At 37.6% G+C, this 72089-nt stretch overlaps 2 protein-coding genes and 1 non-coding gene across 3 annotated transcripts in view; 2 read left to right on the top strand and 1 right to left on the bottom strand.

The window, feature by feature from the left end:
- The window catches only part of LOC122680809 (killer cell lectin-like receptor subfamily B member 1B allele A), a 15925-nt gene extending 11048 nt beyond the window's left edge, over window positions 1-4877 (top strand). The window contains exons 5-6 of the mRNA XM_043882511.1: window positions 3538-3644; window positions 4601-4877. Coding sequence (XP_043738446.1) covers window positions 3538-3644; window positions 4601-4709 — 216 coding nt within the window. The 3' untranslated portion in view covers window positions 4710-4877. The remainder of the gene's footprint in view (window positions 1-3537; window positions 3645-4600) is intronic.
- Window positions 4878-44176: 39299 nt separating this feature from the next.
- On the bottom strand, window positions 44177-65605 carry LOC122680639 (killer cell lectin-like receptor subfamily F member 1). Its single transcript, XM_043882252.1, has 8 exons — window positions 65576-65605; window positions 64217-64256; window positions 61125-61216; window positions 58635-58733; window positions 56847-56975; window positions 51234-51388; window positions 50388-50500; window positions 44177-44612 (listed from the first exon to the last, which is right to left on the bottom strand). Exons 3-8 carry the CDS (start codon window positions 61213-61215, stop codon window positions 44459-44461), a joined length of 741 nt encoding a protein of 246 aa, XP_043738187.1. The 5' UTR covers window position 61216; window positions 64217-64256; window positions 65576-65605; the 3' UTR covers window positions 44177-44458.
- Window positions 60872-61020, top strand: LOC122680904. The gene has a single exon (XR_006336820.1). It is a non-coding gene; the product is annotated as a small nucleolar RNA SNORA57 (small nucleolar RNA).
- Window positions 65606-72089: the final 6484 nt, after the last annotated feature.

Here is a 72089-nt window from a genome sequence, read left to right as displayed (position 1 = left end):
AAGGACCTAATAAGAAAGCATCTAATAAGAAGAGACTGAGTTACATAGCTTTGTGCTTGGAAATGAATACACAGTTCCTCCTAGGTCTTTAATGTGGAGTTTCAGTTAACTATTAAGTGATGGGTTAGGTTTCTTGTTGCCCAGGAAACATGTCTTTGCTGCATTTCAGCATTTTTCAATTTGATGATGAGCAGGAAGCAGATAAGGTTTTTAGGGAAGTCCTTCATTGCACTGTTTCTCCATGCAGTGATTTATTGTTTGTTTCTACCCAGGAACTGAACCCAGGTCTCCCACATTGCAAGCAGTTTCTTTGCCATCTGAGCCACCAACAGAATAATAAAGGGGTTGTAAGGATTTCCAGGTGGTGCTAGTGGTAAAGAACCTGCCAGCCAATGCAGGACATGCAAGTTTGATCCTTGGGTCAGGAAGATCCCCTGGAGGAGGGCATGGCAGCCCCTCCAGGATTCTTGCCTGGAGAATCCTATGGATAGAGGAGCTGGGTGGCTACAGTCCATGGGGTTACAAAGAGTCAGACACAACTGAAGTGACTTAGCACACAAGCACCTAAAGGGATTGTATGAGTTTGTTAGAGCTAACATAACAAAGTACCACAGACTTGGCGGCTTACGCATCAGAAATTTGTTACTCACAGCTCTGAAGTCTAGAAGTTCAAGATCAAGGTGTTGGCAGATTTGGTTCCTTACAAGGCCTCTCTCCTTAGTTTCTAGATGGCCACCTGTTTGCTCTGTCCTCACACGGTCTTTCCTCTGTATGCATGCATCTATGTCTCTCTGTAAGTCCAAATTTCTGCTTCTTATAGGGACAATAATCAGATTGAATTAAGATCTACCCTAACAGCCTCATTTCTGCTTAGTCACCTCTCTAAAAGCTGTGTCTCCAAAGGCAGTCACATTTTGAAGCACTGGGGGTTAGAACTTCAAATGCATACATTTTGAAGAGACACAGTTGAGCCCATAATATTCCATCCTCTGGCCCCTGAAGCCTGTAATAGGGGTCATTTATACATGTGAAGCAACTGAGCATGAAATGGCATATATGTGAATTGGACAATGGTAAAGAATCTGCCTACCAATGCAGGAGATACAAGAGACATGGGTTCGATCCCTGGGCTGCGAAGATCTCCTGGAGGAGGAAATGGCAACCCACTCCAGTATTCTTGCCTTGGAAGTCCCATGGACAGAGGAGTCTTGCAGTCTACATTCAGTCCACAGGGTCATAAAGAGTCGGACAAAACTTCAGCAACTTAGCACATTATGGCCAGCCATATACTTTGTCTCAGAGGTTATGTTATTGTACAAAAGGAGATATTACCCACCTCCTAGAGTAATGGACATAAAAACAAAAATAAGCAAATGGGACGTAATTAAACTTGAAAGCTTTTGCACAGCAGAAGAAACAAGATTAAAAGACAACCCTCAGAATGGGAGAGAATAATTGCAAAGGAAAAAACTGACAAAAGATTAATCTCCAGGATATATAAGCAGCTCATGTAGCTCAACATCAGGAAAACAAAGAGCCCAAACCAAAAATGGGCAGAAGACCTAATCAGACATTTCTCCAAAGGCATACAGATGGCTAATAAACACATGAAGAGGCGCTCAGCATCGCTCATCATTAGAGAAATGCAAAACAAAACTACAATAAGGTATGAGCTCACACGGGTCAGAATGGCCATCATCAAAATCTCTATAAACAATAAATGCTGGAGAGGGTGTGGTGAAAGGAGAATGCTCTTGCACTGTTGGTGGAAATGTTAATTGATACAGTCACTGTGGAGAACAGTATGAAGATTCTTTAAAAAACTAGGAATAAAACTACCATATAACCCAACAATCCCACTGCTGGGCATATACGCTGAAAAAACCATAATTGAAAGAGACACATGTACCTCAATGTTTGTTGCAGCACTATTTACAATAGCTAAGATATGGAAGCAACCTAGATGTCCATCGATAGATGAATGGATAAAGAAGTTATGGTACATATATGCAATGGAATATTACTCAGCCATAAATAGAACACATTCGAGTCAGTTCTAATAATGTGAATGAACCTAGAGCCTGTTATACAAAGTTAAGTAAGTCAGAAAGAGAAAAACAAATATCATATATTAATGCATATATGTGGACTCTAGAAAGATGGTACTGATGATCCTATTTTCAGCAATGGAGATGCAGACATACAGAACAGACTGGTGGACATAGTTGGGAAAGGAGAGGGTGGGAGAAATTGAGACAGTAGCATGCAAACATATAGATTACCATATCCAGTGGAAATTTGCTATATGATGCAAGGGGCTCAAATCAGGTTTTCTCTGACAACCTAGAGAGGTGGGATGGGATGGGAGGTGGGAGGGAGATTAAAGAGGGAGGGGACACATGTATACCTATGGGTGATTCATGTTGATGTATAGCAGAAACCAACACAATATTGGAAAGCAATTATCCTCCAATTAAAAAAAAAAAAAACTTATCAACAATATGTGCTCCATCAGCTCAGAGATTGCTTTCTTCCTGTAACTTTTCCTGTGTGTTTTCTTGCTTCTAGATTATTGTTTAATACTTGTATTTAGTAGTAATCACTATTATTTAGACAAGAAGCATTGATTATGTGCCAAGCAGTGTTTAATGTTACTTATTAAAAAAAAACAATAACAGTTCTTTGAGATAGGTATGAATATTATCATAGTCAGAGTTTTAGTGATTGGAAAAATACAGAAATAGAATGAATAACTGTGCAAAGCTGTGTGGTAGTAATAGTAGCTGCAGCCTGACTCCACAGCCTTGGTGTCTACTAACACTGTCCATAATAGTCCTTTTTTTCTTCACAGTCTCAGTTCCTGTTTTTATACTGCAGTATAATTGGTATACATATATTCCCTCCCTCTTGAACCTCCCTCCCACTCTGCCATAATATCCCTTTAGGTCATCACAGAGCACTGAGCTCAGCTCCCTGTGCTATACAACAGCTTCGCACTAGCTATCTACTTTGCACATGGTAATATGTGTGTGTGTGTGTGTGCATGTGTATCCCAATCTCCCGATTTTCCCACCCTCCCTGTCTTCTTGTGTCTACATGTTCTTTCTCTATGTCTGCATTCCTGCCCTGCAAATAGGTACATCTAGATTTTTTTAAATTTATGTTTAGATCTCTTATATATGTGTGTGTGTTAACACATGATATTTGTTTTTCTCTTTCTGACTTACTTCACTCTGTATGACAAATGATAACATTATTCCTTTTTATGGCTGAGTAATATTCCATTGTACATATGTGCTACCTCTTTATCCATCCATTTGTCAATATACATTTAGTAATTTTTCTTTAGCTTTTATTCCATTGCATTGCTGTGGATTTCCCTTCCACTGTGATACATTTGAAAACATGAAGCATGTCTTGCCTGTTCATTCCTAGCTTCTAGTGCAATGCCAGTCACATAGAAGGTGCTCCTGTGGTATTTTATCTTGCATCTGTAAAAACCACTTGATTTCATACAACATTTCCTATTCTTTTTAGACTTTCCTAGGGCAAAACATACATGATTCATTTTGGGTTGGTTTGAGGATTCCTCCTGGAGGGGAATTATGGACCTGGTTGGACAACAGCACTTTTGACCCTCAGCTGTAAGTCTTTTGCACTTCTTTTTGTGGTTTTTAATCCCATGTTGTATGTGACAAAAAAGAGACATATGACATCATTGGCTTTGAAGTGATCTAATGGGTATAAATTTGCTGACTGCTACAGTCTGATAAATATTTCTATAAAATGATTCACACAGAAAGTTGAGAAAGAAATCTCCCTCCATCCACTCAGAAAACTTATGTATGAAACAGGATTGTCCTGTTGCCTGATTTTAGCTTTTTATATAAAAGGTAAATTAGCAAGTGTAAACTCTTTTATGAATGCACATGTTTGTTTTGCAGAGCATAACTTTCTGCTCACTTCTTACAGTGATCAATTTTTAAGCAATAAAAATGTCAAAGCTGAGGGATTTCCCTGATGGTCCAGTGGTTAAGACTCTGCATTCCCAATACAGGGGGCATGGATTCAAACCCATCTCCTATCACGGGGAACTAAGATCCCACACACTGCTCAGAGTGGACTAAAAAAAAGTCAGAGGTGATATTTTAGCTCTCTTTAATGAACTATTAGGGCTTCCCTGGTGGCCCAGTGGTAAAGAATCTTCCTGCCAATGCAAGAGACACAGTTTCAATCCCTGGGTCAGGAAGATGCCCTGGAGAATGAAATGGCAACCTACTCCAGTATTCTTGCCTGGAGAATCCATGGACAGAGGAGTCTGGCAGGTCATGGTCTCTATGGTCACAAAGAGTCAGACACAACTGAGGGACTAAACAACAAAAATGAATTATAACTTCTCTGGAGAGACGTTTTGAGACATAAAACATAAAGAAGGAAGAATTGCTTTGCCTATCATATTTTTGTGTATTTAAACAGTTTTAATGAGTTTATTCTTTATTTTAAAAAAATAGAAAACATTTTCTGAAGTCCTTGTAAGCCTCTGGCCATATGCATATACTCATGGCTGATGTAAAGAAAACCATCTGCTTTCTTTCTGTAGGTTTTCAAATGAACGAGAGACCCGGAGTATGAAATGCGCCCAGCTGTCTTCTAACAAGATATTCAAAGCAAGTTGTGAGAAAAATTATCCATGGATTTGTCAATTATAATCCACTTGGCAGAAAATAAGTCTCTATTTGTCTGACTAAGAGACACCACATGAAGTTTGAGCTCAGATCATAAGAAAGTTCAGAGGGCTGTGTGTGTGTGTGTTTTATAGTATTACTCTCAGAAATGTGGAAAAGGAGATACACAAAATAAAATGTTTTAGAAAATGAGTGTATATGATGAATATATTGTTACATCTGAATGATGTGGTGATTTAATCATCCATCTCATCTTGCCAGTATTTTTTGAACTTTAGCCTTTATCTTTTCTGTATCTTCAGACTGAGTGACTCACACTTTCACTTAGCTTAACATGATATCCTTAGTTAATTTCTTACATTCTCACAGTTTCAACTACCACATACAAAGCAATGCATATCAAAGTTATCTCTGCCGTTCAGAGCATTCTCTGATCACCAGACCTGTATACCCTACTGGCTATTTAACACAGCAAGTCTAAAACCTCAAAGGTACTTCCAACTCAACATACAAAAATATTCCACTAAATTTCATCATAAAAGGAACCATCTTCCAGCACTCCATATCTCAGTAAAGGATATGCCATACAAGACAATTATGCCATCTATAAACCAGTTGTTGTTCAGTCACTAAATCATGTCCAACTCTTTGCAACCCCATGAACTGCAGCATACCAGGCATCCCAGCCTTTCACTATCTCCTGGAGTTTACTCAAAATCATGTCTCTTGAATCAGTGATGCTATCCAACCATCTCATCTTGTTATTACCCTCTCTCACATGCATACCTCTAGGCTGCTTTCCACCTTCATCTCATATCACCAAGTTTTATTTGTTTGTGCTTTAGTCGCTCAGTCATGTCTGACTCCTTACGACCCCATGGACCATAGCCCATGAGGCTCCTCTGTCCATGGGATTTTCCAGGCAAGAATATTGGAGTGGGTTGTCATTTCCTTCTCCAGAGGCTCTCCCCAATCCAGGAATTGAACCCGCATGTCCCGCATTGCAGACAGACTCTTTACTCTCTGAGCCACCAGGGAAAATTCCAAGTTTTATTTATTTTTAACTGAATATCTCTGGTGAAGTACAGGAAAGCCTGGCATGCTGCAGTCAATGGGCTCACAAAGAGTGGGACACAACTGAGCAACTGAAAACAGCAGAAATATCTCTCAAGTATGTCCTCTCTTCACCATTTTCATGATCTTAAAGACACTAAAATATTAAATAGCTGTAATAGCAACATCTTCACTCCATTTCAATCATTCTCTGCCATGAATTCTGTGACATTTTAAAAATAAATACTGACGATGCAATTTTTTCCTTTAAAAAACACCTCATTATCTTCCTTATAATAATACCAAATTCCATAACAAAGCCCAGCAATCCCTATCAGGTCTAATCTTTCTTTATTGTCTCTTCCTCCACTTGGGCTTCCCAGGTAGCCCAGTGGTAAAGAATCTGCCTCACAATAGGGGAGATGCAAGAGACACGGGTTTGATTCTTGGGTCGTGAAGATTCCTTGGAGTAGGAAACGGCAGCCCACCCCAGTATTCTTGCCTGGAAAATTCCATGGACGGAGGAGCCTGGTGGGCTACAGTCCACGGGGTCTCAAAGATTCAGACATGATTGAGCACGCACACCAACTTACCCAAGCTCTCAGGACCACAACTTCACTGAACTAGCTTTTGGAACTCATAATACATTTCACTGCTTTGCCTTAACAGAAGTTGCTCTCTGGACCTGGAATTCTTTCCTCTCTTCTCCATCAAGTTACCTCCCAAACATTCTCCTCATCTCTGGTCTGTTTTTAAGAGTTTTTCCTTGAGCTCCAGGACAAGGTTGAATATCCTGACATTACATTCCCCTCCCTAGCACCTATCAGGTTTTCAGTCTTAATTATACCAGTCTTTTGAGTGAATATTTGATTACTATCCTCTGCCCTCACTTGTCTGTAAATAACATAAGGGTCCAATAGCTGTTTTTATATTTCTACTGCCTCTTAAATTACCTACTACATAATAACTACAAAAAAATTATTGTATTGAGTTTTCTCTAAGAGACCACAGAAGTAAAATGCCAATATGTGGTTGGGGAGAAGGGGTAGAAAATAAGCAGACTGAGATAACAGGTTTAACTGCTACATCATTAAAAGCCAACTGAAAACCCATTTGTCTGCTTGTACGACTGATATGGAAAGAGAATCTTATAAACACCAAAGGACTTTAAGTGCTTCAGAGACAAACTTTCTTGTGATGTTTATGCTCACCTGTTTATGGTGATTATATATATCTGTACACGTTTTCTTGCATATCATATGTAACACAAACCACCTTATATATGCTGAGTTGAACATTGGGTGTAAACTGGTGAGCAAAGCATTTAAACTGTGGCATGTTGGCACTGATGCCGGGAAAAACTGAGGCAAGAGGAAAAGGGGGCAACAGAGGATGAGATGGTTGGATGACATCACTGACTCAATGGACGTGAGTTTGAGCAAACTAAGGGAGAGAATAAAGGAAGGGAAGCCTTGTGTGCTATTCATGAGGTCGCAAAGGGTCAGACATAACTTAGCAACTGAACAGCAATAACATGTTGGCCTCAGTTCAGTTCAGCTCAGTCGCTCAGTCGTGTCTGACTCTCTGCGACCCCATGAATCGCAGCACGCCAGGAGTCCACCAATTCCCGGAGTCCACTCAAACCCATGCCCATCGAGTTGGTGATGCCATCCAGCCATTTCATTCTCTGTCATCCCCTTCTACTCCTGCCCCCAATCCCTCCCAGCATCAGGGTCTTTTCCGATGAGTCAACTCTTCACATGAGGTGGCCAGAGTATTGGAGTTTGAGCTTCAGCATCAGTCCTTCCAATGAACACCCAGGACTGATCTCCTTCAGGATGGACTGGTTGGATCTCCTTATAGTCTAAGGGACTCTCAAGAGTCTTCTCCAACACCATAGTTCAAAAGCATCAATTTTTTGGCTCTCAGCTTTCTTCACAGTCCAACTCTCTCATCCATACATGACCACTGGAAAAACCATAGCCTTGACCAGATGGACCTTTGTTGGTGAAGTAATGTCTCTGCTTTTTAATATGCTGTCTAGGTTAGTCATAACTTTCCTTCCAAGGAGTGTCTCTTAATTTCATGGCTGCAGTCACCACCTGCAGTGATTTTGGAGCCCAATAAAATAAAGTCAGCAACTGTTTCCACTGTCTCCCCATCTATTTCCCATGAGGTGATGGGACCAGATGCCATGATCTTAGTTTTCTGAATGTTAAGCTTTAAGCCAATTTTTTCACTCTCTTCTTTCACTTTCATCAAGAGGCTTTTTAGTTCCTCTTCACTTTCTGCCATAGGGTGGTGTCATCTGCATATCTAAGGTTATTGATATTTCTCTCGGCAATCTTGATTCCAGCTTGTGCTTCATCCAGCCCAGCGTTTCTCATCCCAACAACAACAAAAAAATTGTTCCATTTTAGGGACACAGTAGTGTTCATAAGACGAGGATAAAAGTCAACAAAGAGCACTTGAAAGATTAGCAGAACCCAGTGGCCAAGAAGACTCGAGACAGGATATAAGACCATTAGTTGGACATGAGGAAATTGATGTGTTAATACGTGTTGACCAATGTCATAATGGTGTCTGATAGCAGGGAGTCACCCAATGATGTGAGTAAAAGGATCCAGTGTGAAGCGATGACAAAACAAGAAGATAGGAGATGTGATAAAGAATAGATCAGAACTGAGATAGGAACCAATGCATAGAGCCTGTATAGAGCTCTCAGGGAAAAGGGGGACAATGGGTCCTTTTACTCACATCATTGGAACCCAGTGTGAAGTTGTGACAAAAATAAGAAGATGGGAGAAGTGAGGGAGAATAGATCAGAACCAATGAGAAGAGCTTTTTTAGAGCTTTCAGGAAAAGAGGGGACAAAAAGATCAGAACTAGACAGTGCTCAGCAGGGCGTGGTTAGTGATTGGAGTTGGTGGACTTCTGGTTAGTGATTGGAAAGATTAGTGACTATGGAGTGTTTGCCCAAAAAAGGGGGACACCAGAGCTATAGAAGGCTAAAACCACGGAGCTGAGGAAACTAAAGAGGACAAAGAGGAAGACGCTTTCTCCACAAGTTCCTCACACAGCACCCAGCTGCCACCATTGCTACAGCAGAGTTGCTGACAGTGTCCCTTAAGACAGAGTTTGTTCCGGTGGCTGCAAGAAACAGAAGATACCAGCCAGAAGCAGAACAGGAACAGGAGGATCTGGCCATTTTCCCCATATCCCTGACTGCCCTCATCCCTTTTGCTCTCAACTGAGGACTTTCTTCATACGGCCCTGTCTGTGGTTTCCCCTACTCAGTGTCATGCAAACTGTGCTGGGGCTCTGGAACTTCATACCTCGTGTGTTGAAGAAGGATACAAGAAAGAATGAAATTCAGTTCATTACCTTTTCAGAAAATAAAGCGAATCTTGGGTCAAGCTCTCAAAGACTGGAAACCAAGAGAATCTATTACAAGTGTTCAATACTGTCTTATGTGAGGCTGAGTAGAACATAGTCCTAGGGGAAAACCCTTAAGAGATTAGACTTTGGTATCTCCAGCCTTTAGTATACAAGGTCAAATGATCAATGTCAAAATAGTAAGATGTGTATACAATGTGTGTATGAGTTGCTTAATCATACACAAAGAAATCATACACATATCTATTATCCTATGTGAAACTCACAATAATTCTGTATGGAGTCCAGTTTTTGTTTTTTCTCAATTAGGAGTTAAAAATATAACAAAATTAAACCACTTGTGCCAATATTCCAAGTCAACTTGTACCTTTGATTATACTTGATATGGATGAGTGACTGATTAACACTGATAAAGTCCTCTCATTCTTCAAGTATTCTGAATTCTTATAATAAATGATAGCCATTGAATCACTGTGTTTAGGATTTTATTCTGGAGCCCAAAACCATACTTAGCTTGAAGGTCTGAGAACTTCTATCCATACTGCTCCTTCCTTGGGCAATCTGTCCTCTGAGAACAATGATATCCTACTTTTTTCTAAGAGTTCCCATCTTTGTTGTCTCTCTGAGTTTACATAATAGAGGTAGAAAATTGTGAAGACTGCAGGACCAATGTTGAATCTGCTAGAGGCTGAACCTAGATTTCCCTTATCTAACTGATGTCTTTCACGAATATTAGCAAAAACTGATACTGGAATAATAACATCAAGAGAAATAAATATGCATCACACTCCAGGTGTGATTTTTTTTCACCCAAGGCTCTTTTGGACTCTGCCTTTGATGATCTCAAGTCTCCCCTCTCCATCCATGCTGGATCTCACACTTTTCTGGTCCCTCTCTCTCAGGTCCCTACTGAGAACCAGGAGAAAAACCACATGATTGATTCTACAACCCATTGGACTCACTGTCTAGTCGGTCACAGAACTCACTTCTTATGCTGATCTACTGACTTACTCTGCCTAGTGATGTCTTGGGTCTCCTGAAATTAATGTCAGTCAGAGTTGGTATTTCCATAACTCTCCCAAAGTCTGATTCTTCAAATCATAGTCAAGTAGGTAAATGGTCACAGATCTCTTTAGGGAAACATGGGGAAAAGATTAACTATAAGAAGTCTGTCAGTTTAGCAGGGCACTCACTCAAGGGATGTGCCCCTCACTCTTAATTAAGGAAGTTCTGGCTCTGTAAACCAGCTCATGTCTAGAAGTTGACTGAGGGGGCAATGTTTTGTTGATTCAAGTTATCATTCTGTTCACTCACCCAGGACTCTTCTACTTAAGGGAGGCTATTTACAGTCTCTTCAGGCAAAACATGGTTAACCTTCTCACACACGCATCACAGGGATACTTCTAATGGTAAAAAGACCTTGATAGGAGTTAGTATTCCATATCCCTAGTTTGTTTGGGATCTTCCCATATGTCCCCATTCTAGTTTTCAAGACCTCATTCCTTTCTCATTAGTGTTGAAATGTTAACAGAAGAGGTCTGCAGTGTTGGGAATCCAGAATAACCCTCTCTCCACTCCCCTCACAATGCAGCTAACAGTGGTTTCAGGAAATTTCATTTCCCGGAAAATTCCAAGTATTTCTAGGAACTTGCTTGTGCTGTGCCTAGATTGTCCCAGCATTGTGTCTGACAACAATAAGCAGTGCCGACTCTGTCCAGCAGAGGGAGCCATTCAACAAAGGCATTCTTAGGCATTCTTAGGAAAGCTTTCCTGTTTCTCTAGTTTTCAGGACATGGAGAGCAACTCTTAACATTAACAGTTAATAAATTTGTTGTTATTGTTTAGTTGCTAAGTCGTGTCCATCTCTTTTTGCAGCCCCATGGCCTGTAGCCCACCAGGCTCCTCTGTCCACGGGATTTCCCAGGCAAGAACACTGGAGTGGGTTACTATTTCCTTCTTTAGGGGATCTTCCTCACCAGGGATCAAACCCACGCTTCTTACTTTGGTGGCCAGATTCTTTACCACTGAGCCACCTGGAAAGCCCAACTGATAAGAAAGAAAATGCACTCATGTTGGAAAGGAAGAAGTAAAACTTACACTATTGCAGATGACATGATATTATATACAGAAAACCCTACGGATTCCCCCAAAAAAGCTGTAGGACTAATAAATGAATTCAGTACAGTTGCAGGATATAAAATCAAGATACAGAAATATGTTGCATTTCTATATGCTAATAACAAACTATCAGGAAGAGAAATTAAGAAAACAATCACATTTATAATTGTATCATAAAGAATAAAATACCTAGGAATAAATTTAACCAAGGAACTGAAAAACCTATACACTGAAAAGTATAAGACATTGATGAAAGAAATAAAAGAACACAAATAAAAGGAAAGACATTCCATGCTTATACATTGAAAGAATAAATATTGTTAAAATGACTCTCCTACTCAAAGCCATATGGAGATTCAATGTAACTTCTGTTAAAATTGCAATGACATTTTTCAGAAATAGAACAAAAAAGTCCTAAAATTTGTATGGAAGCACAGAAGATGTAGAGTAGCCAAAGAAACTGAGAAAGAACAGAACTGAAGGCATGATGCTCTCTGATTTCAAAATTTTTTACAAAGTTATAGTAATCAAAATAGTATCATATTGGCATAAAAACAGATATACAGATCAATGGAACACAATAGAGATCTCAGAAATAAAGCCAGATGTATATGGTCAATTAATTCGTGACAGAGGAACGAGGAATACACAACAAGGAAGGGACAATCTCTTCAGTAAATGGTGTGGGGATAATTGGACAGCCACATGAAAGGTGGTGAAGCTGAGTCACTGCCTTACTTCATAAACAAAGTTAGTGCGAAGTGAATTAAAAATGTGAGTGTAAGACCTGAAGCCAAAAATCTAAGAGAAAAAAATAAGCAATAATTTCCTTAACATCAGTCTTGGTGATGATTTCTTGGATTTGACACCAAAAGCAAAGAAGGTAAAAGTGAAAAGTAGACAACAGAGACTACATCAAACTAAAAAGCCTCTGAACAGCGAAGGGAACCATCAACAAAATTAAAAGGCAACCTACTGAATGGGAGAAAATACTTTCAAATTATGTATCTTATATGAGGTGAATATCTAAAATATATAAAGAAAACATACAACTCAAGAGCAAAAATAATAAAAATTTCAATCTGATTTAAAAATGGGCAGAGAATCTATATAGACATTTTTCAAAGAAGATATACAGATAGATGGTCAATGGGTACAATAGAAGATGTTCAACATCACTAATCATCAGGGAAAAGGCAAATCAAAACTATGAGGAAATATCATCTCACACCTGTTAGAATGACTCTTATCAAAAAGACAAGAGCTAACAAGTGCAAGAAAGGCTGTAGAGAAAAGAAAATCCTTGAGCACTATAGGTGGGAATGCACATGATTGCAGTCACTGTGGAAAACACTATAGAAGTTCCCCAAAAAATTAAAAATAGGAGAGAACAAGATGGCAGAGGAGTAGGTCGACATGGAGTACATCTCTCTCCATGGATACATTAGCAATACACCTTCAGACACGGAAGTGCATGCAGAACACCAGCTGAAAGTGACAGGAGTAACTGACCAGGGGAAAAGAATATATAGAACCACACAAAACTCGGTAGGACTAAGGAAGTAGGGGGAAAAACAGGAGTGTTAGTAGGACTGCACCTGCCCTCAGTGGGTGGGGGAACTAAGCAGGGATCCAGTCTCCACATCAGGGCAATTGTCTGAGTCAGAGGAGAAACATTTAAGGCCGAGAGTGAAACAGCTGATCTGTGGCAGCCTAAATAGAATGAGGATCAGACAGTCCTTGCCGCAGACAGGGCCACAGATTCCCCTGGAAGGCACAGCTGCTGGGAGCTGGAGTTTAGGGATTGTGGAGCAATCCCAGGGTGAGGACTGCTGTTTGCTGCAGAGAGACGGATGGAGGCACTGTGAGGGAGGAGACTGTGGTGGGAAATGTGTGGAAAATGCCTGTGGAGGGAAGCTGGGCAGCCATGGAAGCAAGGCGATACTGCTGAGACAATCATAGGGGGTGGAGCCATCACCATAGCCTCTCCCCCACCCCCCACCCCCACACGCCAGCATCAGCAGCTGAACAATAGAGCGGCTGGCCCATCAAACACCTGATGCACTGTACTACAGAACAGGACCCCATCCTGGGTGCCCCTTTAAGTGCCTGACTTGCAGGTCTGCAGAGTAGGACCCCAGCCAGGGGGGCCCTCCATGTGACTGACTCTCCAAACAACAGAGAAGGACCCCAGGCAAGGAAGCCCTTTAAGTGCTTAAACAGGTTGACCTACAGAGAAAGACTGGCCAAAGAGGCCTTCTGATCGCCAGCCACAAGAGGCTCAGAAAAAAGACTCTGATAGGGCCGTAACTCCTGTGGCCGAGGCAGTCTATGTCCCTGCACACTTGTCGTCACCAGGGTCCCTGCAAGTCAAGCAACCCCGCCACCTTCAGGCTCAACTCTCACTGGGGCAGAGCTGCCACAGGCAAAAAGTATTGCGCCTATTTGCTCAGGGTCATTTCAGTTGTGTCCAACCCTTTGTGACCCTGTAGACTGTCACCTGCTAAGCTTCTCTGTCAGGGAGCGGGGCTCTCCAGGCAAGAATACTGGAGTGCGCTGGCCAATACTGGTTGCCATCCCCTTCTAAAGCACTGTGCTTCCTGATGCCGAAGCTGCCAACCCCCCTGAGTACCTGGTGCTGCCAGAACCCCTGCGGCCCAAGAGCTTCACCACCTCCACACCTGGCATTCACAGGGGCAAACCCAAGTCCTCCAGGGCAGCCTCAGGGGCAAACCCAAGTCCTCCAGGGCAGCCTCAGGAGCAAACCCCAGTGGAGGACCCATATGCAGAGGTGGAAATAAAGCCACGATTGAAACCCAGGGGCAGTGTGGCTAAGGAAGAAGACCCCAAACCTTCCCACCAGCTGTACAAGTGCAGATTAAATTCACACAATCAACTAGGCAGATTCTGTGTCTGTGGAATATGTAAAAGGTCATTGAGAGCTCCCACAAAATAAAATGCACTAGTTCTGATAGCTGTGGACATTGGAGGCAAGAACACACAGGAGCAGGACCAGATTAGAATCTGAGCTGCCCCCTCAGCAGGTCCAGAGATCAAGCACAGTGTTGGAGGGCATCCTAGGGGGGTAAGGTGGACTGTGACTCCCAGCGAGGGAAAGGACTCTGACAGCAGTGACTAAAGAAAAATATTTATTATTCTTATGTTTTGACTTGTTCTGTAGATTCTTTTGGATTTTTTTTTCCTTCTCCCACACTCCCCCCTTTATAATTGATTTTATTGGCACTATGAAATCTAGTTAAGCTTTTGAGCTTTTTTTTTTTCCTTTTTTTTTTTTTCTCAATCACATTTTTTTATTGTTGTTATAAACCTCTGCCTCTACAGTGGGCTTTTGCAGCTCTGGGAAGTTTTCCTTTTTTTTCCCCCCTCTCTTTTTTTAATTATAATTTTTTAAACCTATCATTATTTTTTCTACATTTATTCCTTTGTTTGCTTTTCCTACTGTTCTGTTCCTTTTGCGGTTAATCTTTAATGTATATAAATCTTTATCTACTTCTATTTAACTTTGCATATCTGTTCTTTCTTTTCTTTCTTTCCTTTCCTCTTAACATATTTGTTAGTTTTAATTTCATTGTTTTGTTCCACAATTGGCACCTTGCTTTAGTTCTGTTTTCTAGTTTGTGCTTTAGTTAGTTTTGTTCTGGTAGACATAATTTTTGGTTCCCTTTGTTTGCCAGATCAATCTATTGTACTTTATTTTTGTTAGACTGCTTTGATTTCACTTATGGGTGTATATGTGTATATTCAGTCACATTTTTTATTGTTATAAACCTCTACCTCTATGTTAGACTTTTGATATTCTGTTGAATTTTCCTTTTTTTCTTTCTTCTTTCTTCTGGTTTTTTTTTTTTTCTCTTTTTCATAATTTTAAGTTCTAATTATTTTAAACCTGTTATATTTTTTCTACATTTATTCCTTTGTTTACCTTTCCTAATGTTCTTTCCCCCTTGCAGTTAATCTTTAATGTATATAAATCTTCTTCATCTACCTCTATTAACTTTGCATATCTATTCTTTCTTTTCTTTCTTTCCTTTCCTCCCAACATATTTGTTAGTTTTGTTTTCATTGCTTTATTCCCCACTTGGTACCTTGCTTTAGTTTTGTTTTCCAGTTTGTTTTTTAGTTAGTTTTGTTCTTAACTGGTAAATATAATTTTTGCTATCCTTTGTTCACTGAGTCAATCTAATGTATTTTATTTTTGTTGAACTGTTTTGATTTTGCTTATTGGTGTATGTGTATATTCCATTAATTTAATTATTATTTGCCTTTTTTGTAACTGCCATTTGTCTGGGGTTCATATTTGGTTTCTCACTTTTGGATATTTGTTTTAATCTCACTTAATGTCATAACAAACGAGTTGTGGAATCCTCGTTCCTGACCAGTGATCAACCCCTGAGCCTTTGGAGTGGGAGGACTGACTCCAGAGAACTAACCCTTGGGGGTATCAAATAGTGAGAACTCACATGAAGGAAACCACTGGAATACAAGACCCAGCATCACCCAACCACCAATACCACCCTGGTGCAGGATGCCTCATCTAAACAAGCAAAACAAAAATACAAACCCAATCATCAGCAGACAGGATTAACACCTCACTCAGCCATGCCCTTCAGAGGAAAAACAAACAAACAAACAAAAATTCAGCACAAATCTCACCCTAAAAGAAGCTTACACAAACCACTGGACCAACTTTAGGGGGCAGAAACCAAGAGGAAGAAAGAATTCGACCTTAAGGCCTGGGAGAAAGAGATCTCAAACACAATAAGTTTTTAAAAAAAAAATTAAAGGCAGAGAAATACTACACAAAGGAAGGACCAACTAGAAACACAGAAATCCAAGGAGTGCAGAGTCCTAACTACTGGACAGCCAGGGAGTTCCCTCAAGTCAGTGTTTTCATTTTCTTTGGATAAACATCTAGAAGTGGGGTTGCAGGATGGCATGGCAGTTCTATTTTTAACTTTTTAAAAAACCTTTCTTTCGACTCTTTGATTTTATTTTTTAATTTTTTATCTCAATGTTCTAAGCCGTAGGAAACTAATTCCTGATGTTAAAGTTCTAGGAGGTTTTTGTTGTTGTTTGTTTGTTTAGTTGAGGGATAGTTGCTTTACAGAATTTTGTTTTTTTCTGTCAAATCTCAACATAAATCAGTCATAGGTATATATATAGATAGATAGATAGATAGATATCCCCTCCCTTTTGAACCTCCCTCCCATCTCCCTCCCCATCCCACTCCTCTAGGTTGATACAGAGCCCCTGTTTGAGTTCCCTGAGCCGTACAGCCAATTCCTGTTGGTGATCTGTTTTACATATGGTAATGTAAGTTTCCATGTTACTCTTTCCATACATCTCACCCTCTTCTCCTCCTCCCCATATCCACAAGTCTATTCTTTATGTCTATTTCTCCATTACTGTGACTAAATTCTACAGTACCGTTTTTCTAGATTCCGTATATGTGTGTTAGAATACGATATTTATCTTTCTCTTTCTGACTCACTTCATGCTGTATAATAGGTTCTAGGTTCATCCACCTCATCAGAACTGACTCAGTTATGTTCCTTTTTATGGCTGAGTAATATTCCATTTTGTATATGTACCACAACTTCTTTATCCATTCATCTGTCAATGGACATCTAGATTGCTTCCACATTCTAGCTATTGTAAATAGTGCTGCAATGAACAATAGGATACGTGTGTCTCTTTCAACCCTAGTTTCCTCAGGGTATGTGCCTAGGAGTGGGATTGCTGGGTCATATGGTGCTTTTATTCCTAGTTTTTAAAGGAATCTTCATACTGTCTTCCATAGTGGCTGTCTCTATTTACATTTCCACCAAAAGTGCAAAAGCATTACCTTTTCTCCACACCCTCTCCAGCATTTATTGTTTGCAGACTTTTTGATGATGGCCATTCTGTCTGGTGTGAGGTGATATCTTTTTGTTGTTTTGATTTGCATTTGTTTAACAATGAGCAGTGTTGAGCATTTTTTCATGTGTTTGTTAGCCGTCTGTATGTTTTCTTTGGAGAAATGTCTCTTTAGGTCTTTTTTCCACTTTTTGATTGGGTTGTTTGTTTTCCTGGCATTGAGTTGTATGAGCTGCTTTTATATTTTGGAAATAATCCTTTGTCAGTTGTTTCATTTGCTATTATTTTCTCCCACTCCAAGTGTTGTCTTTTCACCTTGCTTATAGTTTCCTTTGCAGTGCAAAAGCTTTTAAGTTTAATCAGGTCCCACTTGTTTACTTTTGTTTTTATTTCTGTTACTCTAGGTCATAGAGGATCTTGCTTTGATTTATGTCATCAAATGTTCTGCCTATGTTTTCCTCTAAGAGTTTTATAGTTTCTGGTCTTACATTTAGGTCTTTAATCCGTTTTGAGTTTATCTTTGTGTATGGTTTTAGGAAGTGTTCTAATTTCATTCTTTCATGTATAGCTGTCCAGTTTTCCCAGCACCATTTATTGAAGAGGCTGTCTTTGCCCCATTGTATATTCTTGCCTCCTTTGTCAAAAACAAGGTACCCATAGGTGCATGGGCTTATTTCTTGGCTTTCTATCTTGTTCCATTGGTCTATATTTCTGCCTTTGTGCCAGTACCATACTGTCTTGATGACTGTAGCTTTGTAGTATAATCTGAAGTCAGGGAGGTTGATTCCTCCATTCTACTTTCTCAAGAGTGCTTTAGCTATCAGGGCCTTTTGTGTTTCCATATGAATTGTGAAACTTTTTGTTCTAGTTCTGTGAAAAATGCCATTGCTAATATGATAGGGATCACATTGAGTCTGTGGATTGCATTTGATAGTATAGTCATTTTCACAATATAGATTCTTCCTACCCAGGAACATGGAATATCTCTCCATCTATTTACATCATCTTTGAGTTCTTTCATGAGTGTCTTATAATTTTCTGTGTACAGTTCTCTTGTCCCCTTAAGTAAGTTTATTCCTAGATATTTAATTCTTTTTGTTGCAATGGTGAATGGGATTGATTCCTTAATTTCTCTCTCTGATTTTTCATTGTTAGCATGTAGAAATGCAAGTGATTTCTGTGTATTGATTTTGTATCCTGCAAATTTGCTAAATTCACTGTTTAGCTCTAGTAATTTTCTGATACTATCTTTAGGATTTTCTATGTACAGTATCATGTCATGTGCAAACAGCAAGAGCTTTACTTCTTCTTTTCTAACCTGGATTCCTTTTATTTCGTTTTCTTCTCTGATTGCTATAGCTAGGACTTCTAGGACTATGTTGAATAATAATGGTGAAGAGTGGACACCCTTGTCTGTTCCTGATCTTAGGCAGAATGGTTTCAGGTTTTCACCACTGAGAATAATGTTTGCTGTAGGCTTATCATATATGGCCTTTACAATGTTGAGGTAGGTTCCTTCTATGCTCATTTTTTGAAGAGTTTTAATCATAAATGGGTGTTAACTTTGTCAAAGGTTCTTTTCTGCATCTATTGAGATTATCATATGGTTTTTAATCTTTCAATTTGTTAATATGGTGTATCATATTGATTTATTTGCATATCTTGATTTGCATATCTTGTCTTCCTGAAATAAAACCAACTTGATCATGGTGTATGAGCTTTTGATGTGTTGCTGAATTTTGTTTGCTAAAATTTTTTTGAGGATTTTTGCATCTATGTTCATCAGTGATACTGGCCTATAGTTTTCTTTTTTGTGCTGTCTTTGTCTGGTCTTGGTATCAGGGTGATGGTGGCCTTGTGGAATGAGTTTGGAAGTGTTCCTTCCTCTGCAATTTTTTGAAATAGTTTTAGAAAGATAGGCCTTAAATCTTCTCTAAATGTGTGATGGAATTCTCCTGTGAAGCCATCTGGTCCTGTGCTTTTGTTTTTTGGGAGATTTTTTTATCATAGCTTCAATTTCACTGCTTGTAATTGGGTTGTTCATAATTTCTATTTCTTCCTGGTCCAGTCTTGGACGATTGAACTTTTCTGAGAATCTGTCCATTTCTTCTAGGCTATCCATTTTATTGCCATATAGTTGTTCATTATAGTCTTTTATAATCCTTTGTATTTCTGCATTGTCTGCTGTAACCTCTCCTTTTTCATTTCTAATTTTGTTGATTTGATTCTTCTCTCTTTTTTTCTTGATGAGTCTGGCTAAAGGTTTGCAATTTTGTTTGTTTTCTCAAAGAACCAGCTTTTAGTTTTATTAATCTTTACTAATTATTTCTGTCATTTCTTTTTCATTTATTTCTGCTCAGAGCTTTATGATTTCCTTCTTTCTACTAATTTTTGTTGTTGTTGTTGTTCTTTTCCCAGTTGTTTTAGGTGTAAAGTTAGGTTGTCTATTCAATGTTTTTCTTGTTTATTGAGGTAGGATTGTATTGCTATAAACTTCCCTCTTAGGACTGCTTTTGCTGCATCCCATAGGTTTTGAATTGTCATGTTTTCATTGCCATTTGTTTCTAGAAATTTTTTTATTTCCCTTTTGATTTCATCAGTAACCTGTTGGTTATTTAGAAACGTGTTGCTTAATCTCCACGTGTGCAGGAGTCCAGCCCCGGCGGGTCCAGGAATACCTAAGGGATGAGTGGTGTCGGCAAGAAGACGCACACAGACTCTGGTTGCAATGCAAGAAGTCGTCTACTTTATTTTTTAACAGCTTAAATTATATAGAATTGTTTTTCTTGCCTCCCCCTTACCATCACCCCATGTTACATCAGATGATGGTTTCATACTCCCGTCAACATTTTCCGTCATATCTTTCCCAATGACTTCATCTGGAACAATCCTGATTACAGGGTTTTTTCCTTGAATGTCTTGTACATAGTCTTTTGCCTCAATGGCCTAACATTTTCACTCTGACAAAAACAATGTTCCGTAGATTCCAGATATAGTATGAATTCTTTGGACAATAAAACAATACATGGGAAGGGTTACAAAAGCATGTTTGACATTTCTGAGAATAGTACCATATGAAAACCCTGACATATTTCTTTACCTGAAACCACAAAACCTCAGTGTACAATGATTAACTATGAAGCAACAAAACACCTCTAAAGCAGCAACACACCTCTATTAATAGTGAGGTAATGGCAGCGAGGCTGGTTAATAGAAATCTTTTATACTATTGAAATCCTATGTTACACATTTTCTAATTCTACAAAAATACCCGTAATATTCTGTTTATTAAGGGAATGGAAACAGTGGACAAATAGCAGCACTGAAATAGCAACAATGAAAACTCTCCTGACCAAAGAGCAAGTAAACTGAAGCAGTACATCTACTTTTGAATCTAAATGTCTCTACTTTTTTTTAATCTAGAACATTATAATCTTCTAAGCAAGTAGCCAAACTATGCCTGTGGCCTTTTCCTTATTCCTGCCCATAGCCATACCCTCGGCTTGGGCCATTCTGGGGAGGCTTGATTACTACATATTACATGTCCAAGATTTAGTAGAAAGTACAGTAACAGTAAGACAGAAAGAGAAAGGGGACAAACTGGGTCCCCGGGGCGACCCTGAGGGGAAGAGCTGCCTTGCAGGTTCCTCTCTCCTCTTGTGACCTTGTCACAGCCTGGGTGCGTCCCAGCAGCTCCAGACCTTGTGTATGTGTTTCTTACAGTTTTTTCCTTGTAGTTGATATCTCGTCTCATAGTGTTGTGGTTGAAGAAAATGCTTGAAACGATTTCAATTTTCTTAAATTTACTGAGGTTTGATTTGTGACCTAATTGTGGTCTATCCTAGAGAACGTTCCATGTGCACCTGAGAAGAAGATGTATTCTTCTGTATTTGGAATGGAATGTCCTGAAGATATCAATGAGATCCATCTCATCTAGTGTATCATTTAAGACTTGTGTTCCCTTATGAATTTTCTATTTCTATGATTTGTCCATTGGTGTGAGTGGGGTGTTAAAGCCTCCTACTATTATTGTGTTATTGTCAATTTCTCAATATCCTCAATCCTCAATATGAGGATTCACCATGATGCCCAGACAGTGCAGTGGAAGAATAACAGTGTTTCTACACGATTCTGTGTTCTATGCTTTACTTCCAAACATTTCATAGACCTATTCTATGTGGCTACACATGCTATAAAATACAGTGTAAGTATTTGCAATTTTAGAGATATATTATATCTCTATTATATTCTTTTGGGGCTTCCCTGGTGGCTCAGTAGTAAAGAATCTGCCTGCCAATGCAGGAGACCTGGGTTTGATCTCCAGGGGAAGATTCCCTGGGGAAGGAAATAGCTACCCACCATGGTATTCTTGACTGAGAAAGCTCATGGATGAAGGAGCCTGATGGGCTACAATCCATGAGGTCAAAAAAGAATCAAAAGGGTGTTATTTAGCCTCCATATGTTTGATTTTTTTTTAAATAAATTAAAAAAAGAATCAGAAATGATTTAGTGAATACCGATCAGATCAGATACTTATTTGAACAATTACCCTTTATTTATTTTGGATGCATTGTTTGATATTAATTTTTTTCACCACAGAGAATTGAAACTAAAACAAAATACATATTCCTCCATTATCAACAATAATGAGTTTATTAATCTCTCAATTTCATGTTTTCTAATAGAAATGGTTTCTATCCAATACCTCCAAGAAGAAAACTGACTTGATTTTACGGGCTAAACAGACATATGAGTCTGTGAGATAAAAAGAGATTGTAAGATTAGTCAAGAGATGCCTGGAGCAACAGGCAAATTTGGCCTTGGAGTACAGAATGAAGCAGGGCAAAGGCTAATAGAGTTCTGCCAAGAGAATGCACTGGTCATAGCTAACACCCTCTTCCAACAACACAAAAAAAAGACTCTACACATGGAAATCAGCAGATGGTCAATACAGAAATCAGATTGATTATATTCTTTACAGCCAAAGATTGTTCTACACAGTCAGGAAACACAAGACCAGGAGCTGGCTGTAGCTCAGATTATGAACTCTTTATCAACTCCACTATACAGTGGAAGTGACAAATAGATTCAAGGGATTAGATCTGATAGACGAGTGCCTGAAGAACTATGGATGGAGGTTTGTGACTTTGTACAGGAGGCAGTGATCAAGACCATCACCAAGAAAAAGAAATACCTAAAGGCAAAATGCTATCTGAGGAGGCCTTACAGATAGCTGTGAAAAGAAGGGAAGCAAAAGGCAAAGGAGAAAAAGGAAAAATATACCTATCTGAATGCAGAGTTCCAAAGAATAGCAAGGAGAGATAGGAAAGCCTTCTTCAGTGATCAGTGCAAAGAAATACAGGAAAACAATAGAATGGGAAAGACTAGAGATCTCTTCAAGAAAATCAGAGATACCAAGGGAACATTTCAAGCAAGGATGGGCACAATAAAGGAGAGAAATGGTATGTACCTAAGAGAAGCATAAGATATTAAGAAGAGGTGGCAAGAATACACAGAACAGCTATACAAAAAAGATCTTCATGACCCAGATAACCACAATGGTATGATCACTCACCTAGAGCCAGTTGTTCTGGAATGTGAAGTCAAATGGGCCTTAGAAAGCATCACTATAGACAGAGCTAATGGAGATGGTGGAATTCCAGCTGAGCTATTTCAAATCCTAAAAGAAGATGCTGTGAAAGTGCTGCACTCAATATGCCAGCAAATTTGGAAAACTCAGCAGTGGCCACAGGACTGGAAAAGGTCAGTTTTCATTCCAACCCCAAAGAAAGGCATGCCAAAGAATGTTCAAACTACTGCACAGTTGCATTTATCTCACACACTGGCAAAGTAATACTCAAAATTCTCCAATCCAGGCTTCAACAGTACGTTAACCGTGAACTTCCAGATGTTCAAGCTGGATTTAGAAAAGGCAGAGGAACCTGAGGTCAAACAGCCAACATCCACTGGATCATCAAAAAGCAAGAGAGTTCCAGAAAAACATCTACTTTTGCTTTATTGACTACGCTAAAGCCTTTGACTATGTGGATCCCAACAAACAGTGGAAATTAAAACTGCCTCTTGATAAATCTGTATGCAGGTCAGGAAGCAACAGTTAGAACTGGGCATGGAACAAAACACTGGTTCCAAATAGGGAAAGGAGTACATCAAGCCTGCATGTCACTCTCCTTATTTAACTTATATGCAGAATGCATCATGAGAAATGCTGGGCTGGATGAAGCACAAATTGGAATCAAGATTGCCGGGAGAAATATCAATAACTTCAAATATGCAGAGGACACCACCCTTATGGCAGAAAGCGAAGAAGAACTACAGAGCCTCTTGATGAAAGTGAAAGAGGAGAGTGAAAAAGTTGGCTTAAAACTCAAATTCAGAAAACTAACGTCATGGCATCTGGTCCCATCACTTCATGGCAAATAGATGGGGAAACGGAAACAGTGACAGATTTTATTTTCCTAGGCTCCAAAATCACTGCAGATGGTGACTGCAGCCATGAAATTAAAAGACGCTTGCTCCTTGAAAGAAAAGTCATGACCAACCTAGACAGCATATTAAAAAGCATAGACGTTACTTTGCCCACAATGGTCCATCTAGTCAAAGGTATGGTTTTTCTAGTAGTCATGTATGGATGTAAGATTTGGACTGTAAAGAAAGCTAAGCTCTGAAGAACTGATACTTTTGAACTCTGGTGTTGGAGAAGAACCTTAAGAGTCCCTTGGACAGCAAAGAGATCCAATCAGTCCATCCTAAAGGAAATCAGTCCTGAATATTCATTGGAAGGACTGATGCTGAAGCTGAAACTCCAATCCTTTGGCCACCTGATGCGAAGAACTGACTCATTGGAAAGACCCTGATGCTGGGAAAGATTGAAGGCGGGAAGAGAAGGGGATAACGGAGGATGAGATGGTTGGATGGCATCACCAACTCAAAGGACATGAGTTTTAGTAAGTTCTGGGAGTTGGTGATGGACAGGGAGGCCTGGCATGCTACAGTCCATGGGGTCACAAAGAGTCAGACATGACTGAGCAACTGAACTGACTGAACTGAAGATTAGCATTAGAGTAGGATCTGCTTAATCAAATATTATGAATTTCATCTCACATACTGTATATACTGAATATGTTTGCTGAATGAGTAGAAGAATAAATAAAAGTATGGAAGGAGTCTGGCATCTACAGAAGCTTACAAATTATAAGCACCCAGTAGCAATGTGATTTTTATGTTAGAAGACAATCAAGTGAATGGTTCATCAAATATCTAGCAGAATAAATCAAAAGCAACAAAATTTGAGGTTCTGAAAGAATTTTCATTCAATTAAATTAGAATCTTTTTCTCAAATTTGGTACAAATGTCACCATTTGTGTGATTATCAGTTATATGTAATCCATATACATCAACGTGCATCAATATGGACCCATACACATCAATCCCTCAGTAAGTTTGAGGCCAATTTACAAGTTTTAAAGTTCAAGTCAAGGATTTACAGAGGAAGATAATCCTGAGTTCCCAAAGAGGAGAACTGTTGAGAACATAGAACTCATTCGCCACTAGTTAGATTACCATTTGTTCTTCTACCCAATGCTCCTAACTCCTGTACAGGCCTATCGAACAGTTAAATTAGCCTTAAATTTTGAAGGAAAAAAAAAAGGGGATGAAAACATGTAAGTAAGCTAGTCTTTTGTCACAATTCTACAGTTATCATTAACCAGAAATTAATTATAATTAATTAATTGTTAATTAATTATACCTGACTCTAAATACAGACATGGACTATAAAACTGACACACAGGAGGAGAGAATTAGGTTGTTATAATAAGAACCGTGGCAACAGAAAGAAGATTGAGAGTCAGAGCTATGCCAACTGCGGTACAGAAAGACCAGGACTACAAGATCAACATGGCTACTAGAAACTGATGCTTTTTGGAAAAAGAATAGACCACAGAGATATGAAGTAGAAATTCATTTTATCAGAATACTTGGAAGAGTTGAAATAAACAGTAACTCAGATGTTAACTGAACAAATAGAAGATTAACACTGCAAAGAATCCCATATTTGCTGTAAACAACTCACTCTCTGGGGTCCCAAGCTCAAATACTGAAAAATCCCTAAACAAAAACTTAGTATTTGTTTAGCATAGTTCTAAGAGCTTTAAAAATCTTAAATATATTTGAACCTCATAGGGGGAGAAAAAAAAACTACTAAGGGGACACTGTTATTATTCTCATTTTCAATTTTTTGTTTGTTTGTTTGTTTAATTTTTTGGCTATAGGGCTTATGGGATCTCAGTTCCCCAACCAGCGATCGAACCCACTCCCCCTGCAGTGAAATTGCAGGGTCTTAATCACTGGACCACCAGTGAAATCCCTATTATTTTCGTGAAGATGAGGAAACATTCTGGATTATTGGAGTAAACTTTACAAGGTCTCACATCAAGAAAGTGCCAGAGCTGAAATTTAAACTCAGATTATCTGGTTTCAGAGTCCATCCTTAGCTATTTGATTATATAATGTTTAATGGCCAGACGGCAAATTTAGTTGAGAGAAGATGAGAGTTTGGGGGACAGTGGTGAACTTGGGCAGGATATTCAAAATCAATATTGCTGTTTTCTACTTGAACCCCTGTAGGACAAAACCCCTGTCCCTGTAAATCAAACATCCTGGCCATTCTTGGTATGCAGTCTGCCTTGGCCCGGCTTTGTACAAATTCATCACATGCATCATATACACATCTTAACCCACAAACTTTAACAGCATCAGTCATTAACAATTATTTCAGTCCTGGAGGAACCACTTGCATTTTGGTGACAGAGTGAAAACAAAATAAAAATTTGTCTGTGGTCTAATGTTATTATATCTCAATACAGAGAATTCCATGTAAGAAATATACTTTCAGATATTAGGAAAATAAATTTCTCAACCCTAAGGAATTCATATATTCAATGCTTTCAATCATGAGAGCGATAGAAATAATCATGTTTTCCCCTCAGTTCTGACTACCTGAAAACTCAAAACTTAATTCTTACTTACTAATCACAAGTTTGCTTAGCGCTTTTAATGGCAGTATACCAAACTGCTTTCCTTTCTTTGGTCCTGATAATTGCTAACTATTTCTCTAAGTGTATATATTTTTTCAAATCAACTCAAAAACTTTTAAAATAAATTTTTGTGGCTATAAATGTGGGGGTTGGTTTGTTTTATTTCTTTTTTTTAAGTCAACTCCAGCATATTTCTTCTATTAGCAGATATCTAGATTGGGATTTATACCTGAGTACTTCCAGAATGTTTTGACAGTAGATTATTGAATACAAGGAGCCTGATTTATTACTCTCCCCTGAGGAACTGTATATTTTGCATCTCCTATAGCACTAAGCATAAAGCTATGAACAGAGGAGGCATTCAAATAAATGAATTAATAAGTCAATGAATAAAGTGAATATGCTCAATCTTAAGGTGCTCAGAAACCAGTCAAACCTCCAACTCCTTTCTGGCAGTAGAACAGGGACTTCCCAGAAAAAAATTGCAGTTTCACACATTTCCATGTAAGAAGTGAAACCAGAAGTTTGTCTTTCAATATTGAGAATTGGGGTTAGAAATCTATTTCCATAATATTCCATCCCTTCCCACTATTTGTTCTCATTATGAGTCAACTTTCTGGTTTGGTAGAAATAAAGTCACTTCCTTCAAAAATCTCTAATTTCTGCTACTATATTCTACTGCTCTAGGGTTGGATAGTTAGATCAATCTACAAAGACCATATTTTATTTCTTAAGTAAGACAGGAACTAGATATCTATCCAGTACACACTTACTATAATAAACATGCAAGTGCAATTTTTTAAATTTGGAAGAAGAGTCTTCACTTCATTACACATAAGATGGATACAGACATCCTAGTATTAGCTGTATGAAACTAACTTATTCGGTCTTTTGATTTCTGATCTGTAAAATGCATATAATAAAATATGGCCTATCTATTAAACATAGGAGTTACATCAACTGTGCAATACCTAGGAAAGCATATTGTTTCACCAGCTCTGTCTTCTGGCTGGATGTGGGGACTCAACTGGTTTCTCCAGGGGTCTGCACTTATCTCTATATTTTTGTTTTTTATCCCATGGATCTGGGCTTCATTTGTACTTTGCTTTCTCCATGAGACTGGAAAATAACTTCTGCATTTTAACTCTTTATACTTTCTAATCCTAGAGTTCATATGTTAAATATCAGGTAAGCTACTTAAGAGGGCTAGGAAAGAATCCGCCCGCAATGCAGGAGACACGAGTTTGATTCCTGGGTCCGAAAGATCCCCTGGAGGAGGAAGTGGCAACCCACTCCAGTATTCCTGCCTGAAGAATTCCATGGACACAGAAGCCTGGAGGGCTACTGTCCGTGGGGTCACAGAGAGTTGGACATGACTGAGCGACTAAGCACACACACAGAAGTTACCTAAGAAAGACCTAGTTCAGGACAATATCTGTTTCTGAAATAGTTTCTGTTTAGGAGAGATGGAAAACTCTAATTGATCGGTCTAGTTTATGTGCATAACCCTTGGCAGGTAGGGGAGCCCCACTTGCGGCAATTCCAGGGGGTCCAGATTAGATTTTGGAGAGAATTTGTTCCAAAGGAAAATTAAAATGCTGGAAGCTATTCCCAGACAAAATATGCTTGTAAAGAAATAAGAAAATTAGTTAGGTAGGGCAGAGAGAAATTAAAGAAGTGGCTTCAAAGATTGTGCATGAAAAATTACTTTGTAGCAAAGAGTAACAGTTAGTCTTTCTATGCCCACAAAGAAAAAAAGGTAGCTGAAAGCTCATGATATGAGATATGGAGAATAATTTTTTCTTTTTGTTTTCTTCTTTTGTTGTTGTGGTTCTCTTTCTTTCTTTCTACTTTGATGTGGACCATTTTTAAAGCCTTTATTGAATCTGTTACAACTTTGCTTCTCTTTTGTTTTGTTTCTTTGGAAGAGAGAAATGTGAGAAGTTTGAGAAGCATATGGGATCTTAGCCCCCTGACTAGGATCAAACCCACACCCCCTGCATTGGAAGGCGAAGTCTTAACCACTGGACCACTAGGGAAGTCCCTGGAGAATAATTTCTAAAAAGAGAAAAACATGCTAAATGTATTTTTTCCCAAACTTGGACAAATTATTTTAGGCCTTGGGTTATATACCACACGTTTGACCTCAAACTTTACTTTCCCTTTTGGGAAAGAAGAAGTAAAGAAAAGCACGGATGAAATAATTAATTTAATAAATCAGAAGTATTAAACAACACTTTTTCTCCATGGGAAAAAAGATGTCTCATATAACAATGACTGATCATGGTGAGTTTTTACACTATTTATTCTAAAAATATGAAAGGTGATGTAATTTAAGTGCAAAACTACCCCCTCTAACATTTTATAATATACATCACATCTGCAGTAGCAAGTGCACTGCATTTAACATTAAGAGGAAGGTGAGTAGCAATGAAGAACTTGAGAAGCACTGATATTTCCTTTCCTTTGGCATGTAGCAAAATTCTTTATCCTGGAGGACTTTATACATTGATTCTTTTTAACAATATTTAGTAAAAGAAAGAAGGAGTACACATATAAAAACAAAACTCATAAAATGTATACATGAAGAGTTCCAAATGAGTTTTAGTGCTTCGCTGGTGACTCAGTGGTAAAGAATCTGCCTGCCAGTGCAGGAGACACGAGTTTAACCCCTGTGTGGGGAACGGCCCCTGGAGAAGGAAACGGAAACCCACTCCAGTATTCTTGCCTGGGGAAGCCCCATGACAGAGGAGCCTGGCGGGCTACAGTCCACGGGGGTGGCAAAGAGTCGGACAAGACTGAGCGACTAAATAACAACAAAATAAGTTTTATCAACACTTTGAGAAGGGATAATAAGTATCTCAAAGGCAGATTAGAATGTGAGCAAATAAGGAGAATGACATTCCTAAGGATGTGGAAGAGAGTTAAGGTCTGTGCTTGACCTTTCCAGGTATTTCCAGTTTGCTCAGCCCCTACGGTGTCCGCACTTCTCACCCATGCATTTGCCTTTTTTCTTTGGGAGATTATGTGTTTGCTTTTTTGTTTATCCTCAAGTCCATAGACCTATGCTTAGGTTTGATTGCGTTTAGGCTCTGAGGTTCTTGGCTGCTTGTCATTGTCCCAGGCAATGGGACTCTCTTTCCATCATACAGCTGTAAATGGGAGGTTTTTTGTTTGTTTGTTTGTTTTGTTTTTTAATTATTGCTTAAGTAAGATCTTAGGACAGGGAACCCTGAGAATTAAATTGGAGAGCTAATCTAATTTTCTATGTTTCCTCATCTTGCCTCTGTAGGGACAGTGCTCTGAAGCTTGTCTAATACATGTCAAATACCTGTAAAGGTATCACTGAGCTACAAATAGTTTGAATAGCACTTGAGAGGACCACAGCGAGACTGTCTGTGACTATATGAACCCAGAAGGCAAGATATGGACTTGGAAAGAAAAGAGTTCTCTTAGTTTTCTCCTAAATTGCCTGCAGAATAGTGAATGCTGAGTTGATTGAATAAGTTTAAAGACCATTTAGCAAACAATTTCAAAGTTAAAATAAGGAATAATTTCAAAATTATATGGACTTCCCTGAAGGCTCAGAGGGTAAAGAATCTGCCTACAGTGCAGGAGACTTAGAAGACTCAGGTTCGATCCCTGGGTCAGGAAGATCCCCTGGAGGAGGGCATGTCAACCCACTTCAGTATTATTGCCTGGAGAATCCCCAGGAACAGAGGAGCCTGGCAGGCTACAGCCCATAGGGTCACAAAGACTTGGATATGACTGAAGCGAATGAGCATACACAAAATTATATAACCAGATGGATGTTACGGGATGATTCAGTGATAAAATTAAGCTTGTGATCTGCCCATTATTAAGTGTTTCTGGTCACTCTTTGTTTAACAAAAGATAAATTTGAAAGGGAATTGATAATATACAGGAGAAATATGAGAAGTTTAGATGTAAATCATTTTGAAAAAAGATGAACCTTACCTTATGTAAGTAACTGCCTATCACGAACCCATGGACCAGCATGCCAGGCCTCCCTGTCCATCACCAACTCCTGGAGTTTACTCAAACTCATGTCCATTGAGTCAGTGATGCCATCCAACCATCTCATCCTTTAGGTAAACTCCTTAATTATAAAACAAACAAAAAAGATTCAACATTGATTTAAAACACAAAAGCAGACCAATGGCAGATAAAGCAGATTTGAGCAGGAGAGCTCCGTAAATGCTCCAGCGAGCTGCATTGTGTGGATTACTGTCCCCAAGAAGGGCTTCCCAAATGGTGCTAGTGGTAAAGAACCTGTCTGACAATGCAGGAGATATAAGAGACATGGGTTCGATCCCTGGGTCAGGAAGATCCCCTGGAGGAAGTCATGGTAACCCACCCTAGTATTCTTGCCTGGAGAATCCCATGGACAGAAAAGCCATAGTATCTCACAGAGTCAGGCACGACTAAAGCGACCTAGCATGCACAAACGTCCCCAAAAAGGTCCTTGTAACATGCAGTATGGCTTTCACTAGAAGTCAAGGGTACTTCCCATGGGTTTGCGGTCAGCCAGAAAGGGGCACCAGCCAATGGGATAGTAGCAGTGACTTGAAATTTGGTGAGTGGCTAGGATTAGTGTCTTGTACCTCTGACATCTCCAGGAGAAGTGCTTCTGGAGCAGCTATTGCTGCCTCAACCTGGACAGGAGGATAACAAAGATAACAAGAAGCAAGCTGCAGTGTGAGGCAGAGCTGCAGAGTCGCCAGCTTCTGTGGGATAGCCCTCAACCAACGCAGCACAGGCTGGTAAGTGCCCAGGGTTTAGGGTGTGGTTTATAATAGAGCATCAATGTGGCAATAGCTGCGTGGTACTTCAGCAAAATGTATAGTTATAAGACAGCATGTAAAGTTTAGGAATAATTTGTGCTCCAGGCAAAGTCGAGTGAAATAATCTAGCCATTCATTTCCCTAATCTCTCTCTCTCTTTAATGCACATACATGTCACACAAACACAAAATCTGCCCGGCTTCTGAAATAATTGGGGGATGCAGAATAATGTTCACACAATAAAAAATTCAACATACAAAATTAGAGGGAACTCTATGCCTTACAATCCAACTTTGAAAAAATGCCAACCCATTACTGTTTGCTCGCTTCTCAGGGAGACGACTTTGAAATCCAGGTTGCCATGGTTTCATCCTCACTTCTGTCAAATAATACAACTTGGTGATCATTATCTGAGCAAAATGCTCGTACCACAGTATTTTTGTTGTTGTTGAAACTGAGGTCTGCTTTCTAAATCTGGAAGGACAAGCTTAGCACATCAGAGCATTCATGGCAACACTCCTAAACAGAGAGAAGCAGTAGAAGAGAGCAACGTGGTTAAATGATCAGAGCCAACCTCTGCCCCATATTGACTATGTTACTTCAAGAAAACTTTTTATCCTCTCTATTACATTAAGGAAGTTACCTCATCTATGAATTAATAATAATGATAAGCTCCTATTTGATAATGTTACAGTGAGTTTAAATTACTTCATAAAAGTTAAAAGCTTAGAACTAGACTTACTGTCAAGGAAACACAATAAATATTAGATATGATTTTTTTCTATTATTATTATTACTAAAGCAAAATCATGTTCTTTTCAAGAAGTCTTAGTTGCTATTTTGTGGCTCATCTGGTAAAATATCTGCCTGCAATGTGGGAGACCTGGGTCTTATCCCTGGGTTGAGAAGATCCCCTGGAGAAGGGAAAGGCTACCCACTCCAGTATCCTGGCCTGGAGAATTGCATGGACTAAGTCCATGGGGTCGCAAAGAGTCGGACACGACTGAGCAACTTTCACTTTCACAACTTGCTATTTTACTCTTAAAACTTTGGGGCTTGGATCTGTGGCTGGGATCTATAATCAATTCAGTTGCTCAGTCATGTCTGACTCTTTGTGACCCCATGGACTGCAGCATGCCAGGCCTCTCCGTCCGTCACCAACTCCCGGAGTTTACTCAAACTCATGTCCATTGAGCTGGTGATGCCATCCAACCATCTCATCCTCTGTTGTCCCCTTCTCCTCCTGCTTTCAATCTTTCCCAGCATCAGGATATTTTCAAATGAGTCAGCTCTTTGCATCAGATGGCCAAAGTATTGGAGTTTCAGCTTCAGCATCAGTCCTTCCAATGAATAGTTAGGACTGATTTACTTTAGGATGGACTGGTTGGATCTCCTTGCACTCCAAGGGACTCTCAAGAGTCTTCTCCAAAACCACAATTGAAAAGCATCAATTCTTCAGTGCTCAGCTTTCTTCATAGTCCAACTCTCACATCCATACATGAGTACTGGAAAAACCATAGCTTTGACTAGATGGACCTTTGTTGGCAAAGTAATGTCTCTGCTTTTTAATATTGGCTATAATGGTCAAATTAACTAAAAGTATGTGAAGGTCAGGGCCATGGTGTGAAGACTTAACCTGTTGGCTTCATAAACCACTGAACCTCATTTCATTCACACTGAACCCAGCAGTTGGAAGAATTATTTCAGCTGCCAGCCCTCTCTAGTAGCTTCTCAAGCTACATTGATAATGATTTGTGGATAGCATGTGCCAAAAAGGAAGCAGTTCAGACTCTGAGGAACTTTTATTGTAATTTATATACTACTATTGTAGCCTCATTTGAGATTGCCTTAATATGATATTCTCATCTTAGACTGCCTTAACTTTGCATTCTCATTTGAGATTGTCTTCCATCAGATTACTGAAGTAAGTCCAGATACTGAGCTGGAATCTTGAAACCAATTCACTCCAGCCTGTCTGTATTTTTTTTTTTTTCCTTACTCAGAAAGAAACATGAATGACCATGAAAGCTTGAAAAGTGTAGGAGATTCCCAATCTTCAGGTAAGAAGCACAGGTGTGACAGGCGCTATGCTCTATTTGTGAAATAAACAAATTTACACTTTGTGAGTTTCTGCTTTCAATTCTGAATCCTAACCCTCCAGAGGGAGTCAGCATTTCTTCTCTCCTACCCATGCCAAATTATTTCCAGCTGTGTATCCAAGGGAGCTTATAAACACTATAAACAGATACACACTGTGAATTAATAATACCTGATTTTCATATTAACAGCTTTATTGAGAGAAAGCTGGCATACATTAAAATGAACATATTTAAAGTGTACAACTCAATAGATTTTGATGTACATGACAATATCCAAGAAACCATAAATGCATTCAAGATAATGAAATATTTATTAACACCAAAAATTTTCTCATTCCCTTTATTATATTCTTCTTTTTCCAATTTCAGCATGCCTTCCTTGAGAGAATCACACGTCAACTTTCTGACACTATAGATAGATATGCATTTTATGAAATTTTATATAGATGGAATCTCACAGTATATACTCATTTCAGTTTGGCTTCTTTTATTCAGTATAACTATTATAATATTCATCCATGTCATTGTTTGTATCAGTAGTTCATTTCTTTTTTGTTGCTTACTAGTGTTCCCTCATATAGATAAAACACTATTTATTTATTCACCCACAGTTTGGGGTTATTACAAATAAAGCTTCTATAAAAATTTAGGTACCACTATTTGTATGGACATACTCTTTGATTTCTCTTGGGGAAGTTACCTATGTGTAGAAATAATGGATCATATTGTAGGTGTATATTTAGCTTTTTAAGAGATTTTTACAGTGCCTTCCAAAATGGTCTTGCTGTTTTCACCAACAATGAATGAGAGAGTTCTAATTCTTCTATATTTTCACTAATACTTGCTGTGGTCAGACATTTTAACTTTAATTATTCTAATAGGTATGTAGTAGTTTCTACATTTAGCTTTCATTTGCACTTTCTTTATGACTAATAATGCTGAACATCTTTTTATGTGGTAATTTGCCATCTATATATTTCATCTACATATTTCTTATTTCATGAAATGTCTGTTACACCTTTTTGTTTGTATTTTTGTTATGTTGTGTGTTTTCTTAAGTATGAAGTTCTTTATGTATTCTGGACCTTTATCAGACTTTGAATTTGAAAATATTTCTTCCAGTCTCTGATTTGACTTTTCATTTTGTTTAAACTGTCTTTTGAGGAGCAGAATTTTAATACAAGTCCAATTTATTATTTTTTTAACATCATGCTTTTTGGTTGGATTGAATCTTTCTCTAATCCAAAATAACAAAAAAATATTTCCTGTTTTCTCTGAAACTTTTTATAGCTTCAGCTTTTACATTTATTTCTATGATCCTTTGTGAATTAGTTTTTACATACGGGATGTAGTATGGATCAAAAAGTATTTTGTTGTATAAGGATATCCAATATTTCCAGTACTGTTTACCAAAATGAATATCCTCTTTTGCATCTTTGCCAAAAATCTGGTGTCTGCACATGTGTGGATCTACTTCTAGACTATGCTATGTTGACAACTGTAGTTTTTATAATAAGTCTTTAAGCCAGGTAATACTTGTGCTCAAATTTAGTTCTCCTTCAAACCTGGCTATTTTAGTTCTTTTTACATTTCAATAGGAATTTTAAAAACAGCTTGCCTATTTCTACTCAAAAAAAAAATACTGCTGAGAACTTTGTGTATGATTGTGATAATGTATAGATTAGTTTGAGCAGATTGACATCATAACATTACTATGTGTTCTGAGGCATGAAGACAGTATCTTTCCAGTTATTTATGTCTTCAGTTTCTTTCAGCAATGTTTGGTACCTTTATTGTGCAAGTTTTATATGTCTTCTGTCAGACATAAATCCATAAGCATTCAATATTTTTATGTCATTGTAAATGGTAAGCTATATTTTAATTTCCTATTGATAAATGCTAGTATATAGAAATGTGGTTGGTTTGTATATGTTAATCTCAATTTCTACAACAGTATAAGGTCACATAAGTAATAAAGAACTGATTAATTTTTCTATAGGAGATGCTATCTGTTCCAAACTTACTATGGAATCACAAGAACCCTCAAAAGAAAATAAAAAGAAATTTTGTATCACTAAAATGATCACAGTCGTCATCTTTCTGGTGATCCTAATAATTACACTGGCCACAATTTTAGCAGGTGGGTGGTCCATTTCCCAAATATGTTCATATTAACTCTCCTCTAAAATGTTTCATAGTACTTGTGCCTTTCATACTTTAGCTCAGAATTAAGGGTAATTTCAGACATCTTGCATGAAATAAGCCTATGTTTCCTCCTATATAGCATGAGAATAACTTGGTTGTTGCTATTTTTCAGTCCCTAAGTCCTACTCTGCAACCCCATGGACTGTAGCATGCCAGGCTCCTCTGTCTTTCACTATCCATCCAAGTTTGCTCAAATTCATGTCCATTGATTTGGTGATGCTATCTGATCATCTCATCCTCTGCCACCCCCTCTCCTTTTGCCTTCAGTCTTTCCCAGCATCAGTCTTTTCCAATGAGTCAGCTCTTCACATCAGGTGGTCAAAGTATTGGAGCTTCAGCAACAGTCCTTCCAATGCATATTCAGGGTTGATGTCCTTTAAGATTGACTGTTTTGACCTTCTTGCAATCCAAGGGACTCTCAAGAGTCTTCTCCAGCACCACAATTCAAAACATCAATTCTTTGGTGCTCAGTCTTTTCGATGGTCCAACTCTTACATTTGTACATGACTAATGAAAAGCCATAGCTTTGACTATATGGACCTTTGTTGGCAAAGTGATGTCTCTGCTTTTTAATATATGTTTAATATGCTTTTAAAAATATGCATCTAATATAATAGCCATACTAAATGATGTGTACTCCTGAATATTTGTTGTTGAGAGAATGAGTGTCTATTAGGTTGTTATAAGGAGGAGATGCCTGATGAGAGGCCTGGGTTGGACACATCAGTTTACTAATATCAGTACATATATAATAGTTAAGGTCATGAAAATGAGTGACTTTCTAGAAAGAAACATCACTTGAGAAGAACGTCAAGCCCCAGTTTGAGCAATAACAGCATCTACTTAAGTAGCATTCATCAAGATTTTCTCTCAACCTAGCAAAAAAGGAGTACAGAAATTTAGGAACGATGAAGTCTAACATCCATAGACAGAAGGGCTAACCTGGTGAATTTTATTCAAATGAACAACTGTTCGAAATTAAAGGATTTCCACCCCCTCAGTACTTAATATATTATTCAATCGTTTTTAGTTGAAAAACACAAATCTTCCTCTGAACACATATCATGTCTGGAAGGCTGGATTGGTTTCCTAGGAAAGTGCTTCTATTTTTCTGAAAATACAACCACCTGGGCAGCAAGCCAGAACTTCTGTGCCTCTCATGCTGCAACTCTTGCTGTATTCAACACCACGGAGGAACTGGTAAGCCGATGCTTTTGAATCATAATTATATTTTCAGAGGTTATAGCTGGTGTGGATAATAAGAATGATCCAGAAAAGACCCTCTGATAAGCAGAGAGGGGGCTCTTACTTTCCATATTTACTCAAACCATAGAAGGAGCTCATATCAAGTCAGATCTCATTCATGTCACAGGTCACCTCAGAAGAACCCTCATGGTAAGTTATCAGGCAACATTTAGGAGATGACTTTCCCTTCCTATTTAGAAACAAGTTACACTCTGAGGCATTTTCCCTTGGTCCCATGTAAAGCAATTTAAATACTAGTGCCATGAGAAAGACCACAACTGTTTTTCAAAGAAGTTCAACCACATAAGTTCCTAGGCTGTATATTCTCAAAGGCTTCCCTAGCGGCTCAGTGGTAAAGAATGCGCCTGCCAATGTGGGAGACACAGGTTCAATGCCTGGGTTGGGAAGGTCCCCTGGAGAAGGAAATGGTAACCCACTCCAGTATTCTTGCCTGGGAAATCCCATGGACAGAGGAGCCTGCAGGACTACAGACTATGGGGTCACAAAGAGTTGGAAATGATTTAGTGACTAAATAATAATAAGAGCAACAGCGTTTTCAAAAGGAATTATAGCAATGAAACTCAGAAGAACTCTAGAACCATTTGCACAATTCAGAATTGTAAAGTTATAATAAAGCTCTCAGTATGAACTGATATTAATCTACCTGTTTTATATCAAATAAAAATTGCTTTTTGTGGGACTATATGAAAGAAATGATAAGCAGAATTATAACAGCTTGTCAGAGATGCTGGAGAGAATTAGTACATGAGTTGTTATAGCCAAGATGATCTAGGAGCTCTGGGGTACAAAAAAGCCTAAAGTAGAAAAATTCAGAAGTGTACAATACGAAATGCCTTGAAACAGAAACAGTAGAGATATAGAATGCCGGAGATGATAAGAGACAGAATGATTAAGACCTTAAGGAACATAGGGACATATTTAACATTTGCTGACAATTTGCTCTACTAGGAATGGACAGAAGAGGAAACGACCCACATTAACATTAATTTTGTAGAAAATTCTGGTAAAAATATTTAAATGAATACATTAGAATGGTGGAAAAATGCAAAGTTATAAATTCTATTCCATAGAACAATAAATTGTGAAATTAAAGCAAGGGGAAAGTGAGAAATATCAGATGGATGTGGAAACAGAACAAAAGCTTTATTATTTATTTGCTAAATTAATGGAATAAGCATAAGAGAAAAAGAGTAGAACAAAATAATAAGTGAGGATATACAGAAGGAAAACTGGTTCTCTGAATAGACAAGATTGATCACAAAAAAGGAGAAAAGAAATACTCAGCCTAAGAAATACAAACTATAGAGATGTAAAAAAAATTATGGCACCCAGTTAGAAGACCTTGAAGAAAAAGATAATTGTCCAAACAGTTATTTAAAGAATTGTTTAGACATAGACAATCTAAAAATTAGAATATATATATAGATAGGCATATTTCTTAAGAGTCAAGTGGTAATCACAAAAGAATAAAAAATGTTTTTAAAAGGTGTTAAAATAAAGACATAAAAACTATCAATCCAACAGAATTCAGTAAAAATAAATATGGAAAAATAAATAAAACACAACATTGGCAAATCCAAATATAAGAAAAATCATGCTAAAATGTTAATATTTTTAATTTATCTCTTAAAAGACAAAAATTTTCAGATTGGCTTTAAAAAACAATGAAGTTCAGTTATGTCCTACTTACAGAGACATAATTAATGCACACACACACACACACACATGCACGCACACACAGAGGAAAGTTAGAGAAAAGGTAAAAAGAAAAGATATGCAAGGCAATTATTAACCAAAATCAAACCAACCCATAAAGCTAGGTTGGTGGTAATAAATAACAGAAAATAAAATGTATCAGAATAAATTATGAAAATATATAAAACCTGAGTGAACCAATAACTATTCAATACATTTTACTGTTGAACAAAATTCTCCCATCCTAAAAGCCACCAAACCTAGAAAGATTTGATCAAATTAGATCAAACCTTCACAGAAAAATTAATTTGTTTTATAAAAACTCTTCTAGAAAACAAAAAAGAGAGAAAGCTACCCAATGCAATTTGCTACAAAAGCTGTTACAAAAATAACATAACCTGTGAATTGAGTCATGAACCAGAGAAGGGCAAAGTCACCCTGAGATCATTTCTAAGTCTGAAAGTCTGTGGGTTTTTTTTAGTGTATAATGACTTAGACCAAAAAAATTCCAGAGAATGAGGCATTTGTAATTTATTCTATAAATATTCTTTATTAAAGAATTTTCTGAAGCGATATTCTGACCATTCTCAATATTGGATTGGACTGAGGCGAAAACCAGGGCAGACTTGGAAGTGGATCGATGGAACGCTATACAACCAGGGTTGGTAAGTCCTGAGTATATCATTGACACACCTGAAACTGAGGCTTAGAACCTTCCCCATCATGGAGAGATCTGAGTTATGATCCATACACACCTTTCTCCTAGGAGTTTCCCTTTGGTGGAGAAAAAATGAGCCCGGGAAAAAAATGGTAACATAAATTATCATACAAATTATTTAATGCCTATAATATTCCAAACACAATGCTTCATATAATCATTGTACTATCCAATCTGTACAGAAACTGTGAGAGGTGTAATATGTATTATTCCATAATAATACAGGTGAAAGAAAAATTAGTTTTCAAAGATGTTGATAATTAGAATATCATACATTTAAAATATATTTGGCAATATATCCTTCCCTTCTTCATCATATAGATTATTGATATTTTGAGTTTATAAGGGCTTCCCTGGTAGCTCAGCTGGTAAAGAATCCACCTGCAATGCAGGAGACCCCAGTTCGATTACTGGGTTGGGAAGATCCCCTGGAGAAGGGATAGGCTATCCACTCCAGTATTCTTGGGCTTCCTTTGTGGCTCAGAAGGTAAAGAATCTGCCTACAGTGTGGGAGAGCTGAGTTTGATTCCTGGGTTGGAAAGATCCCCTGGAGAAGGGAATGGCTACCCACTCCAGTATTTTGGCCATTTTATAAAGCTATGTTTTAGGATAGGCAAAACATATGAATTCAGTTTGCTTTATATTCAAATAATATGATGTGGGGTTAGAATAAAATCTGAGAGCAGACAATAATTTTTCTTCAGTATCCACTCATTCTCTGGCCCTTTTCTTTCCCTTTTGTGTTTTCTTTCAGGTTTAAAACAATTGGGATTGGTGAATGTGCCTATTTACACAAAATTGGGATCAGCAGTGCCAGTACCCATTTAGTTAGAAAATGGATTTGCAGCAAACCAGACACATGCACATCAAAAAGTTAAGACACCCTAGATTTAACATAATTTACATAAAATTAATTTTTATTCCTTCAGAAAGAAATATATTAATATAAATGTACATGAAATTCATGCTTAGAAATGTTCATTGATATTTCACTCAAAACCTCTAAATCCATTTTTATAAATCTGTTAGAGTCTTGGCATTCAAGATGTATATGCCACAGCATATTTAAAAGTTCCCAAATTGCTTCTAAAATCAAATCTGATAGGTAATACATTAAAATATGTATGAAAATTTTAGACGACATTTCAAGAGGTTTAATAACATGAATTGACTAAGGTCATTCAAAATTGCTTGTTTTGTTAAGTAAGCATTCTGATAATTTTACTGTTACTTTCATTATCATTCCTAGTTGATTTTCTTTTAATTTTGCAATATTTGCATAGCCTTATGAGATTCACTCATAAATAATGTAGTGTAGTTCAACACAAGAATAATGCGTAACAGGTTGACTTACTGGTTGAGTGAATCTCTTTCACACACCAAACACATAGAGGGAAAAATCAAACAGTAATAAAAAGATTTCACATTCAGACTGTCATGTGACAGAATCAAGGTGATGAGTAAACAATGTGAACTTGCAGAATGCTATTTGTGAATTCCTAGGACCTATTGTGCGATGGACATCATGAATAATACAAATTTGGGGGGCAGGTGGGTGTGGAAGTGATTTGAAACTTGCTGCTCAAACTGTTCTCTATTTGAGAAAATGAATTCGGTTCTATGTCAGAATGTTCAACTCTTCAGAAGATATTATCTTCATGTTTACTCAAGGTTAACAATATCTCTTTGTAAAACATTGTTTTCTTGAAATAATTGTGAAATCTGTGTTCTGCATCCTATGGGTGCTTCATGCATACTCATTAATAGAAATTTAAATAGTTGAAATAAGAGAACTGGACTTGCAAGAATTTAGGAAAATAACTTAGCAGAGTTTCATTGTTGAATCTTCTGTTATCAACCATGTCAATTTCTTTCTCAACTCTCTTCTCACCCTCATTCTCATTTTGTTTTCCTCTCTATTCTCTCCTCATTCCCATTCTTTATAAATGTTTATTTGATTATTTCAATCTCAACACGAATAGGGGAAAGAACCATACAGATTCACATAAAAGACAAAAAGAGAAAATCTCTTTCCTAATTAAAACCAACCATTGCATGGTTCCTTAGAAAACTCAGGACTTTGTTCTTAAGGTCTTAATTTTAACAGCTTATGCTGTATTATTACTTCATTGTTCTCCTGTATCAGGAGTAAATAAGATTATTTTAATTGAAAACTAGAATAGAATAAATGGGACAATTAGCATTGCCTATAATTTGTTTAGAAAAGCAGACACTGAATAGATGAACCTTCATACATTGAATTACCAAACAGTGTAAGAAGTACAAAATCAAATGGATATGAAGTAGGAAAGGTTCACTGGTAGCACAAGGAAGAAAGTGTCCAAAATTTGAGAAAGAGGTGCCCAGAGAAGATATTTTTTAATTGACAAGTTAAGAAAGTGGAGATATTCAAGGAAGAACATTTTCAGAAAAAACATTGGCAGCAGAATGAAAAGCATATATGAGGATAGCAAATGCTACAAAATTGAGAAGCTATAATTGTCTGGAAGCACCAGAATGAGAGGGGAAAGAATAAGATTTGGAGCTGAGAGTGAGGATCGGGGAGGGAGAAAGAGGGAAGGAGACCCAGGGCCAGATTCAGGGGGAATTATTTGCTATACTAACTGAAGTAGTGAAGTTTAAAACTGATGCTCTAAACTTCTAGTACCTTTAGGTTATTTCTCTAAAGATGCTAGATACTTGATAGGCCAAGAAATTATTTGAAAGTCTTTTCACTTGATTGAAAGAAGAAATGATAAGGGCAGTGCCAGAAATGGTGGTAGGAAAAATAGAGAAGAGTGAAGTGACTCTTTCGGAGACAAACTCCCAGAAAATATCAGACAATGGGATGAAGAATAGATGTTAAAAAAATAAATTCCATGTTTCCCTTTAAGAAGTCAATCAGAGGGACAGTGGGATTACTAACTGTTATAGCAGGAAAAGGATATTTTAGAATTACTGAAATTTAAGGAGCTGGCAGGAATTCCAGGGGGAAATGCTTCACAGGAAGTGGGATGTACATTCTGGCATTCAGGAGAGAGTCTGGGCTGGTATGTGACACGGATGTAGACAGAGGTGCACAGATCTCAGTTGTAAGCTCACATGTCAAAACAAGGATAAGTACATGGTGGTAGGACGACAGTTATCTGCCTAATGCAAAAGATCATTTGCTTCTATATTACTTATTGCTTTTTTTAACATTTTAGGTGAAGTTTAAGGTCATTTTGGTTTGGTCAGAGAGCTGAATCTGGGCCTCTGAGAGCACCAGTATGGCAACAGGCTAACTTCAGACGCATAAATCCGTTCACATATATTTGCAGAAGCATAAAATGAGAACAATGCATATTTTCTAGGATATAGATGCTGCAATACTCACATATTAGACCTATAAGCTTTCTAATACTGGAGTGTCCAAAATCAAATAGGAAAATACACTGTTTCAAGTTGTACTTTTTAAAATTATATGGTCGTGTATCAGCCTTCTCTAACAATAGAGTAACAATGTCAAAAAATCCCTTTGTATCACTCATGGCTTTTATGGGACCTAATGCTCTTTCATTACTTAGTGACATAGATTTTTTAAAAGCCTGCCCTAAGTGTATGAATTAGTATTAAAATAAAGTTGTTACTTTGTAAAAACAAATTGAGAGTTTTGGTGTTTTTTAAATAAAATCACAAATATTCTCTCACATGTCCATTGGGGGGCGATAATAGATAAGTATGGTTAGAATTGGACATTTAATTTCTCAAATTATGAGAAGACAACTTCTAAGAGTGAAAAGTTTTTTATCCTTGATTATAATTTTTGTTATACCTTAAGTATAATGCATATGCATGTAAATATAAATATACACATGTATATATGTATTTATATACAATAAACATAAAGCAGGGAAGTAACATGCTAATTTTTACAATGATTAGTGGGAAAGCCAACGTGTTCAACACTACTGAATATAAATGGAGAAAAATGAGAAATGTAACCTCATCATTGTGTGAGAGTGAACACGTGACACTTCATTTGACTTGAGAGGGATCACTTAGGAGAAGGAAATGGCAATCACCTCCAGTATTCTTGCCTGGAGAACTACATGCAGCTTGGTGTGCTGCAGTCCATGGGGTCACAAAGAGTCAGACAGGATTTAAGTGACTCAATAGCAATAGTAGTTAATAAAACTTCAAACCTTATCATTCAATTTGTTGAAAAAAACAAGGGGCTCACTTGGAAGTGGGAATATGAACTCCATTAATATGTGGTATCTATGGACATATGTTCCCAGAATAGTAATTCAATACTTATGGGTAGCTTACTATTAGGATTTTAATTATTGATTCTCTTATCTTCTTGGAGTTATGTTTTTGGTTTGATCTAAGGCAATACTTAGATTGCAATGCAGGAGACTCCGGTTCGATTCCTGGGTTGGGAAGATCTGCTAGAGAAGGGATAGGCTACCCACTCCAGTATTCTTGGGTTTCCCTTGTGGCTCAGCTGATAAAGAATCCGCCAGCAATGTGGGAGACCTGGGTTCAATCCAGGTCAATCCTTATCCTTTCCCTGGATAAGGGAAAGACTACCCACTCCAGTATTCTGACCTGGAGAATTCCATGGACTGTATAATCCATGGGGTTGCAAAGAGTCGGACAGCAAAGAGTTGGACATGACTGAGTGATTTCCACTTTCTTTCCAAGGCAATACTCAACGTGCAAACAGACTTATTCTCTCATATTTTAATATTTAGTTATTTAAATGTTTAAACATTTACATCCAAATCAGTGTTTCAAAAATCATTGATAACCTGGCTTTGAAATCAGAGATCCTCAGATCTCTTAATCTTTCTCCCCTTCCCTTCAATTGTAACATTTATCAATTTTTTTGACATTTCTCAAGTGTTCATATTAATAAAATGGTACATATTTTTGCATTTGTTATACTAAGTAAGCATGGTTTTATGCTTTTTGCATTTGATTTTTTGAGTTGAACATTTTATATTTCTTTCCCTACAAAGCTATAATTATTTCTGTTTACACATATGAATTTGAAATAAATTTTTTAAATTCTTTTATGATCTGTAAATTTTGCTGTTAGTGGATCTAAGACCTTAAAATAGTTCTTAGTGAATTTAAAGTCAATCAGCAAACATTAGTAATCTCTCAGCTCCAAGCCTCAATGTAAATTCTTTGTTAAAAGCACAAACAAGCAAGAAACCTGGAAATTTTTATTTATTAGTCTGTAAATCTAACACTGACATTTATTTAAAAAGGAAAAAACAGCAGTGACTTTATTTCTCTGTATGCAGGTTTTGTTTATCAAAACTAGGGGAAGCTCTACCTAACTAGTAAAAATGATGCTGGGGAACATGTCACAAATACATAGTTGACAACATAAAAAGAAATTATCTACCATTACGAATCAGGCATCTTGTTTGCACAATGATGAAGATCATTCACTTTACAGAGTTTACAGTACATGAAGAAATATGAATAATTAAACAATGGTTTGGGGGAAAAAAAGGTTCTGAATGTTAAGATTAAGATCAGCACACGGAACTATAAAAATATATATTAAATCCTTATAATTTAGCCTGGAGTGGAGAATAGTCACAGAAGTATTTTCTTGCAAATGACATTTCACTGGTGACCTGAAAAATAAGAAAGAGTTGAACAGAAGAGTGAGAAAGGGAGGAGTGTTTGTTGAGCTGAGGCAAACATATGATTAAATTAGAGGCAAAAGACAGCATGCCACATCCGAGAAACTGAAACAAGGTCAGTGTGCTTGCATCATTACCAGCATGGAGGTGGGGGAGGAATAAAGAGTGGCTGGAGGAGATGGTAAAAGGTTTAAACAATGAAAAGCCACTGAGGAAATTAGGTGGTGAGTAATGCGGTGGATGTGAGGTTCAGAGAATCTAAACCATGATGACAACATGGAGAATGGACTGTGGTGACAGAAAAGCTAGAGCAATAATCCAAGATGATTGGGTGATTAATAAAGTTTGTATAGAGACAGACTCCAGAAATAATCGTGTGATAAAATTGACAGGGTTTAAATGAATTTTTGAATATTGACAGTGAGAAGAAGGAAGAAGTCATGGTTGACGCCAAAAGCTCTTGCTTGAACTAGAGTGAGCACTAAGCTAATCTGTTTAAGTTCATTAGTTAAGGGGTCTTGAGATGTACATAGAGATGTCCAATGGGCAATCCTCTATAATAAAGTCTGGGCTAGAAGTATGGGCTTGGGAGTTGTCAATGAATTGGGAAGATTGGGACTGACATAGACACACTTGTTTAGTAGTTCAGTCATGTCTGACTCTTTTGTGACCCCAAGGACGGTAATCTGCCAGGCTGCTCCATCCATAGGGTTTCAAAGGCAAAAATACTGGAGTGGGTTTTCTCCAGGGGATCTTCCTGGCCCAGGGATCAAACCCGCATGTATTGAAGGCAAATGCTTTACCACAGAGCTACCAGGGAAGCCCCAACATATACACACAGCTACATATAAAATTAGTTGTTTTATATGTATAACTGATAAGAACTTGCTGTATAGCACAAGGAACTCTACTTAATACTCTGTAATGACCTATATGTAAAAAGACTCTTTAAAAAAAGAATGAATATATGTATATGTACAGCTGCTTTTGAACTGTGGTGTTGGAGAAGACTCTTGAGAGTCCCTTGGACTGCAAGATCAAACCAGTTAATCCTAAAGGAAATCTGTCCTGAATATTCATTGGAAGGACTGATGCTAAAGCTGAAACTCCAATACTTTAGTCACATGATGCAACGTACTGACTCACTGGAAAAGACTCTGATGCTGGGAAACATTGAAGGCAGGAGGAGAGGGGGATGACAGAAGATGAGACGGTGGTATGGCATCACTGACTCGATGGACATGAGTTTGAGCAAGCTTTGGGAGTTGATGACGAACAGGGTAGCCTGGCATGCCGCAGTCCATGGGGTCACAAAGAGTCAGATGCAACTGAGCAACTGAACTGAACTGAAGTGATAACTGATTCACTTTGCTGTACACTTGAAACTAACACGACATTGCAAATTAAATACACTTCAATAAAAATTATTTAAAAATAAAATAAATTGATGGCAATTGAAGTTATAGAGCAGATGAGTTCAGCCAATAGTTGTGTGTAATACAGGACCCACAAGAACTCTGAGGAATATAATTATTTAAGAAACCACTACAATATTGTAAAGTAATTAGCCTCCAACTAATAAAAATAATTGGAAAAAAAAAAAACTTAATGGATCCAGTTAAGTTTTGCATGATGAAAAGTTCTAGAAATGGATGGTAGTAATGGATGTACACAATGTGAATGTACTTAATGCCATGGAACTGTATTCCCAAAATGGTAAAAACGCTGAACTTTATATGTATTTTACCATAGGTTTTAAAAATAAATTTTTAAATCAAAAAAAAAAAAAGAGAGAGAGATCAGACGAGAGAATAGATGTTGCAGAAAACACTGAGGATGAATAGTTGGAGAGGTAGAGAGAATTTCAAGAAAACTTTGCATCATAGATGATAAGGTTAGAAAAGATTTCAAAAACGAACGCCAGGTCAACAATGAGCAACACTGCTGAGAGATAAAGTGAAAGCAAACAGTCCTGACTGCATTTTGTCAAAAGTGTGGTGAGAACACGTCAGTGCAATAGTAGGAAAAGCAGAAAATACATTTTAGAATGTGGACTGAGAAACAGAAAGAGGAAGGCAAGTACAAAAATTTTTAGGAAATTTGACTTAAAAGGGGTGAGGAAAACTGGGTGGAAATCAAAACACACATGTGGTTAATGGACAATTTTCTTGTTGCTTTCATGTTTAATGGCTGATAGAAAAGAAGGCATAAGAAGAGAGAGGTTAAAGAAGACATAATCAAGGAAGGGATCTCCTTGGAAAAAATTAAATGGATGCAATCTTGACCATAGACTTGGAGATCTGATTTAGATAGAAAGCAGTGCGGCTCTTTTTTTTTTTGGAAATGGAGATAAAAATGTGACAGACAAGATATAGACAACTGTGTAGATTCAATAGTAGAAAATTCAAAAATGTAACATTCAATGGCTTGTCTTTGAAAAAGTAAAAAGTTTTTCCATTAATGCTGAAGGCAAGGTGTAGGGAGAGGATTCTTGAGGAGACAAAGCAATAGTTTCTGTCTGAAACAGCCAGTATCATTCATGAGAGATGACTATGAAAATGTCATTTCAGTCCTTAGGTAGAGCCAAGAACTCAAGGCTGATTGCCTTGATGGGTTGTGACCCACATCCACACTATTATCAGCATTATCACAATAATATTTGTTGTAGAAACAAAGTTTTTCCACAAAAATGCATAATTCTTTTAAACAGGAAGAATTATACCTGTGATCAATTCAGAGGTCATTGTCTGTAGCTGAAGAAACCACACCTTGACAAATCCAGTAATTCTGAATGAGACACTTTTCAGAAAAAACACCCTCTTTTGTTATTAAAGCACATGCATCATCTTCAACCTCGCCAAGGACTTGAAATCTATAGAGGAAAAGGCAACATGCTAGTGACGCCCATGAAAGCTGGCCTCTTTCCCAGACATCTGTTCTAGTCTGCTAAAAGCACAACTCTGTGTATTCTGCATTTTCTCTCTTCTTAGGAAGAATGTACTCTCCAATCTGGAGCTTTGAGACATTGCAATATTTAGAGAGCAAATGCACGTTAAAAGCAATTTACTTTTTTAAAGCAATTTATTTAATGAAGGAATTCCTCCAAATATTTTCCTAAACAGTCATTTGTAAATATCATTACTATGTGGAATTAAAATGAAAATTAAAATGTAAGAAATACTGGTTTCCCAATCCATTCCATCATGTGAAAACTAAAGATTTTAGGAGACTGCTAGGATCTGCATGTTTGTTATCACCCCAAAATTCATATGTTAAAATCCTAACCTAAAAATGATATATTAGGAATTAGGACCTTTGAGAGATGCTTAAGTCATGAGGGTGGAACCTTCATGAATGGGATTATTTCCTTACAAAGGAGGTTCTAGAGAGACCTCCAGCCCCTTCCACTATGTGAGAACGTGTTGAGAAGGCTCTGGCTGCAAACCAAGAAGAATCCTTTTAACAAAACAGGATCATTCAGGTATTTTTATCTTGGAATTCCATACTCCAGAACTGTGGGAAATAGATTTCTTTTGCTTATAAGCTACCCAGCCTGTGGTATTTTGTTATAGGTATTTGGTATAGGAGCCAGAATAGAAGGCTGCTGCTGCTGCTAAGTTGCCTCAGCCGTGTCCAACTCTGTGCGACCCCATAGACGTCAGCCCTCCAGGCTCCCCCGTCCCTGGGATTCTCCAGGCAAGAACACTGGAGTGGGTTGCCATTTCCTTCTCCAATGCGTGAAAGTGAAGTCGCTCAGTCGTGTCGACTCTTCGTGACCCTATGGACTGCAGCCTACCAGGCTCCTCTGTCCATGGGATTTTCCAGGCAAGAGTACTGGAGTGGGGTGTCATTGCCTTTTCCGCCAGAATAGAATAAGACCTTTCCAAAATCTTTTTTCACTGTTTGTAATGAGCCTCTTTGCTTCTACAAAAGATCAACTCCCCTTTAAAATTTATAAACTCACATAGACACCTCTACAAGAAAATTTCTGTGCATGTGGGTATATAAGGATATACCCAGATTCTTTATCCTTAACATAAAAGATGGAAACTTCCCCTAAATTCTGTTTTTCAATGATGTCAAACCAACTTTTCCTGTCTTAAACAAATAAGCTGCAAAATATCTTAGAAATCAGAAAATACTCAAAGAATCAGATTAGCAAATTAATAATTCTAAGCAGGTTTGCATGTGGGTGGCCGAGCATCACATTCTATAGGAAAAACATAATGGTAAAAGGAGTGGATATATGTATAACTGATTCACTTTGTTGTACATCTGAAGCTAATAGGACATGTTAAATCAACTATACTCCAACAAAACTTAAAAATAAAATATTTAAAAAATAAAAAAGGATCATGCTGAATTTCTAGAAAAACTATGCTGGGAGATATCCATTAAAAATAATCAAAGATAAATTTTTAAAGTTAATTTAGTGTGGAGGGTGTGTAGAGATTGTGGCATATGTGAGTACAGAGTATGAATTTTAACAAAAGATATTGTAATAGTCTCTGGGTAAGAATATTCATTTGTTGGGTGACTTCTTTCTTTTGAGTAATTTTTACTTCCCCTCAGCCAGCCTGATAAGTCTGCTGTATCACTCTTGAACATCTCTATTTTCTTTCTTCATTTCCTCCACATCACATTTCTTTAAGAGATACCACAAAATTTCAAATTTTCAAGAAGTTAAATCAACTTTTAATGACCCCCCAAGCCTTGATACTGAGAGTAGAAGTTTTTGCCCTGGACTCACCAAACCTTCTGCCTGTGTTTTGAGGATTAGCACAGAATCCCCAAAGATTCAGTACTCTCTACCCATAGAATTTAAACACAAATGAATAAGGTACATAAAATAGATAGAGATATTGTTTATTGGGATAATAGAATTTGAAAAGAGTCAAATGGCTGTTTGTTGTGTTACATATAACTTTTTCCTTAATATTTCCCAGTTATTGGGGTGGAGAAAGCTACCTTTGTGAAGGCTCCACCCTCATGATTTAAGCATCTCTCAAACGTCCTATTTCTTAATACATCATGGTGTATTAATACATTGTGGTTAGGATTTTAACACAAGAATTTTTGGGTGATACAAACATGCAGATCATAGCAGTCTTCTAAGATCTTTATTTTGCATATGAGAGAGGGGATATATGTATACATGTGACCATTTCATGCTGTACAAAGGCAAAAGCTAATGCAACATTGTAAAGCAGTTATACTCCAATTAAAAAAATAAGAATTATTCTATAAACTTCTTTTCTTAAGAGACAAGCAAAAAGAATTTAAATTTAGAGAATTTTGCACTGATTATGATTTCCCATTTATATCTCTAGCATTAGCTGTAAGCTAAAAGAAAGCCAAATATGAAAATAAATTAGTTTAGGAGTCTGTTTCTCTAAGGCAAATTTCCTGATCATTTACACACTAACAAAGATTAAAGTCTTCAATCTGTAAGAACCAGTTGGCTCCCTGCAGGTTCAGGCAGCCCCCAGTAGGGATTGGCTGTTGAACTATTAAATTCCCCCTACAGTACTCAAATGCCAGGTGGTGCAGTGTTAAATAATCTGCCTGTCAATGAAGGAGATGCAAGAGACTCGGGTTTAATCCCTGGGTTGGGGAGATCCTTTGGAGTAGGAAATGATAACCCATTCCAGTATTCTTGCCTGGAAAATTCCATGGACAGGGCAGCCTGGTGGGCTACAGTCCATGGGGTTGCAAAGAGTTGGACATGACTGGGTACACACACACACTCAAATGCCAAACACTCACAATTGTAGATTTAATGGGGTGCCATCCAGCCAGGTCCACATCTTTTGTGGATGAGAAATGTTCAATCCGATCCAAAAGTAAATTCCATCTTGTATATTGCTCTGTAAGAAATCCTGTGAAAGGGATCCAGAGGAAGTGAACTGTTACACTATTAAAACAGTTTCTTCTGACCTTTGTCCAGACTTTAAAAGGTTTTGATATTTATCCTCCTAATCAGGAAAATCTTAAGAAGGTTGAAGAGGTTTTCTACATACTTAATGTAGGAAATTAATATGGGAAGGTTTCCAAAGTATTCTTGCATATATTGTGTAAAGGCATTTGCTACTTAATGGAATTCATGAGGATGATATAAACAGTAACTGATGAAGGGATGAAAAGAGAATTTGAAGCAAAAACTAGGAATTAATGTCTACCCAAAGGAGAGATAGCTATCCTTTTGCCTACCAATGTGCAGTTTTGAAGAAGACTGATGTTTATGGGGAAAATAAATAATAAGACTAAGGAGCCTCCATCTGTCCTACCCAAGATACCAGGAATATTGTCTGATATGGGTAGTGCCTTTGATGAGTACCTCTCTGGGCTTCCCCGGCGGTTCAGTCACTAAAGAATCTGCCTGTAATGCAGGAGATCCAGGTTTGATCCCTGGGTTGGGAAGATTTCCCTGAAGAAGGAAATGGCAACCCACTCTAGTATTCTTGCCTGGGAAATCTGTGGACAGATGAACCTGGTGAGCCATAGTCCATGGGGTCACAAAGAGTCAGACACCACTGAGCACACAGAAGCTCTTCTCTTAGTTTTAAAAGGGTGCTTTTTTTTTTTTCTTTTTTATGGCAAATGAGCTCTTACCAATTCAGCCTTATCTTGGATCACCAAGAGATGTGATTTCATTGTTGAACAGAATTTTTGGCTATCGATCCATGATTGATAGGTTTTGAAAAAGTTATAGCATTTCCCTTTCTTCTGCACCCAGTCATTAGGGCATAAGTTTTGGCTAGGGTTTCCTAAAAGATAAAAAAAGAAGAAATAGACTCGAAAATAAGGTTTGGATATCAAAATCAATTTTGGCACTAATTCTGTAAGCAATTTCTTTAAAAAAATTTTGTATCACTTTTAAGAGATGAACGCCTCCTCCACTGATAGTCTTTAAAGAGATTGTTGTTGTTGTTGTTCAATTGCTAAGTCCCTTCTGACTCTTTGCAGACAGAGATAAATGCCAGAAATAGTAATTTTTGTTACTCAGTAGCTAAGTGGTAGCTCGACTGATAAAGAATCCCCTGCAATTCAGGAGACCCCAGTATGATTCCTGGGTCAGGAAAATCCCCTAAGAAGGGATAGGCTACCCACTCCAGTATTCTTGCCTGAACAATCCCCATGGACTGAAGAGCCTGATGGGCTACAGTCTATGGGGTCTCAAAGAGTCGGACATGACTGAGTAACTCAGCACACAAATGGTGTCCAACTCTTTGTGAACCCATGGACTGCAGCCCACCAGTCTTCCCTTTCCTTCCTATTAAGGGCTACAATTAAGTAATTTCCTGAGTTCTTTATTCATATGAATGTATGAAATGTTTTTCTTTATATGACATTTATGACATAAAATTATTAGCTTCATGTTCCACATTTCATAAATAAAGGCACTAAAGCTAAGGTTAAGCAAAGAATAAAGAGGGCAACTAAAATAAAGCTTAAGTAACTTACTAAAGGTCATACAGTTTAGAGTTAGATAGGAGATAGAAAAACAGAGAGACTAAATGCCTAGATATCTAAAAGGCACCAGGGGAAAACCACTCTGAAAAATAAAATGTCCTTTTCAGAGTCACATTTGTTGCAGAATAATACTTTTCAAAGCATACTTTATCAGTAACTTTGTAAAACAAAATGTTTACCATGATCCCAATATCTCTATGCCCCAAGGACCTCCAGACATATCACCATGAAAAGGAAAAACTTGAAAAAAAGCATTAAAATAAATCTATACTCAGAAATGAATAAAACCTATACTCAGAAAATAAATCTATATTCAGGTATATATTTCTATATTCAGGAAAATTAATAATATTTGTACTTCAAGCTGAGTCCTTGCATCTGGAAGATCCCCTGGAGAAAGAAATGGCTACCTATTCCAGTATTCTTGCCTGGATTCCATGAACAGAGGGGAGCCTGGTGGGCTTCAGTCCATGGGGCTGCAAAGAGCTGGACAAGACTGAGTGAATAACTTTCACTTCTTTATGGGAAGGGGGACACGGTTTTTGAGGCATGAGCCTACTGTGTTGCCGTCTCCACTGGTTGAGAATTAAAGCCACCTTTCTATCTCCTCCAAACTCTCCATATTTTTTATTAGGCTTTGGTGGGCAGAGAAAGCCAGGATTTTGGCCAGCAACAGTCCCAGCTCAACATCAAGACTATACATATACTTTAGCATAACTCATGGCATTTAACTATGCAAAAGCTTATAGCTTTAGGTGGGTTTTTTACTTAGAAAATGGTCATAACTTATGAGAAAGGTTAATTTTCGTATTAAACAATAAACACATAAATAAAAAATAAGCACTCCATTTTTTCTTTTTCTTTTTTTTTTTTTGCAAAAAGGGCAAAGATGATGAACAGGCATTTTATAGAATAAAAATAGAAATATCTAATATGTACAATTTTGCATTTAATTTCTCTATTATATAAGAAATGCAACTAAAATCAACTATGTGTACTTTTATCATAGTATATTAGCACATATAATCTGAACTCTCTGTGTGCATGCGGGTGTATGTGAGGCACAGAGAGAGAGAGAGAGAGACAGTCCAAATCCTGCTCTTTCTTCCTAATATTGACCTTCCATAACAAGTCCTTATGGTAATTTGAATGCTGATTCAAGTTCATCTGAGGAGAGGTATGTGAATGTGAGTGAGTGATGTTACTTCTTCAAATTTAACTGAATTGGCTATTTAGAAAGGTGGCTCAGACAGTAAAGAATCTGCCTGCAATGCAGAAGATGGGGGCTTGATCCTTGGGTTGGGAATATCCCCTGAAGAACAGAATGGCTAATTAGAAATTGAAGGAAATCTTGCCCCCAAAATGCTCAAGATGGAACTCTTTAAGCATCCTAAAACTGTTCTTTGCGTATTCAGTTTCTGTTGTTTAGCGGTAAGTCATGAACAACTCTTTTTGATCACATGGACTGTAGCCCACCAGGCTCCTCTGTCCATGGAATTTCCCAGGAAAGAATACTGGAGTGGATTGCCATTTCCTCCTGCAGGGGATCTTCAGGCCCAGGGATCAAATCTGCATCTCCTGCATTGGCAGGTGAATTCTTTACCACTGAGCCACCTGGCAAGTCCGCATATTCAATTAGCGGAAGCTAATTCTCTAGGAGAAACTTGGATTTCTCTCTGTGTGCCTTGAGATGTAAATGTTCTACCACCTTCCTCAAGAATATTTTATCCAGATCACCTCTAATTCCTGAGACTGAGGGAGGGAAGAGAGGAGGGAGTAAAGAGACTTTTAAAATTTAACTTTTTCCAACTATATTTTAAAAAATAGTGAGTTTTGTACTCTAATACCTGATTCATGACTGTTTTTATTTTTTTTATTAATTTTTGTTGGTTTGAAATGTATTAGTTTCTGCGGTATAGCAAAGTGAATCGGCTATACATATACACATGTGTGTGTGCTCAGTCTTGTCTGACTCTTTGTGACCCCACAGACTCTAGCCTCCAGACTCCTTTGTCCATGGAATTTTCTAGGCAAGAATACTGGAGCGGGTTGCCATTTCCTACTCCAGGAGATCTTCCCAACCCAGGGATTGAATCCATGTCTTTTGTGCCTCCTGCACTGACAGATGGATTCTTCACCACTGCAGCAACTGGGAAGTCCATATATACATATATCCCTTCTTTTTTTTTGGATTTCCTTACTATATAGGTCACCACAGAGCACTAAATGTGCTATTCAGAAGGTTCTCTTTAGTTATCTATTTTATACAAAGTAGTGTATGATTAAGTTTTTAAATGAAGCTATGAGAAGGAGTTGACAGAGGATGAGATGGTTAGATGGCATCATTGACATGAGTTTGCAGTATCTCTAGGAGATAGTGAAGGACAGGGAAGCCTAGCTGTGCTGCAGTCCAAGGGCGTCACAAAGAATCAGAAATGACTGACTTACTGACCAACAGCAATAAATACATAGAAAAGGGCTAAATTCCTTAACTTGTGATTTCTGAATTTCTTTATTTAACAGTAATCTTCTGACTGCCTGAATACCTGCCCTTTGATGCAAAACTCCTATATATCCTAGCTTCCTCATCACCTCCCCAGAGCAATTCTCTTGGGGTCACTGGAGATGCTGCCTCTCAGGCTGAGTTCCAAAAATCCCCACCAAATAAAACATAACTCTTGACTTTCAGATTGTGAATATTTCTTTAGTTGGCACATGCCACATCAGAAATTTCACATACCACCCTCCCCTCCTAATTCATAGAAGCATGATTGAAACTCAGATTAGGAAGACAGATTAACAGATATGTCTGCTATTTCCTTATTGGTTAACCTCACGATAAAGCTTCTCCTCTCAAAAGCTGATGTCAAGTATTGAATTTTACGTGTGTTAGGCAGCAAGCCCTTTGCTCCAAAACAATATCTATTATCATATCTTCCTTAACCACACTTGACATCCTGGGCTCACTTTACCTTTCAAGTTTCTAATGCCTCACACAAGAAGCTACTCTAGACCTCTGTCAGGAAAAAGTTTCATCAGTTAAACCTCACATGAAAAAGGCATTTGATTATATCTTCACTAACTCTCACACACACATATGCATCTTGTGGGTAGGGAATTTTTCTGAAGTTTTTTGCCATTTCATCATTGAACCAAGTATTTTATATTTGCCTACTAAGCTGGCATGCTGTGATTCATGGGGTCGCAAAGAGTCAGACACAACTGAGCGACTGAACTGAACTGAACTGAATAAGTATGTGATGTCAAATTAATAAATTAAAAATTTGAAAAATAGAAAGAGATAGTGATATGTTTGTTGACTAGCAAGAGAATTGTAACACTTGAAGTAGCAGCAAGTTGACTACTGAAGACAGTGGTATTTAAGAGTTTTAGCAGCAGCAAGGTAAGTGAGAAGTACAGTAAAGTAGTGAACCTGAACAGATTAACAGGAACCAGAGTTGAAAGTGAGTAATTACAATAAGAAACCCATCTTCAAAATACTGAAAAGGATCTGAATTCACCCACCTAAAATATTCCATTTTTATGGAATTATTTTAAGCTGAAAGACAACTTGAGATTCAACAGATGCAGGAAGAAGCCTCCTCTGAGCTTTGCTTATCAGACAAAAAGTAAACACATCTTGTTAACTCCAGTTCATGTGTCCATTGCATAGGGAGGCCAAGCAAAGCAAAGCATCAGTCTAGAGCAGAGCAAGGTTTATTGAAAGGCCATGCAAGGAAGGGTGGCTCCTGCCCTTAAAAAACCCACAGCTCCCTGAAGGGTTTTGGCAAAGAACTTTTAAAAGCCAGATGAGGAAGGGAGGTTGCAAGGTCTGTGATCAGCTCATGCACAGTTCTCTGATGGCTGACGGTAAAGGAACAGGGCAGTGTTCCAAGGGTGAACATCATCAGTTCTTAGGCTCCAGCAGGCCTGGGGCTCTGTATACAAGGTCATCAAGTAGTTAACATCTTCCATTTGTTGGAGAGGGGGACTTTTTTAACATCTACAAAACACCTCTGGAAATGTGTGTCAAATACTATTAGACCCTTCAGGGAGGAGCTAAAGCAGAGGATTTGGGGAAAGACCTGTCCCACCCAGAAAGGCCCCATGTGGTCCCGCTCAGTTACCTTCTGAGAAGTGAGGCTGCCCTGAATCTCCTCTTTAGGGTAAAAACAACTCCCACCAAAGAGACTGATAGGAAACCTACTTTAAGTTCCTTCTCTGGAGGAATTTTATGGCCAGGAAGAAAAAGGAAAGACTACTCATGCCTGCTTAAACAGACACTGTCACAAACTTTATTAGTTCCGATGTGTTCTGAAAAACCCACTTGTCTTTCCCCAAAACCGATATTGTTTTTCCCATCAGAGTCATTTCTTCTCTCTTTCTTTCCCCAGGTGGCTCAGTGATAAAGAATCCGCTGCCAATACAGAAGATGCGGGTTTGAACCTTGGGTTGGGAAGATCCCCTGGAGAAGAAAATGGCAATCTGCTCCAATATTCTTGCCTGAGAAATTCCATGGACAGAGGAGCCTGGCAGGTTACAGTCCATGGGGTCACAAAGAGTTGGACACGACTTAGTGACTAAGCAACAACAGCTCTGTTCCTTATTGAAGCATAGGTATATGAACAATTAACTTTGACCGTTTAAGCTAGCCACGTCTTTTGTTAGCTCTCGTATGCATACAGATGAACCATTTTCTTCTGTTAACTGGTGTTTTCCTCCCCCAAAACACAATGAAATAAAACCACTTACTTATGAAGTTTGTACTGTTCTGCTGCTTCCTGGGAGAAAGATTCATGCAGCTGCAGTCTTTGGTTCCATTCTCACTACTGAACCTCTCGCTAGGGTTGTCACTGCAGGAATATATTCTTAGGTGACTTACTAAGAAATGAAGAAAAGTAGTAACACTAGTTAGATTCATACAAATATAAGCCTTGGCCTTTTAATTATCCATCAATATTGTTGTTCAGTTGCTCACTCTTTGCAACCCCATGGACCGCAGCACTCCAGGCTTCCCTGTCCCTCACCATCTCCCAAAGTTTGCCCAAGTTCATGTCCATTGCATCGGTTAATATGGAACCTTAAGTAAATTCACAAAATACTGATTGAGAGGACAGCTGTTTATAGCATTTTAGCCTTATAATTTGACAAAGGATGATAAACTCAGAGACTCAGAGAATTTCCACTTAGGAAAAAGTAAGTAGAAACAATAAAAACAAGTTACCTAAATAATAAAAATTTTTAAAAATAGAATATATTTACATTTGCATCTGTTTGGTATAACAGATTAGAATTCTGTGTGATCTTGAACTAGTGACTTAGTTTCTCTTTTCCTCAAGTTCCTCATATATAAAAAGGGGAGATATTTAATGAACTTAGAGCTGATGGAAGGCTAAATGTTAGTGAGTGTAAGATATTTGTCACAACTCCTAACATATAATAGGACACAGCAAATGGAAACAATAATAGATAGGACTATAGCTCTTGTTGAAGTAGAGCTCAGTTTACAATAAATCTTAAATTTAACTCAGCCTTAAGTTTTCAAGCAGCTGATAAATTTTGTCAAAACTTCAAAATATCGTCATATGTAAACTCCATAAGTTGTTTTCTTTTTTTTAAGGGCCAAATCAGCTTTCATAAAATTAAGTGCTTTCACCAAAATATAAAACTTCAGTTCATAGGATTGGGAGTGTCAAAACCACATTGTTTACCAACTGATAAACGAAGTATTTTCTTATCAGTAAACAAGGATGTCACCATCATCAATGATTGCAGCCCTCCAAACTGAGCCTGTGAGCTCTAAGGGAACTCAGGAAGGAGAATACCTACTATCTAACAGCCATCAGATGGCAGCCACTCCCTGTGAGAGTGAGCCCCAAAGAAGCTCAGGATGTGAAAACATAGAATATCAGCCCCAGAGAGCTGAAGTGCATATGAAAGGATGATTTCAGTGAGCCCAGACTCTTGCATCTTCCCATACATAAACAAGTGCCAAATTCCTTAACTTGAGATATCTGACTTTCTTTAATTAACAATAATCTTCTGGTGTTCAGATTACCTGCCCTTTGTTGCAAAACTTCTGTATAACCTAGCTCCTCCTTCCCCTCCTCCTAGGTGCAGTTTCTCAGAGCTATCTGAATCACAGTCTCCCAGGAGGCAGTCTTCCTTCTGCCCCAAATAAAATTTAATTCCCAACTCTTATTGTGCAAATTTTTTTCAACCAAGTGCTTTTGCCAAAATATAAAACTTCAGCAAATTGTGACTGTCAAACCCACAATTTGCCAATTAATTACAAAATTTCTAGCAGAGTACAAAATCACATTTATTACCTCCTCTACATAGGGGGAAATGATTAATAATTAATGAAATTATCAATTTTGTCATATAATACCAACATAAATAATACAATATTGAAAGAGAATATTACTTAAATGTGAACAATGATTCTGAAAAAGTTAGAGAAATGTAAAAAAAACAACAACAACTCCAAAGGACACATGTTAATCTCTATAGTTCAATGTGTAGATTTCATTTACTCACCCCAGACGGTTAGTCCTATCACTGTAGCAACAAGTGTAACCATGGCAACGCTGGTCAGTCTCAGAGCAGTCTGATGCCATTTGGGACATTTGGGGTTATCTGTAATGATTAATTTTTCTTTCTGAAACATTTAAGCATTTAAAACAAACTTGAAAATATGTCAAACTGTTGACTTTAAAAAAATGCACTACATTAGAGAGTTGCAAGTTAAGTTTCCTTCGGGGCAAAATGAGGACTACAGCCTAGGAGAGAGCATTTCAGATAGCTCTGAAAAGTTGCTCCAAAGAGGCAAGGGGAAGATCAGTACATAAGTGGTTTTGGTGAAGGTGGAATGCGTGCAATCAAGCACACATTTTTCCCAAAAGATTTCTGCTAGTCTTGTGAACCTTTATTAGTCACAAAAACACAGTCATCTCACCGTGACAGATTTTCGTGCTTTTCTAGCTATGGAGAGATACAAGAATTGAGCTCATAAAATTGAGTCGTGAAAATATTTAACTATCCAAAGACCTGTCACTCGAGCACAGAGGAGATGTGTGCACCCTGCTCTCTACCCTAAACTCCTTTTGGGATGTGTTGAAAAGCAGCAGCTGCAACAACACATGATTTAATCCTTGTGGAGGTGGATGACGAGTGCCAACTTGTACTTGACAATACAAATGTCAAACTCTGAGAGTACACATTGTCTTAATGTGATGGAAGGAAATCTATGATCTCTGTACATATTACGTTACCATGAACACATATTTAGTTATCTTTAAAGAATTGGTTTTATCAATTCTAAATAAGAGGTGAATCAATTGCGTGTGTGTGCCCAGTCATGTTTGACTTTTTGCAACACTATGGACTATAGAACACCAGACTCCTCTGTCCATGGAATTTTCCAGGCAAGAATACTGGAGTGGGTAGCTATTTCCTTTTCCAGGAGATCTTCCTGACCCAGGAATTGAACTCATATCTCCTGCATCTCCTGCACTGCAGGTGGATTCTTTACTTCTGAGCCATCAGGGAAGTCTAAGACAACAGTATGCTTTATCTAATAATTAAATATTTTTCTATTTTTCTGTTTTTTTGGTTTTGGTTTTTAAGTATTTATTTCATTGCTTTTTCAATTTTTTCAGCTTGATTAAGATATAATTGACATATCACACTTTGTTTAAGGTTTATAATAGGATGATTTGATATATACATACATTGGGAAGTGATTGGGGCTTCCCTGGTGGGTCAATGGTAAAGAATCTGCCTACAATGCAGGAGATGTGTGCAGGAGACATGGGTTCAACCATAGTAATGCAGTCCTCATTTCACATAGTTATCATTTTGTGTGTAGATGTGGTGATAACTTTTACGATGCACATTCACTGCTGCTTTCTAGTATATGGTACAGAATTGATATCTATAGTCATCATGTTGTACATTATACCCCCAGAACTATTATCACCATAACTTATTAGTATCACCAGAATTTTGTAACTATTTCAGCATTTCCCCCCATTCTCACTACCAACCACCAAAGTACTCTGTAGAATTCACCAGTTAGAAGTGAATGAATATTATTCTTATATTAACACTTCTGTTCCAAAACTATAATTCACATAATAATCAAATGGGTGGTTATTAGATGATCAACTACTCAAAACATTTCCACTAAAATTTGTCATTTAAGTTTATGTACATCTGGAATAGAAACATATAATATTCAGTGGGATTGACACCCAGGAAGGAAAAATATATCAAAAGACACCCAAATATATCAGATATATTAAATTGACACCCAAAAGGAAAAATATATCAAAAGTATCAAAAGAATTGAATCATATTAAAAATTACTGTCTAAAGTAGAAACATAAGTAAGATTAAGTACTATAGCCATCCATCTTCCTAAATTTTGTTTGAAATATTATAAAAGTTATATATTTATATCAGTTCATGAAGCAAAACTCAGATGCCAGTCTTTATAACTTTGCTTCAACAAAATAAGCATTACAATACTTTCTTAATCTTCAACCTAGGTCAAGTCAGATCTGATTCATTACTTTCAATTTAACAATGTTTATAAACATATAATTATATGCCAGAAACTAGACTGAATAGAAGGGTTGCAGAAATAGAAAACTGCACAGTCTAATGCGGAGACATGTATGTAAACAGATTATTTCAGAATAAGATTATGAATTTTCTGAATAATAGATTCCAGTTCTAGTTCTTAAAAGTTCTCATTAAAAGTCTGAGACTACCCTCCTTTTCTTGGCGGGGGTCGGGCGTGCAGTCCCGATCCGCGTAATGTACGGAGGTAGAGGGAACGGGCTCTGGCCCCCTCGGCGTCATGTCTTCGGTACCGGCGGCCAGCAATCCGCCGGTTCTATCCTCAAGCGCCGGGACACAGAGAAAAGAAAAGAAAAGAAAAAAAAAAAAAGTCTGAGACTAAAAGATCAATAGAAAATTCTAGCTGTGTAATCTGTGGCCTCATGGAAGGTTATGGATTCTTACCTTTGCATGTCCACGTACGTTGGCAATGATAGGGATGCTTCCTTGGCTTCTGCATCATTGATTCCTCTGTGTTTTGCATCTGTCCAAACATCCTATAAACAGAATAATCCATCTTTGAATGAGATGGAAAAAGAGACATCACTTGATCAAAAGCAGTCAGTGCCTACAAGCTGTGGCATTGAAACAAAGCCTAGAGCTGTGAAACCACAAAGGATATGGTTGAAGAATGAGGGGAACTTCATTATTTAAATAAATGTTTTCTTTCAAGATTGTTTCATATTTACAGAAGAGTTGTGAAGTCACTACAGAGTCACCATATACCCAACACTCCACCTCCTCTATTATTAACATGTTGCATTAGTACATTTGTCAGAACTAATGGGTCAATATTAATATACTATTTTCAATTAAAGTCTATACTTTATTCACTTTTTGTCCAGTACCTCTTCCTTAATATTTACCTAAGACCTTTTTCTGTTCAAGGATCCATCCCATTCAGGGTACCACAATACATTTAGTTCTAACATCTCCTTAGGATATCTCTAGTGTGATAGTTTCTCACTTTTTTCTTTTTCTTTTTTCTAATTTTGACAGTTTTGAGGAATGTTGATTAGATATTTTCCAAAATGTTCTTAAGCTGAGGTAGTCTGATGTTTTTCTCATCATTATACTAGGCTATATATTTTCGGAGGGCTTCCCTGGTAGCTCAGATGGTAAAGAATCTGCCTGCAATGCAGGAGATCTCTGTTTTGATCCCTGGGTCGGGAAGATCCCCTGGAGAAGGGAATGGCGACCCATTCCAGTATTCTTGCCTGGAGAATCTTATGAACAGAAGAGCCTGGTGGGCTACAGTCCATGAGGTCACAAAGAGACATGCCAGAGTGCCTGACACACACAGGTTTTTGGAGGAAGACCACAGAGATAAATAATCATTCTTAGCACATCTGATGAAGGGTACTTTTATCAACATAACTACTGACGGTGACTTTGATCATCTGACTATAATGGTGTTCATCAGGTTTAACTACTGCAAGATTACTCACTTTTCCCCATTTCCACACAGTACTCTTCAGAAGGAAGTCAATATGCTCAGCCAGCACTTCAGTGGAGATTTATGCTCCACTTTTTTCAGTAGAAAGAATCTACATAAATTATTTAGATTTATTCTGCAGAGGATGTTTGACTAGTGTTCCCTTTACTTATTCATTCAGCCATTTAAATCAATGAAAGTCATTCACATTCATTTTATGTTTTGAGGGACAATCTAATGCTATTTTATTTTATTGTTCACATGGTTCAATCTTTGGCCATCAGAAGCTTTTCAGTTGGCTCCACAAGTTTATGCTGATGGTGCCAAACCTAATACATTACAACATGGATTATTCTAATCTCTTCCTTTGCATTTCTACAACCTCCCACTTCAATAGTGAGAATCATGGTTATCAGCATCACAGTAACTTCCTTAATTTTTCAGTTCTAGTATCCATACTTTATCCCTCACAAGACATTTGGTCCTGTCAAAAGCATCCATTGAGACATTTGGTCCATGAGTCATTAAATAATACAAACATTAACTTCACTGAAATGTTTTTTGAGTTATTTTGATTTGTAATTCATTGACAGTTATGGATTTCATGTTTATTCTTTCTTACCATGAAGTTTGGCAGGTTACTTTTAAATCAATAAGTGGTTGCTCTGAAGTGTATATGGAACTGGTTATTGGTTTTATATTTGCAGCATCTGTTAATAATTCTGTATATACAGATTTTGTCACCATCTTTGTGACAATGTTATCTGTTGGTGGCCATATGTGAGTGTGAATACCAAGAATCTGGGTGATGATTTTTTTCATTGTTTTGCTATTCACCTTTAACACTTTAATAAGCCTCCAAATTGAAGAATGGCGAACTACCATCAGCGGTTGAAATTTGCAGTTCCAACTTTCTGTTGTTCATCTTGTGGTTGCCATTTAGTACTGATGTGTAAATATTCCAAGTTTCTGGTGGAACTCTTGGAACTTTTGATCTTCTTCTGCCTCTGCCTTGCTTCCATAGACTCATACTTTCTAAATATAATCCACTAAGTCATCTAATTTTTCTTCTGCCTTCTCCATAATGTATTTAAAATTTTCATTTATGTCTTAGGACACAAACAGAATTCCAAACTGCATGGATGAACACTTAGTGTGTTGGCTATTAATAACTATAGTCATATACTCATATGCTCTGCCAAACGAGATTTTTTTGCCACAGTATTGTGAAAAACAAAGCAAGCATCCTTTTCCTTGTTCATCTGGTAGGAATAGTCAAGTTGTATTTGTATTTGCAATCTCAGAAACCATCATGCACAGTGATTTATCTCACGATGTTGAGATTTATTTCCTGTGCAAACACAGGTACTTTCCCATATACATATCTGTAAGTATCTTCTTACTTTTTCATTGTTAGTGCATAATTCAACAACTTAGAAAAACCCAGTGCTACTCCATACACAGTGAATAACTCAGTGAACTCTGTTAGGGTCGTCTTGAATATGTCATCACTGAATAATGTATACTGGCACTGAAATATCAAATGTCTTAAGTTGTATTACTATAAATAAGAGTTTTTTGTGTTTTTTGAGCACTGGAATCATGCATAAAAATCCCCATATCTGGTCACTTTATACTCCTCTGAGATTTTAATTACATGCAATGAAGTTAGGTTTGGAAGTTGGTGTCTGTTTTGAATTCTATTTACTGTCCCCATTAATGAATTTCTGGTCTGAATAACAGGACCTCTTCATCATGATGGATAGATCGAACCCAGTCTCTCAAATTGCAGGCAGATTCTTTACCCTCTGAGCCACAAGAGAAGACCAAATGTATAACAAGAGAAGTTAAATATGATTTTTGTCTAAAATCAAGAAGACAAGAGGAAAGAAATGAGGAGTTGTATTTGGAAAAAGAATGATCTGATTGTGGACATAAGTTTGAGATGCCTATTAGACATCCAAATGGAAATGCCTAATATGCATTTAGATATTTGTACCTGTAACTCAAGAAAAAGAACTATATATGAAGCAGAATGAGCTCACTCAGAGAGTGTACTTACAGTGCTAAGTACTGTCCTTGAGAAACTCCAACATTAAGAGCTAAAACAGAGAGGAAGCCAGTAAGTGAGATTAAGAAAGGGTAACCAAGGATGTCAGGAAAAAAAGAAAGAGATGTGTCCGGAAACACAGAGAAGAAAGTTTTTATTAAGCAAAAGTTGGCAAACTATGTCAAAGGATGCTGAGAGGTCAAGAAATACAGGGATAGTTAAATGGCCATTATCTTGGCAATGTGGAAGTCCCTCATGATATTGATCAGAAATTATTTTGTGAAGAGAAGAGAATGGAATGAGTTGAAAAGACAACAGAAAATGAAGAATTTGCGAGTGTGCATTTAGCCAAATCTTTTGACAAATAAACTGAGAAGAATGAATGAATAATGGAATAATAGCTGGAGGAGAATATATGATCAAGGGAAATGATTGTACATTAAATATGGTAGACCTTAGGCATGGGGGGTTCTGTTCCTTTGGGTTGTTTTTTTGTTTTTTGATACTAGAAATGAATCAGTGAAAAGATAAAAAATCAATACTGCAAAAAAGGGTGGAAGAGAAATAATTGCAAAAGTAATGTTTTCAGAAAAATCAAGAGGAGATGGGTTCTAGAGTACTGAGCAAAAATATTATTTCCACTGTAAAATAATTAAGATTATTCTATGCTTTGAATTCTAGACACACTTAGTTTAATTTTGGCCAAGAGTTGTGTGCAGATTTCTAAATTATTCTTTTCTACGTCAAAGAAAAGCAACTAGAGAAGTATAACCACAATATCTTCCTTTCCTGGCAGCTTACTTCCTCTCAAACAATGCTTATGGCATTTCTCTGAAGTATTTCAAAGACTGTGGTTCACCTAAAATTTTACCAAATATGCTTTCCTGATTTGTTTGAAATTTTGCACCAAAAAAATAATAATTTAGATCAGCATGTGTGTTAAGTAGGTATGAATCAGCAAACTAAGTGGTTGAGAGCCAAGTGTATTACCAAAAGAATTGCTATGAAAAAAAGAGAAGGTTTGGAATTAAAGGAAGGATCCTTCAAGACTATTCTTCAAGGGGCTGTAAGGGGTTAAGGGGGAAATAGCAGGCAGAATATGGAAAAGATGTAAAGAAAAAGGATAGTAGCTTTAAAGGAAAGGAAACCATAATATTATAGCAATAGAATTTATTATGTTAATTTTTAAAAGCAGAGTAAAAGCTAAAGGTTGACCCCAATATCATTCAGATCCCAATATTATTCTTTGCAACCCCAAGAACTATACAGTCCATGGAATTCTCCAGGCCAGAATACTGGAGTGGGTAGCTGTTTCCTACTACAGGGGATCTTCCCAACCCAGGTCACCCGCATTGCAGGCAGGTTCTTTACCAGCTGAGCCACCAGGAAGCCCAAGAATACTGGAGTGGGTGACCTATTCCTTCCCCAGCAGATCTTCCTGACCCAGGAATCCACCCAGGGTCTTCTGCATTGCAGGTGGATTCATTACCAGCTGAGCTACTAGGGAAGCCCTGAAAGAAAGGAAATAATAATATTATAGCAATAGAATTTATGGTGTTAACTAAAAGAGCAGAGTAAAAAGGTAAAGGTTGACCCCCATATCATTCAGTTACTGTATGAATTTTTATATCCTTTTACTTACTATGTGAACATTAAAGTTATCTTTGTAAATATCAAGGATAACTTTGTTTTAATCTTTGGATTTAGATCATCTAGCAGAATACCTAACAAATGTAGCTTTTAAAAATATACTAATGGAGTTGACGAAGCCCAGGGAATGTAAAGAGCAATTTGTTCTTGTAAGTATACAAATGATTAGAGCTAAGAATGAAAAAGATGAGGGAGGTATTCACCTACTGGGAAACAGCAAAAATAAAGATTTTTATGATTTATTTAAATGACATTATTAAAGTAATACTGCATACTTACAATATTATGGAGATGCACCATCTCCTTCAACCATTGAAAGCACTCTCTCAGGGCTATTATCCCCATTCTACAGATGAGGAAACAGAGTGGCAGGGAGCATGAGCAACTTAACCTAGTGTTGGAGCTAGAATTTATATCCATGTTATCTGATGTAGAGTCTGGACCCTTCAACATGCTTTTTCATAATTTCTATGTATACCTGTGGTTGATTCATGGCAAAAAAACAACAAAATTCTGTAAAGCAATTATCCTTCAATTAAAAAATAAACTAATTAAAACAATTTTCCCAAAGATACTTATTCTACACCACCTAAATGTCTTTGTTTAATTTTCCTTCGTCCTATGAGAAACTTTACCAGTAAATATTTACGTGTTAATAATCATCGTTTCTGATCACCTACTGTGAATCTGGCTCAACCAAGAATGACAGTCTCCTGATTACAGATTACTGAGGAAGCAACATGTGACAGGTAAAATAGTCAAAGAGCATTAGAAAATTTAGGGTGTCTAGGCAAAAGAGAGCAGAACAAAGTGGTCTTTGTACAGCCATAGAACCATTGAGTCATGTGATTGTTGCTCTTCAATTGCTAAGTCCAGTCCAGCTCTTTGTAACCCCAGGGACTGCAGCATGACACGCTTCTCTATCCTTCACCGTCTCCCAGAGTTTGCTCAGATTCATGTCCATTGAGTTGGCGATGCTATCTAAACATCTCATCCACTGCCACCCTCCTCTCCTTTTGCCTTCAGTCTTTCCCAGCATCAGGATCTTTTGCAATGAGTCAAGTGGAGGCTAGACAAAAGAGAAATACATTAGGTAGAGAATGATCCTCTATAACTGTCAAAAAAGAAAGGAACAATAAAGAAAAATACCGAAAATTAAGTGTAAATCATGTGTACACTGTAACAAAAATTGAAGACAAGTAACACAGAAAACATTTGAAATGTATATGTAAAATAAGGAATTATAGTCTTAATATACAAGGGGCTCTTTCTAATCAGTTAAAAAAATAGTAATATAAAACTAGAAGAAAACATGAGGTAACAATTTATGAAAAAAGAAAATATATTATCAATAAGCATTTGCAAAAAATTCTTATGTGTATAAATAAACAGTCCATCTGAGAGCATTAGCTGTTTCTCCATTCGTTTGTGAGAAAAATCTCAGTTGATACAAAGTCAGGTAAAAAAAAAAGAAAACAAAACCTCACCAAGATATGTATCTAACCACATGGAAATATTTTATCAATCTCCAAATCTAACTTTATTTTTTCCTAAATAGATGGTCTTAAAATGTACTAGAAGTCCTCATTGTATAATTTAATACTAGATAAAGTACACTTGCATAAACTGATCTAAAAGAAAAACTAACATTTTATAATAAATGGTGGGGGAGGAGAGCTCAGTAAGCTTTAATCTTGAAAAGTAAAGCAAGATACTATTGGAAAATAGTTTATCTTATATTTAAGATTTAAGCTACAATTATATATATTCAATAATCTTTAGAATGGAATGAATTAAGTGTTGAGATTTTAGGAGGGTCATTATTTTTCAACCTGATTTTATAATAGCAGAGTAGCATAACTGTAGCTCTTATATGAGTTTTATAACATAATCATATAATGTGTCACTGTTGCAGAAAAAAATAGAATACCTCTCTGATTTTATTTTTATTGAGTGTCTCTTAATACCTTAGTCTTCAATTCATTCTCCTTTGAAGCAGTTACTAATCTTCTTAGTGTCCCTGTTGATTTTGTATATTTAAAGTATTAATTTGTATTATTCTGTTGTTCTCCCATTTTTCAGTAAATTTGCCTGTGATTTAAACAAACCTCTAATTTGATTTAAACAAATCTCAAAGCTCTCAGAAAATCTTAAATACTTTGAAAGCAAGGTTATTTTGCATAGCACACTCTGTGTGCATTAAGTTTTAGCATCTGACAGCTGGTGAAATACAGTCAACAATTTCCTTGATGTCATGACATAGATGGAGGCTAATGCCAGGTGGGAAGAGCAGGTGCGCGGCAGCCAATTTTGCAAGTGTCAGCTCATCAGTGAATAATTTTGCTTCTATTGCTTTTGACATTTATTACTTTCTTATACAGCCTCATAACTGCAGTGGTTCTGTGAATGAAAGTTTGGAGACTTTCTATATAGTATGTTAAAATTGAAGATGCTTTGACATAATTCTTAAGTGATTCTCACAGCTTTAATGTGATGCAGTCAAGACAGACATAATTATTTCCACTATATATTTGACTTAGAAAGTTTACAAAATTTGCTTGAACTCATAGAATCATTGAATAAGGTAACTGAGATTTGTACCAAATTAGTTCTTGCGCTGAAGTCCTGTTTTCAATGTATTATACTGCCATCAAGTGGTATGAATTTTTATTCATATACATCTGTAAATAAACAGGTTATTCCATTCTTATGGATTTAGGAGGATTTACGATCTCTTTACTTGTCTATTAGCAAAGTAATTTTTTCCTGTGTACCAGGGATGCTCTTCTTTAACATTCACATATTCCTGAATTTGTATAATTTTATGCTTTAGATATACAAAGAAAACTTAATTATATGAAAAGTTTAACATGTATAGTATTTATTTTATCCAAGGCATTGTATCCTAAAATTTATTAACCTATTATTATCATTCTTACTTTCATAGGAATAATAATCAAGATTTCCAGGAGAAATATCAATAACCTCAGATATGCAGATGACACCACCTTTATGGCAGAAAGTGAAGAGGGCCTAAAGAGCCTCTTGATGAAGGTGAAAGAGGAGAGTGAGAAAACTGGCTTAAAACTCAACATCCAAAAAAATAAGGTCATGGCATCTGGTCCCACCACTTCATGGCAAATAGATGGGGAAGCAATGGAAACAGTGGCAGACTTTATTTTCTTGGGCTCCAAAATCACTGCAGATGGTGACTGCAGCCATGAAATTAAAAGACTCTTGCTCCTTGGAAGGAAAGCTATGACCAACCTAGACAGCATATTAAAAAGCAGATACATTACTTTGCCAACAAAGGCCCATCTAGTCAAGGCTATTGTTTTTCCAGTGGTCATGTATGCATGTGAGAGTTGGACCATAAAGAAAGCTGAGCTCCGAAGAATTGATGCTTTTGAACTGTGGTGTTGGAGAAGACTCGAGAGTCCCATGGACTGCAAGGAGATCCAACCAGTCCATCCTAAAGGAAGTCAATCTTGAATATTCATTGGAAGGACTGATGCTGAAGCTGAAGGTCCAATACTTTGGCCACCTGCTGTGAAGTACCGACTCATTTGAAAAGACCCTGATGCTGGGAAAGGTTGAAGGCAGGGGGAGAAAGGGACAACAGAGGATGAGATGGTTGGATGGCATCACTGACTCAATGGACATGAGTTTGAGCAAGCTCCAGCAGTTGGTGATGGGCAGGGAGGCCTGGCGGGTTGCAGTCCATGAGGTTACAAAGAGTCAGACACAACTGAACAATAACAATTATTCCTACTTTATAATAAAATGAATGAATCTCACAGATTCTATGTAAACTGCCAGTATTACACAGTGGCCATGCCAAGGCTCCCTTGTTCCTCTCCAAAGCCCATCCTTATAACCATAATTATGTTTCATACCATAGTTTTTCCTTAGTTAGAATTTTATCAAAGGTTGATTCTTTAACTGCCTGTTTACTGCTTTTTTAACACAATATCTTCTGAATGACTATAAGCACCAGATCTTTAGAATCAATCCTTGAGTAATACCTTGTTCAGGTACTCCTCTGTGTAAACATAACAAATAAATATCTGACCAATGCCTAAATATCTGATTTATACCTGTATCACTTTTTCACAAGAAGTAACCAAGATTTTGTTTTTTTAAATGTATTTTAATTGCAGGCTAATTAGGGCACACCAACTCACCCCAGTTTTCTTGCCTGGAGGATCCGATGGACAGAGGAGTCTGCGGGCTACAGTCCATGGGGCCTCAAAAAGTCAGACATGACTGAACGACTTGTACACCACTTTACAGTATTATGATGGGTTTTGCAAATATGTATTGATTTTGCTCTCCATTCCTGACATCAGTGGTAAAAAATTGGTGGTGAAAAAATTCTTTTCTAAAATACTTTAATTTTTAAAACCAAACCATATATTTAGAGCTGCCGTCCAATACAGTAGCCATTAACCACATTTGAGTGTTTAGATTTAAATCAATTATAATTAAATAAAAATTTAAAATCTGCCCACATTTCAAATGGCCACTAGCCCCAGGTGGCTAGTGGCCACAGTTTTGGTTGCAATTGTTATGGAATATTTCCACCATTGCAGAATGCTGATTCAACAGTGTGGGTCTAAATTCAAGATAGCGGTTTTCTTCCAGATGTTGTACAAAAGGAACTCCAGCTAGTTTTTTTGAACAATGAACCATAGTTAGCTCAATACATTTTACAGCAATTAGAAGCAATAGCCTTCTTCAGTGTGTGTGCTCATAAGATGTACATGTTAAGATCCAAACGAAGCAAGACTGAATATGATGACAGTGTTTAAAGAGAACCTGAACAGGGGTTTCCCCCATGGTCCAGGGGTTAAAACTTCACCTCCCAACTTAAAGGGTGTGGGTTCAATACCTGGTCAGAGTGCTAAGAAACCACATGCCTCACAGCCAAAAAACCAAAAGAGAAAATTGACTCAGTACTGTAATAAATCCAATTAAGACCTTAAAATAAAAAATATCTTTAAAAAAGAGAGACAGAACTTGAATATAGGACAGCAACACCATGTGTGTGCTCATTTTTTAATACTTTACTGAGATCAGGTAAATACCCTTAAAGTAAATAACAACACATGTCTCAAAATGATAGAGACTTCTGGTGAAGAATGACCTATCTACTCTTAGAATTTCTCAGTAAAATACGCCTGAATATATATGACTTGTAGAAAGTCCAGTGTGTTAGTCACTCAGTTGTGTCCAACTCTTTGCAACCCCATGGACTGCAGCCCACCAGGCTCCTCTGTCCATGGAATTCTCCAGGCAAGAATACTGGAGTGGGTTGCCATGCCCTCCTCCAGGGGATCTTTCCAAGCCAGAGATTGAACACAGGTCTCCTGCAATGCAGGCAGATTCTTTACTGTCTGAGCCAGCTGAAAGTCCTGGAAAGTCCAGGATGGTACCATAAATTAAATTTTAAGTTGAATATGTGTCACAATATGTGAGAAATTTCTAGAGCTATGGCAGTTGATATGATATATTCACCAAGTTCCTTCATGACTGGCAGTTTTCCCACCTGAACCATGACACACACAGTTCTGGGAAGTGACCTAAAAGTAGTTTTTGAGGACTTCTAACCACAGCCTTTACACTAGGCCTGGAGGATTGAAGGAGACACGGCCCAGATGAAAAAAGCTTTGTGTCGGGAGCCGCCGGGATGTGCCCAGACCGTGACAGGTCACGGGGGAAGAGGAACCTGCAAGGTAGCTCTTCTCCTCGGGGTTGCCCCGGGGGCCCAGTATGTCCCCTTCCTCTTTCCGTCTTACTGTTGTTGGGTTTTCTATTAATTCTTGGGAACGTAACATACAGTGACCAGGCCTGCCCAGAAAAGTCCAATCCTATTAAGAAAGATCCCCCAAGGCCAAGGCCTACTCTGCCTCCTGGGCATTGGGAGCCTTATGACCAACCAGGAATGAAAGGCCTATTCAGGTTTGTGACAGACCATCTACCACGCAAGTGGTGTTATGCTTGGGAGGGCATCAGAAATGCTCATGATTGCTGCAGCCCAGGACATGACCATAAGTACTGTACCAAGTCAAAAAGGAAAAGGCAACAGGCATAGATTGGCTGCTTGCTTAGAAGATTATAATGTTCTAGATTAGAAAAGAGTAGAGGCACTTAGATTCAGAAGTAGAGGTATGAAAGGTCAATGTTCTTTGGTCAAGAGGGTTTTCATTGTTGCTCTTTCAGTGCTGCTATTTGT

The sequence above is a fragment of the Cervus elaphus genome, chromosome 22 (genome assembly GCF_910594005.1).
Source record: "Cervus elaphus chromosome 22, mCerEla1.1, whole genome shotgun sequence".
NCBI classification, from domain to species: Eukaryota; Metazoa; Chordata; class Mammalia; order Artiodactyla; family Cervidae; genus Cervus; species Cervus elaphus.
The sequence above is the reverse complement of the archived record's forward strand: the minus strand, read 5'-3'. Positions and strand labels throughout refer to the sequence as shown.

Coding starts and splice junctions, on each gene's coding strand:
- LOC122680639 (XM_043882252.1), bottom strand. CDS start 61,215: ATGTTTGGACAGATGCAAAACACAGAGGAATCAATGATGCAGAAGCCA. Junction 50,501..51,233: donor TCCAAGATAAGGCTGAATTG/GTAAGAGCTCAT, acceptor TCCCTTTCACAG/GATTTCTTACAGAGCAATAT. Junction 44,613..50,387: donor ACCCCATTAAATCTACAATT/GTGAGTGTTTGG, acceptor CTTATTTTTCAG/GTCACCAGTGAAATGTCATT.